General features: G+C 43.1%; 2 long non-coding RNA genes across 3 annotated transcripts; one reads left to right on the top strand and one right to left on the bottom strand.

Annotated features, from left to right (window-relative positions):
• Positions 1-10829: 10829 nt before the first annotated feature.
• On the top strand, positions 10830-33317 carry LOC309338578. Of its 2 annotated transcripts, none has more exons than XR_014154968.1 (5): positions 10830-10902; positions 11920-12091; positions 23009-23108; positions 25993-26064; positions 32920-33317. It is a non-coding gene; the product is annotated as an uncharacterized lncRNA (long non-coding RNA). The 2 variants fall into 2 exon arrangements; XR_014154969.1 differs by lacking the exon at positions 32920-33317 and adding an exon at positions 26928-27059.
• A 29319-nt stretch (positions 33318-62636) lies between these two features.
• LOC309338945 lies at positions 62637-63628 on the bottom strand. Its single transcript, XR_014155107.1, has 3 exons — positions 63496-63628; positions 62793-62810; positions 62637-62751 (listed from the first exon to the last, which is right to left on the bottom strand). It is a non-coding gene; the product is annotated as an uncharacterized lncRNA (long non-coding RNA).
• Between the last annotated feature and the right edge of the window lie 6571 nt (positions 63629-70199).

Below are 70199 nucleotides of genomic sequence, written 5' to 3'. Positions count from 1 at the left end.
GATGCCAGCGCTCCACATGATCTGCTCTGGAAACAGAAGAGCCTCTTTTCTTCCTCCCGCCTCTTACAGAATCCACAGCATGCAGAGTGTTGCTACTGAGGCTGCTGGGTTTCCCAGGAAAACCAACTTTTGGAGAGGCAGAAATAAGATTACACATGTCTCATTAAGAAAGCACGAGGGGGAAAGAGAAGAAAAATCTCGAGTTCCAGCAGGGGGTCAAGTCAGTGGGGTAGCAAGTGGAGACAGCTGCCTCTGCTTTGCTAATGTCTTTGCCATTCCTCAGTAGCCATGGCAGCCGCCGCGATGCAGGCACAGTCTTAATTAAACAGAAAGCTACAGGAGGCGAGTGCATCGGACATGCCTCTGGTTTGTGGCGAAGGCTCCCTCTCCCCCCAGCAACTGAACTCCTTAGGAAAGGGAAACAGTGTCGCTCTCTGCTCCTTGCTAACAGAGCTCTCTCTCCTGTTGTGCAGCTGGATCCTCTGTGAAACTGAAGCCTGCCAAGTTGTTGCACGGTTGCAAAGTCCTGTTATTGTGAGAGGGGATTCATGCCATTGTTGTATAAACGGGGGCAAAGGGTTAGCACTGGGTTTGTAAGCTACATGCTGGAAAAAATAGAGAGAGGGGCAGCATCTCAGGTCAAAGCTATGCATTTTCTAGGTAGATAGGCACATGTACCAACTTGCCAACCATTTTTGGAAGTGAATGAATGCTTTGAATGGAGGTGTATTGGCCACAAGTTGCCACTATGGTTATTGTTTCTCTAGTTCAGTGCTGGAGAGTGTGAAAGAAGAATTTAATATTTTTGAAAAGAGTATGCTGCAAAACCTGGTTCTGATTCTAGCATATCTCTCTATAAGTTAAGAAGATGTAGCTCAAATTCAATGAGAGTGACTCCCCTTTTCTTTTCTAAGTCCTCCCACTGAGGATTGCCAACCATCCCCTGCTATTGGCAGGAAGGCAAACAACTAAACATAGTCATAGATAAGTTATACATAAGCTCACTTAACTGTGTCCCTACAAGTAGGGAGCAGGAGAAATTAAACTGAATTTGTGCACAGATACTATATTGAACAAAGAAAAGGAACTGGAAGAATGCATTTTTATTTTATTTTATTTTTGCCATTTTGCTCCCTGAGATTTAAAATTACCTACTTAAATATCTATTTGCTAATGTTTCTGTGTCAGATAAAAGTAAAAATAACCTGACTTAGTTATTTGACTTTTTATCCTGATCAAGTCATTGGCTCCAACGGACACTGCTAGACCCAACTAAAATTTCTCTGAAGGCTATTTGTGGTTTGCTCTCAGCAGATCTGCCAATATATTAGTCTTTTTGGAACTATACATTTGGAGCTCCACATATGAAAAAATATGAAATCCATTTTTTTTTACTGAAAGAGAAGAGAGAGTGTGTAGAAATCAGCTTACTGAACAAATCTGAATTTGTTGCTTATAACCTAGCATGTCATTTAAACCAGGCTGTCAGCCATATTACACTTACACACACACACACACACACACACACACACACACACACACTGTTAGAACACTAATAAAGTAGTTGTTCAGGCTATTAATCCAATCCAGGTAGGTGCATTAGCGCATGAATAAGTTTGTCTTGCTTGCTTGCTAATCATGTCTAAGTGGGGCCACAATTCACACAAAGGTGGGGACAGAGTTGTAATCTTTAGCAGGTTGTGTGAGTGATCAGCTTAACTCATGGACATTACCCGGATTTCAAAGGCAGAATTGATTTTGGGGGGGGGATTTCCTGGTGATTTCTTTAAAAAAAAAACACTCAACAACTTTCAGGGTATCCTGGTTTTTACTTTTTGAAATATGGCAACCCTAATTTCATATTGTGTGAATGAGGAAAGAGCCCCACTTCGGGGGGGGGGGGAGAAGCTGAAGACACAAGGCTCTGAAAGATGGAAATAGTAAGAACTGAGCTTGATGCATACAGATAGCAAAGCTTCTCTTAGGTTGTGCAGTGGTTGCCTGTGGCCAATTAATCACCTGGCTGTTACAGCATTACACAATCTGGGATCTTTGGCCATTTCCTCCCTACACATGTTTTAAAGATGTGAATGGAGAAGAGCCAGGTCAGAACCATCCTCAGGAACCAAAATAAATGATTAAAAAAATGGAATGTGTGCTATGAAAGCACACAACGCTTTTTGTCAAAATTTCCTGCTGTAATCTGATGCACTTTTCCTGAAACATAGAACAATATTACTTTGAGGGTATCTAGTTGTCTGATGTTAGGTGTGCATGTAGAAGTCTCCTGGCACAAAAATCTGACTGATTGTTGAGGGTGGAAGAGATTAGAAAATAAGGATAGAGGATGGAATGGTGTATACTAGAAGAGGGCTTTGCTGACTGATGGAAACCCCAAACAGCAGTATTCCACTCTGCAGCATATCATTGGGGATCCCCTTTGCAATTTTGAGGCCAAATTGAAATCTGCTTTATAATATGGACCAACTGTTTGCAGAACTATTTCTCTCTCTATCATTTCAGCTCAGTTTTTCTACCCCGAAACCAAAATACTGCATTTCCGCTCTATAAGACGCACCAGACCACAAGACGCACCTAGTTTTTGGAGAAGGAAAACAAGAAAAAAAAATTATGAATCTCAGAAGCCAGAACAGCAAGAGGGATCGCTGCGCAGTGAAAGCAGCAATCCCTCTTGCTGTTCTGGCTTCTGGGATAGCTGCGCAGTCTGCATTCACTCCATAAGACACACACACATTTCCCCTTACTTTTTAGGAGGGAAAAAGTGAGTCTTAAAGAGCAAAAAATATGGTAATTAACCCCACTACCTTTTGTACAGAAAGCACCAGTTAGGCTCAGATGTACTTCTGCAAATTTACTACAGGTTTTTGAGTGTGCATTCCTTTAAAACTGTCGCTGACGCTCACATAATGTGGAAGAGGTTTCTGAACTATTTCCATTCTATTTGCACTCATAATCATTTAAAATCGTATTCACTCATCGGCTGAGACAGCTGAAGTCTCTGTGCCCTGCCTTTTGCCAGATTAAAAAGCCAAACACCCATCAGAAAGGGAAGCAAACTCGCAGAACAGTAAACAGGCTTCAGTCTGACGGCACTAATTTGGGAGCTGAGCAAGGCAGGAGAGGAAATTGTAACCAACCTGCATTTCTACATAAAAGTGCCAGACAACAGTTATGCTTTCAGAGATAAGGCAGCAAATCTGAAAACAACAACAGTCTCTCCCTTTAATAACAACAGTGATTTTCACACTGTGTTCCAGATCAGGATGGGGAGAAAATAAATTTGGTTTGCACATTTCTTAAAACAATACATGAACCAAAACACAATTGCCCTTCAGATTTTATATTTCTCTGAATTTTGCAGCGCAGCGCACTTTAGTTCATCAACGCATGCATCTATTAGGGAAAATGTGCATGAAATCCATATATTAATGAAAATCACATATTGTGAATGAACTTACACTGTTTCTAGGATAAAAACACATTAGAGAGGCCTTGAGCTTCTATCTACAATCAGTCATCTTAGCAACCACACAAAGGGTTCTTCATTTTATTTTGTCCCTGGGAGGCAGGTGGACAATCTTCCAAATATTTATTTTCCATGCACCATTGTACAGTTTAATTGCTTTTTACCAGACCAGGAAACAGGCTGCAGAGTCTTTTCTCCAGCCTCTATGAAACCAAAAAATTATAGAAGCACTCAAGTATGTGTTAGTCCCCTTTGAAAGCCTGCACATCAGTGCTCATAGCTTCCTGCCCATGGTGAGCCAGTTGTGTAAAGCCACCAAACCAAGCAGTATTCAGGGCTTGTGTGTGAGTATGTCAGCATGTGGTTTCATGGTGTGGTGGCTGGCTGCCTGCACTCAACTGCCTGGTTGCCGGCAGGGAGCCAACGCACACCCAGGCATGTCAAGAGGCCACAATGGCAAGCCTGATGTTTATGTGAATCAGCCCTAAACCAAACAGAGAAGACAAACACCTGCATTTCATATTTAAAGAAGGGAGGTATTTGACATTCTGTCCATGTTTCATCCTCCTTTACACTTCCTTCACTCTGTTATTTTGTGTGAAAGATGCTGATTCTCTAAATGACAAAGGCTGTAGAAGGAACACTCTGCTTTGCTGCTCTTCTTTCCAAAACCAGCACAGATTTTTAGTGCTACATGTATCCTTGACATCTGCTAAGCCGAAAGTGAGCTGAGGGTTACATTTACACTAATGACTATTTCACCATTCTTCCACCCCCCAGCTAACAGTCTTTCTATTCAGGATGAGCAACAAAGCATGGGTAGAAATAAATGCAGGGTCCCCTTTTTCTTTATGTGTGTATGTGTGCATGTGTGTGTGTGTGCGTGCACGCATGCACACACGCACACACACACATGCACAAACACACTTCCATTCATTTTTTATTTCACCTACTCAAAGGGAAATACTGTGATTTTGCTCCAGAAGATCTTTTGTGTTGAGCTGACACTGTACATTTAAATATCTATTGCTTCCTCTATCATTTGCATGTTAATGTTCCAAACCAATAATCATGAAGCCTTCTGTGAAGATGTGAGATAACAATAAGAACAGGAAGAATTTTGGATCTCATTCGAAGCCTCCCTTAAAATTATGCCTCAGAGGTGTCAGCTAGTTAATAGTCATGTTAGAGACTGTTTAAATTAATGAGACACTTGTGGGTAGTGTCTGGGTGATGCCACAGAAGACTAAAGCATTCAGGCTTTTTGTCTGGTTCACAGTCAGTGGGTACTCCCGTGGATTTTTGTCTAATTTTGGCACCATTTTGAATACACAAATCCATGCTAAATTTGGTGGTGTGGGTGTGTGAAAATACAATTAATTCTGTATTGTTATTCAGTTCTTCAATTCTTTGCAGGAGTGAAACCTTTTCAGACCAGCAAATATCTTCATTGTGCTTAGAATTCTTTGAAGAACATGATAAAAAATAATCTGATATTATTCCCTCTCCAGACAATGCACTCCATTTAAGTGTCATGGAAGGCATATGATAGCATGCAACCACTATGCATGTGACCTCATCTCATATGACTTATTTTTTAAAAATAGGTGGTATTCCTTTCTCCTTGATGAATGATTTAACCTTTTCTTTCTGGAACCTTCAGTATAGAGAAAACAGTTTCAGGTTGTTTGATTTAACTAAAAAAAAAGTTCTTTGTTCCCTGGAAAGTTTGATGAAGAAACTGGTTAAACAGGACTCTTTTCATTCCACTTGGGATTCTTTAATTACTTTATGAATCAAAATAGACAACCACCCCATTCTCATTTTAAAAAGATCAACTGTGTCAAAGTATGGATAAATGACATTCCTCGTGCATTTTTTTAGAAAGTTCATACAATGGTCCTGTTTTCAGTTTCATTTAAATTGAACATTTTGTTACCGTTTGTTTAAAATGTATCTGGATATGTCCTTCCTCTGCCTCCTCGGAATCTGAATTATAATGATAACTCCAGGTTTGTAAATCAGATGAAGGTAACTTAATAACAGTTAGTTCCTACAGTTGCTATTTGGAAAAGGAATCTCCACTGGATGAATACTATTAATTAACTAATGTTTTTCAATTTCATAACAAATGGAAAATGATAATGAGCATGGTCCATTTGTTATGAAATATATGAAAGGCAATCTATAGACATTCGCTGCTGTTTGTTTCTTTCATTTTTGTTCTCCTTGTGGGGAGTTCTCCCTCCTTATATGTCGAGAAACAGCTTCTTTAACTTCATATAGCTAAACTATGCAGTTTACCAACATCTTTAATGATAACCTGTGGTACTTTAGACATGATACAACCAACCTGACACACTTTATAAGTCAATAAAAATAACAAGATGTTCATTTTACCTTTATAGTCAATAAAAAATAAAGTAAATACTATGTTTAAATTGGTTACTGTTTCTTTAAGACTTATGCTTGCTTTTAAGAGGCTATTGTTCTTTTAAATGGCAGTTGCTTTCAAATATAGACACTAGCATAAGGCTGATTTGTAAAGTCAAGTTACTAGTCAGGCTACAGGTACATATTGAGATTCACTAAATTGCGACTTATGCTACAACTAAAAGGCATTCCATTATTTACTGCAGTTCAGTACAAAGCAGAGTTTGGAGGACAGATGGGTGATGCATATCTCTTATATTAATATGGAACAGGAAGATGATGTAGGACACCAACACCTACGTAAAAATGCCCTGAATGAGCAGAATGAAATTCTTTGTCTTCCAAATATCCAGTCGTTAGTGAACAACTCTCACGTGGATAATAATCATTTGCAAAAGGAGTTCTTCTCTCTTAAGATCAGGAACTGCACTCTATTTAAAGCTGTCCCATTGCCCCATATTGGCAAAAAAAGGCCACCACGCTTGAGTGATGCAGCGAACAGAGCTGCATCTTCTAAGGAATCGCTAGGTCCACTTTTATCTCCTGAAAAAGATATATTTGAAAAGCTCTTTAAACACTTTGATATCACTGCAGTGACAGGCTGGCTGGAGAAGGCACGCAACTTCATTAGTGACATGGGCACGTGGAGTTGTTGTGGAGATAACTTTGTACGCTTTGCACATTTCTGGCTGTCTGAACTCCAGTAGAACCACAAAGAGCAACTGTTAGAACTGGAAATGGGAGTTATTGAGGATGAAGTACGCCTTGCTTTTGAGGGGTCAGGCTCCAAGGAGTTCCAGCCATCGGATTTGAATTCCATTTTTGCAGCTGCGCTGAGTGAATATCCCATCGGACTTGTGAACGACCAGAACCCATATGTTTTTCTTGACTATTTAAACCTTATGTCTTCAGCGGACACATCTGAATATAAGGAAATGCTTTCAGCTATACAGTACACAACCAAGAACCCTCAGAGAGCTCAGTGGTTGCTAGCTATACGAGCATTTGCACTGGCAAATCTCTGGCATGCAATAGTGAAGGTAAAAATGCAATAGTTTTGAAATGCTAGTGCCAGTTTGTTGCAATGTTCCTTGTAAAGTACTTTTAAGATCTGTCAGTGGCCAAGAGAGATAATAACAGGAAGTGTTGTAGTAATAACTTTTAGGCAACAGATATATAAAAAAAGCTTTAGGGAGTTAGTGAGCTGTTATACCTTTTATTATGGTGTATGTTGATGGAGAAGATTTCAATATTTTCAGGCCTGTTGAGTAAAATGTGCAGAACTGGCTGATAACAGGCATTAAGGACAAACTGGAACGTGTCCAGAGGAGGGCAACCAAAATGGTCAAAGGCCTGGAAACGATGCCTTATGAGGAACAGCTAAGGGAGCTGGGCATGTTTAGCCTGGAGAAGAGGAGGTTAAGGGGTGATATGATAGCCATGTTCAAATATATAAAAGGATGTCACATAGAGGAGGGAGAAAGGTTGTTTTCTGCTGCTCCAGAGAAGCGGACACGGAGCAATGGATCCAAACTACAAGAAAGAAGATTCCACCTAAACATTAGGAAGAACTTCCTGACAGTAAGAGCTGTTCGACAGTAGAATTAGCTGCCAAGGAGTGTGGTGGAGTCTCCTTCTTTGGAGGTCTTTGAGCAGAGGCTTGACAACCATATGTCAGGAGTGCTCTGATGGTGTTTCCTGCTTGGCAGGGGGTTGGACTCAATGGCCCTTGTGGTCTCTTCCAACTCTATGATTCTATGATTCTAGCCCCACCAAACACATGTAAATTTCCCTTAGCCCCTGTCCCCTCAAGTAATTCCTTTCTCACCACTGCTAGGTCAAGGCTGCTGTTCTCCATTTTTTGATTATTTGTCTCTTAATCTGGTTTGGGCTGGACAACCCCTAAAAATAGACAGAGGACTGCCCTTTGTAAAGTAGGACACACATCTACTTCCAATATATAGATGCATTAGTAGTGGTGATAGTTTTTACGGTGCATTTTCATTCATGGTCATAGAACTCAGAAACACATTAGACAATGGGATTGATTTGGGGATTGTGAATCCTCATGAACTGAGCTGAAAGACAATCCACAGTTGAACATAGTGATGGGAGCAGATATTCTCTTCATGTTAACGATGTTTTTTTTTTTCTCTAGACTCCTCTGATGTGATTCCAATTCTGCCCTATATGTTGTTTGACTCAGAGACGTCTTTCCCATAGGGCTTAGTGGTGCATCGTGCCAGGGTGCCAGCCTCTCAGGGGTGCCCCAGCCAGTGGGGGAGCTGCGCGGCTTTGCTGGCAGCCTCCCCTTTCTCTGCATGCCCACCGCTGCACCCTGCCAACTATATGGCTGGCAGGCACGCAACTTCCCTCACAAGCCTCCACGGGGAGTGCTCTCCCGCAGCAGCGTGGGGGGGGGAGTTGCGCCCCCCCCATGGCTGGCAGTGTGCAGCATCGCCCCCCCCCCCACTATCCATGGTAAATTGGGGGCGCTGGGCAGATATTTGCACCCCAGTGCCGCATCTGCTAAAGACAGCCCTGGCTTGACTGCTTCTGCTTCAGATGCACAGGCCATACTCTGGCACAATTTTCATGGGTCCATCACTTATCTCCTCCTTTTTCTTTCTTTAAGCTATGCCAATTGTGCCACAACCCCTCCCCCCGTTCCTGCCACTTCATTTGATAGGAACCATTCCTGGGTTCCTTCCCTACTCCTCAAAAATGGAAAGCCACACCCTTCTGATACATGAATTTTGTCTTCTCTCCTCTGGAGGCCTGTATGCTACGTGAATGACTTGGTGCTAAATTGACATTTGAGAGGCATACTGACATTTCCAGAAGAAAAATGCTGCTGTAGAAGTGTCATTTATTGTGACAGATGGGGATTTTAGCAAATTAGGTATTGTAAACCGAAATGAGAAAGAAAGGGAAAAAAAACGACCCAGAAAAATATGTAAATTGCAAGCAGACGTTTTAAACACTCCCAATTACAGAACTTGTTTCAAAATGTAAACCAACTTTCTGATAAAAGATTTAAAGCCAATGCACATAATCAGCAGAACTTGCTCCAGTGCTTCAAATGGATTTGGTGGCATTTAAATCATCCTACAAACTTTTTTGGGGGGGTAGAGAAAAACATGCAAAAAGAGATCAGATTAGGTCTATTCAGATTTGCTGTTTTAGGATGTCAGAATATAGGTCAATGCTGGACTTTGGTCTATCAAATTTCAGCAGTGCCCTGTGAGGTCTGAATCCAGGAAGCCTAGGAGTGCAACTCCACTTATGGGATACTCCACTAGAGAAGGGCTAATTTGATCTTTTTTTGCATTCTTTTTGCCCTGTGCATATATAACCTGTGGTCTTAAAGGTATCAGATTATAGTTACAAGACTTTTTTGTGGTGTTAATGCTGTGATCCTTCCATCTTAGGCTCAGGTTGTGTGTGTGTGTGTGTGTGTGTGTGTGTGTGTGCAGACAGGACAGACTCCGCTCCGCCTCACCTGTGAAGGCAACATGAACCCTGGAACCCTGGAATCTCGCACCACTCAGAGATTGGGGTGGTGTACAACATGTTGTTGTTGTTGTTATACTAGTTAATTCCTTGTTACTCAAAGGTATCCAAGTGACTTAATGTAAAAGCATTAATATACACTATGCCATAAAAACAAAAGAATCCTTGTTAGCAACCCAGCTAAATCATCAGAAAATAATGAGCACTTAACTGGTCCTAAGGTATTTTAAAAATTTAAAATATTTTAAATAGTTCAGCTGGAATACCATCACTTCCACTGGCCTTGTTATTTGCAGTGCTTTCTAAGGTCCATATAGTTAAAGCTATGGTTTTCCCAGTAGTGATGTATGGAAGTGAGAGCTGGACCATAAAGAAGGCTGATCTCCGAAGAATTGATGCTTTTGAATTATGGTGCTGGAGGAGACTCTTGAGAGTCCCATGGACTGCAAGAAGATCAAACCTATCCATTCTTAAGGAAATCAGCCCTGAGCGCTCACTGGAAGGACAGATCCTGAAGCTGAGGCTCCAATACTTTGGCCACCTCATGAGAAGAGAAGACTCCCTGGAAAAGACCCTGATGTTGGGAAAGATGGAGGGCACAAGGAGAAGGGGACGACAGAGGACGAGATGGTTGGACAGTGTTCTTGGAGCTACCAGCATGAGTTTGACCAAACTGCGGGAGGCAGTGGAAGACAGGAGTGCCTGGCGTAATCTGGTCCATGGGGTCACGAAGAGTCGGACACGACTAAACAACAACAACAAGAAAGGTATTATTGACCCATTGCCTCTTTTGAATCTTTTTCTTAACTGACAGGTATTGCTACCTGAGTTTTCTCTTCTTTTTATGCTTTATCATTTTCATAATTGGCATCATCAAAAAATAAAATGTCTCCCAGGGAAGGATGTGCCTGAGGGCTTAAGCCGCTGTTGCGTGATGTGTGTATGACCAACCTACATCCCATTAGAACAACACAAGGCTACTCTGACTCATGCCCGGGAAGCTACTTGAATTGCCAAACTAGTCCTCTGGCCTGGATCATTCACAAGTGTTGGTCCATACTGCTTGTCAGGCACCGCAGGCAACCAGGAGAAAGGGTGGAGACAGAGCCGCCATAGCATGGGAAGGGGGAAGAGTTAAATCCTCCCGTTTCTCTTGAGGTGCTTCAGATCTAGATTACAGATATAAAAGACAATGCTTTTTGAAAATGGAAGGGTTAAAATGATATCCAGAGAGGGGTAGGGAAACATTGGGAATAACTTTCTTATAGTAAGAGCTGTTTGACAGTGGAACAAAATGTAAGAAAAACACTGGGGCCTAATTTGATTAGTAGAATGTCTGTTATCTGGTGGGTGGGGCTTCAGTATTGTGCTCTGGAATCGGCCCCTCCCTTCAGGTGTTCAGTTTAGTTCAGTTAGAGAGGCCAACTGTCATTCTCGCCTCATGACGTTGTTTTAGTTTCTCTCAGACGGTAGGTTATCGTGTTACAATTTTCTTTATTAAAGCTTTGCTTGACATATACGTGAGCTACTTACTTTGCTGAAAGAAAAGCAACTCTGCTGAAGACTGGTAGGATGTTCTAAACTTGAGTGAGTGAGGGGATATTCCCAGCCTGACAGGATTATTATTATTATTATTATTATTTAAGAATGGCAGATCAAGTTGCTGGATTATGCCAAAGTGGCTAAAATGACCGGAATAATCAGAAATCAGGAAGACCAAAATTTTAATAAAGAATGGTGAAAATTTATAACCTATCTTAAAAACCATTGTAAACAGTTCAAATCATTAATAGGATTGGAATATCACTTGTAGCTTAATGGTGAATTTTGGACACAATGGAGATGTAAAAGATTTGGATTATCATAAAAGATGCTGGAGGAAATGGTTAACAATAGGACCCACAAAGGGAAGGAGGGAAGTCCAAGAGATTCCTTGGAATCTTGTTTTTATTTTATTTGTTTAATATTTGATTGTAAAATTTTAATCTGAATGTTTTTTTAAAAATATTTTTAAAAATCACCCCCACCCTCCACAACACAGACAACCTTGGAAGCTGGGGATTCTCCTTCATTGGAAGTTTCTAAGCATATGTTGGATGACCATCTGTCAGGAAGTCTTTAGCTGTGTTAACTGCATTGCAGGGGGTTGGACTAGATGACCCTTGGGGTCCCTTCCAGCTCTACAATTCTGCGATTTTGTGAGTCAGACCACAGAGACAAAAATTTCTAGATCAAGGTATGCAGGCTGTAACCAACTACCATAGCTGCTTAACAACTTTTTTATTATTATTATTAATAATAATAATAATAATAATAATAATTTGATACCCCGCCCATCTGTCTGGGTTTCCCCCATCACTCTGGGTGGCTTCCAACAAAATATTAAAAATACAATAAAACATCAAACGTTAAAAACTTTCCTATGCCATCTTCACCTGCGGAAAATCAATAGCTGTTCCACTGTTTTGTTTTGTGTTTTTAAAAAGTCAGATCTTCCAAGATGTGTTGTGGGGAGAGAAGAGACAAGGAAAAGGGAGAAGAATCACAGCATCATGAAGCTAACCCAGCCAAAACTGGATGAACAAAGCCTTGCTCATTCATAGTCAATACCCGGTCTGGAAGAAGTCTGAGAAATTGTTCTGCTAGAAAGATGTGCAGGTGTGTTTAATTGTTGAGTGGGGGGGCAGGAGGGGCCATTATTTGTCATTGTAGTTGTTTAATAACTTTAGCATAAGTCTGGAAGAAAACACTGTCCAGGAATGGGAAAAGACTGCTGTCAGAGCTGCCCCAAGGTCCCAGCTCACAGAGGACCAACGCCAGGTCGTCGTTATGTACAAAAGTCTTTATTGAAGTTCAGTTTCCATTTCAAAGCCACAGCGCGCAGCTCTACGTCTTAAACCCTAGACCGTCGAAGTTCCGTCTGAATCTCCTCCCCCCTGACACCAGTTTAAGATTCTAGCCCTGCTCCACCTCTTCCTCTGCTCTCTCCTCCGCTGGGTCCTTCTGCCCGCTGAGGCATTCCCCTTTCTGGACTCTTCTGACGCTGAGTCGCCTGACTCCTCCCCCTGCTTCAGGCGGGCTTTAGGACCTGGTTCCCAGTCCTCGTTCTCTACTGTCCCGCGCGCCTGTACATTTGAACTTGGCTCTCGCGCCAACCCAGTGACCTTCCTCCTGACCGTTACACTGCTTCTATCACTGCTTCCCTCTTCCGGGATGCTGGCTGGACCTGACCTCCCCTCCGTTGCCTGACTCTCCGATGGAGGCGTGGTCAGCCCTGACTCATCTTCTCTCCCTGATGGGGGATACGTTGGCCCCGATATCTGGGACTCTTCCCCCCCACTATGCTCTGGTGGGGAAGCTGGTCCTGATCTCCAACTGCTGCTCTGGGAGTCCCCGCTGGCCCCTTGCTTCTGGAGTGTCCCCCTTGGGACCCCCCTTGCCCTGGCCACCGGCGCCCCCTTCTGTGAATCTTCCGATTCGTTGGAGAGGCTCATGGAATCTCTCGGGCCACTGTCATCTTCTCCTACGCTGCCCTCCGATTCTTCCCCTTCGCTCTCCCTTTCCTCCCTTCCCTGTGCTTCTGCTCCTGAGCCCCTGACATCCGCGTTCTGTGGAAAGGAATTTGATGAAGAAAATCTCAAGCAGAGGTTCCCCCTGCAGCCTCAGCAGATCTCTGGAGGAAAGTGCTTGAAAACTCTTCCTGGATGCCCCATCTCAGGGTTTAACAAGGGAATTCAAAATCCTGTTAGTTTCATTCCTAATTATGTTACAACAGCACAGCGTGGAAGAAAATCTCGCTATTGGCAATTTGCTGTGGTAAGCTGAAAACTGAGTTGCCCAGAATTGCCACATTTAAACTATAATGTGCAGCTTCAGAAAACACTGCTCCTGCCTCCGCTCCTCATCCCACAGCTGCCAAATTCTACAGAGCGCCTCATTTCATTCAAACCCCTTTACAACAAATCTGTATCATTTCTATTTAAGAAATGAAAGGTCAGACTTTAGCTGCATCTTTGAAACCTGAGATTAACACTGTTTTCTCATTTTTAAGTGAGCAGCAGTAATGGGGAAGGGGTGCTGATCTGGACTGAGGCTGCAGAGTTAACCCTTTATGTTGTGATATTTTCCTAATGGAAAAAACTCCCCCCCCCCCAATTTGCAACTTTGGAGACAAACAGGTGGATGAGATGATTGGGTGGAAACATAAGTCCTCCTCCTCCCTCTACGTCATGATCCCGTTCAAAATGAGGAGCTATGTAGGCAATAGCCATTGGGGTGGGGGGAATAAGAAAAACTTAGGAATCATAGTTTCAAATACATGGTTAAAGTGAAATCTATTCTGATCCTAACAGCCCATTGAGACATTCACAACCAGTAGAAATTAAAGAACCTTTTAATGAGGGTGAAAGAGGAGAGCGCAAAATATCGTCTGAAGCTCAACATAAAAAAAAACTAAGATCATGGCCACTGGTCCCATCACCTCCTGGCAAATAGAAGGGGAAGAAATGAGACAGTGAGAGATTTTACTTTCTTGGGCTCCATGATCACTGCAGATGGTGACAGCAGTCACAAAATTAAAAGACGCCTGCTTCTTGGGAGAAAAGCAATGACAAACCTAGACAGCATCTTAAAAAGCAGAGATATCACCTTGCCAACAAAGGTCCATATAGTTAAAGCTATGGTTTTCCCAGTAGTGATGTATGGAAGTGAGAGCTGGACCATAAAGAAGGCTGATCTCCGAAGAATTGATGCTTTTGAATTATGGTGCTGGAGGAGACTCTTGAGAGTCCCATGGACTGCAAGAAGATCAAACCTATCCATTCTTAAGGAAATCAGCCCTGAGCGCTCACTGGAAGGACAGATCCTGAAGCTGAGGCTCCAATACTTTGGCCACCTCATGAGAAGAGAAGATTCCCTGGAAAAGACCCTGATGTTGGGAAAGATGGAGGGCACAAGGAGAAGGGGACGACAGAGGACGAGATGGTTGGAAAGTGTTCTCTAAGCTACCAGCATGAGTTTGACCAAACTGCGGGAGGCAGTGGAAGACAGAAGTGCCTGGTGTGCTCTGGTCCATGGGGTCACAAAGAGTCAGACACAACTAAACGACTAAAAAACAACAACATCTTTCATGCATCTAACTCCTTACTTCTGCTTTAATGTCAGAAGTGTTGATGTCACTGGAATGAAGCCCTCTTACTCTAATTTGCCCAACATAAAAATGGGAAGCAAGCAACTTGGCCAAAACAATATAGCAAGGAAGTGTCATTTAAGCCCAGTTTCCCTACATCCAAGTCCATCACACTGAATCCTGTGTGGGATTGATACTGATGCAGCACAGAAACCGTTGCAAACCTACAGCAATGCTAGAAGCTGGAACTGGGATTGAAAGTCTCCTGTTGGCAGCATTTGTCAGCCTGATGTTTACAAAACTCCAGGTGTTTTGCTTGTTGGGAATGAGGGAGTCTAAAACATCTGGAGGGCACCGGGTTGGCAAAAGCTGCAGATGTGTGCTGGGAGAGAATAGCTGCTTCCTCTCATTAGGAAATAATTTTTAAGATGTCCTCTTTTTAGGGGGGGAAAGTGAAAGCAAATAAAGGGTCAGAGGGAGTAAGTGAGCAGCTGGCAGAAGGACAGGGGAGTGTGACGGGAGCATCAGGCAGTGAGTAGATGAAAAGGAAGACGTGGGCAATGGCAGGTGCGCTTAACAGCCGGAGGTTCAGATGCCTGCATTACAGTAAGTCGCATTCTCTTCATATGTCACACATTTGGTATTGTTACGAGCAGCAGGGAAGCTGCTTCAAAAGAACTTCTCCCCACCCCTTCCCTCCACCCACTTTGCTTGCCACTTTATTTCTCTTCCTCCCTACAGACGACAAAGGTCACAGTCAGAGAGTTCTGCTTTTGCTAATAAGTTTCTGAAATGCAGTTCACTTCCCAACCTGACTTCCCCCACAGACATCTGCAAAGGACAGAACTATTAACTTGTCTACGGATGGGATTTGGAGAAATGGCTGTGATGTCAGAGGCAGACCAGCTCTGATATTCAATGGATTGATCGAGGTGCAGTAGATTCAAGGGCAAGCTGACATATCCTCCAGTCCTTGACAGGTTTCTAAGCGGGAAAGGAAAAGTAGAAGAGGTTGTAAGAGAAGCCTGGGTACATCCTCTGGATGTTACAGGATGGCTGTTTGCTGCTTTCGGCAGGCTGCCATTCATTACTAGCTACAGGCTATAGCACCAGGAGGCCAGTGCTGCAAATATAGCTTTATTAAAAATGCACCACCATAAATGACAGGCTATGAATAAATGCTTGTCACCTGGGAAATGTGCCATGGAATAATAAGCTGAATGTTTGTGCATTAGTTTTGTTTGGAGGTAAGCGGTTCAGACTCTCTTCTAGCACTCATCTGGGCAGAGATGGCATCAGAACTTGGCATCCTTAGGCAGTTATCCTGGTCCAGGCAGAGCTCACTGCTGAAGTCTCTTCTTGTGTACACTGTGTACACACCACCTTGAGCTCCTTGAAGGAAAGGTGGGGTATACATGCACTGAAGCTGACAAAACAGAGAATCCTGCAGAACCCAAATATAGTAGTGCTTGTGGATGCTAATTACATTTGTCTCTAACACATCTGTTCAAGAGCTATGTTGTGGAGGCATTGTGATAATTAGGAAGTTTACATAGAAATCAAACCAAAGTGTCAATGAGAATGAATTGTGTGTATACATGTCTCCCGCTCACCACCCTATAGCCTAAACTGCAGGAGCTATGACAACAATATAGCTCCTTTAAACACAGAAGCTTAGATCTGTAAAGCTCGAACTAGTGGAGCATTTAAAAAGAGCAAAGACACTTAGATGGCAATCCTCTGCCCATTTACCTGGGAATAAGTCTTAATGAACTGAGCCTCATGGGATGCAGTGGTGCTTAGTCCTGAGTAGGAGTTGGGGAGAAATTCGATTCAGTTTGCCTTTAAAGGCAATTGTATTAAATTTGCACTTTCTAAAACAATAGGATTGGTGTTGATCCTAGTTGGCGCTGACCCATGACAGGGCCTTTTCAGTGGTGGCTCATGCACTGGCTGGCCTAGTGAAGAGCAAATCTGTTAAAGTGACAAAAAGGAGTTGATGGGCCATCTAAGGAATCCTGCGGCCTGGGGAGAAAGATGTTGCCAAGGTGTTGGGTGGGGTGGGTGTGTTTGAAGTGATAGGAAAGGAAAATCTCAAGCAAGGGTTTCTGGGAGGAATGGGAAGAAGGAAGACTGTGATCCATCTTGAGCAGACTGGCTGGGAAAGATGCTTTGAACTCCATGGCTGCACTGCTATAGGGGACAAGCCCATCTTGAAATGACCATGCTGTAAGATCTGGACTTGCTCCACACAGACTGAAGGTGTAAATAGGTGAATAAACCATATTTCTTAAAGCTACAACAGTCTCTGCCATGTCTCAATTCTCCAAAGGACCACAGACCCTAGGTATGTGCCTGGAACCTCATGGACTCTTGCAACAGCTCAGCAGAGAGAGGGGGAGGCACCCAACTTTTGTAACAATATATTTCACAAAGAAATTATTATCTTCTTCCTGACCACCAGACAGATCCTCACATTTACTCTTTGTGGTGCTTTCTGTGCATTCACTTGAATTCCCACTGCTCCAAACCACACTTTCATCCAGTACATTTGTTGTTGTTTTCTTCAGGACGGCACATCAAACCTGGAGTTGATGCAGCCTGCAAATCACTTGTGGCGAAACCTGATCAACTCCACTGGAGCTGCTGGAGCTGCCTGGCCGGCGAGGAGGCTGTGCTGCTCCCTGTATCAATGGATCAGTGATAATACTGATCGACAGGGATGCCTGAGCTTTGAGCCAAGTTGCTGTGTTTTAAAGGCTTGGGGGCTTACTGCCATCTGTAGAAAATCAGCCCATATAGGTATTAGATTGCCGTAGGTCCTTCCCCTGCCTGACTTCCTTCCGCGGTTACCAGGCAGGCTCTGCTCTTCCATCAATTGTTGCTGTTTTGTACAACAGCAGTTGAAAAGCAGTGATACCCGCAGGGCACAGCCCCATCAGGCTTCCCCCTTAGAATCCCCCTGTGTTCCAGCCAGCCCTGTTTGAACCTCCTCAGGCAACACAGCTTCAAACAGCTTCCCTTGAGAAATCAGCGCTGCCGTTTAATAGCAGGCCCTGTTCCGACTCCCTCTTTCTTTGGAGTGTTTATTTCTACAGCCGAGTGGCACTGCTGCCCGTCGACAACAAGAGGCTGTAATGGGTATCCTGAGAGCTATTGAACTAGATGGCGTTTCAGGATGCAATGACAATAACCACTTGAGGATGACTACAAATGGTCTCATTATGCATTTGCACATGGCTTTGAACCCTGGAATCAGTGTGCAGGATTCTGTGGCAACGCGAATGCTTCTGGACTTTCCTTCTGGGAAATGCAGGAGTAATTTTTTTCTGAGGGCAGCCTCCAAGCAATGTCCTCATTTTGTGGAATAAAGCTCTGCTTGCTGCTGCCATGGCTCCCTGAGAATGCGTGTGCCACCTGCGGTCTTTATTTCATCAAATTTGTACACTACTTGACTGAAAGAAAGGAAAAATAAAAGTGGTTTACAAAAAGAATTAATAACATCATCAGTAAAAACAGTTCAGAACAGCTATTTAAAACATACCAAAAAAGAACGACAATTAATGAGAAGCTAAAAACAGATGAAAATGCATGTCAACATTTCACCTATCTAAATAGGCTGACTTAAATGAAAATGCTTTTTAGAGACCTGCCTGATGTCAATAGGCAGGGAGTTCTGAAGTTTGGGTGCTGCCGCATTAAAAGATCCATTTCTTTCAAATGCAGAACAAGTTTTTTTTGTGGCACCTCTAAGAGTGCCAGTTCTATAGATTAAAGCAGTCAAGTGGGTTAAGGCGATCTCACAGGTCCCCAAGTTGTTAAGGGCTTTATATACTAATAGTAAGTAACACCTTGAACTTGGCCTGATAGCAGATCAGCAACCGGCGCAGATCTCTGAGCAGAGGTGTTATATGCTGACAGTATCTCAGTCCTGCTGGCAATAATGTCGCAACATTCTGTGCTAACTGCAGCTTTTGGATCAAGCACGGCAGAAGCCCCACACAGAGGACACTGCACTAATCCCGTCTTGAAGTAACCACTGCATGAATTACTGTGGCAAGGCTCTGAGTATGCTTGTTTGTTTGTTTGTTTAACTTATTATTATATATTTATTTACCACCCTGCCTTTTTCCCTGACGGGACTCAAGCAGGCGTACATAGGAAAATGAGAAGCACTGAAAACAATAATTATAAAGCAATTAAATGTTGTTAGAAGTAATCCTCTATACGTATATAAAAGTAAAGTTATACAAAGAATTACAATAAAACATCATGGCAGCAGCCCTTTTGGTCCAAGCAGTCAGCCCCCAAAAGCGCCTTTCCTCGGGGATCACCTTGTGTCTCTGATCCCTAAAGCCTACACTCCTGTACCACCGAGGCCCCTTCCATGCCCATCTGCGCACCATATGGGAGCATACCGGGGGCAGCTAAAAAAGAAACAGAGCAGACTTGAGTTTGCCTGGAAACTTTCAGCTTTATTGTTTCTTCAGGCTGTTCTCCATTTTACCTTTCCATCTCTTGTCAACTCAAATAAATCCCTTATGTCTGAAGCCCTTGGAAAGTGGGGGGGGGGCTTTGGGGGGGGTAAGGCAAGAAATGTACTGAAACTGTGGTTGTTTTAAAACATTCAGCTACCATTAGTCAGTCATGTACACAGAGTAATAATCTTGCTAAGATAAACTGCTGTCAGCATCATTGTGCTGTTTCACAAATTGCTCTCACCGTTTTCCCAAGAAGCCTGACTAAAAATAGCCAGTGACAGTGATAAACGAGGCTGAGTGGAAACGCTGTTACCAGCGTGGCTCCCCTCGTGCTAGGAATCGCTACCAGGAATTCAAAATACTGTACAACTTTACGAAATGCTTGCAAAAGTCGTCCCGAGAAAGGATATTCGCAGAGAAGGCTGTGCCATTTGTCTTTGGTGGGGAATAACGAGTGCTTTTTTTCTGGGGGGACGCAGGGGTATGCACACCCCTAAACATTTTGTGAAGCTAAGTTTGGCTTCATTGAGGGGCAGTATTTTCTTATGAGCAGGAAAATAAGAGTACTCCTAAACATTTTTTTAAAAAGGAAAAAAAGCACTGTGGATAACCAACATTAAAAAGGCTCTCAGCACACTCTTTATAACCAAAATGAAACACCAGTGCCTTGGCCATGTTCTCCCGCTGCGGATTAGGGGGTTTCTCCTCCAAGAACAGTCTCCAGCCTGCATATGCATCACATTCATTCGCTCCTTCTGGACAACAATATGCGCAAATGCAAAAAGAAGTATCCAGTGACTTCCTTTGTTGAGACTAAGATTCTAGGTAGAATGAACCACAACCATTTCATTGTGCTGCTCCTCTAGAGAATCCAGTGATTCACCCAGCAATTCAAGGGGTTTCATTTCACAAACTCTCACATGGTGATGGATGAACCTCTCAGTTTCTCATTTCCCCCCATTTAAGTTCATTCACATTTCCCATCAGTCTGTGATTCTTAAAAATAATAATCTTTATGAAAATTCATCAGCTGGGAGAGATCCCACCTGACCTTCTGAGCTTAGGTGGGCCAATCAGGGTGGGACTTTGGTCTTTCAAACTGCAGTGGCACCCTGTGCAAAGACAAAATTGGGAGACTGTCAGGCTTCAGGGAACCAGATCCCCCTCCCTCACAGCAGGCTGCCAGAAATGGGAAAAAAGAAGCTCTTACTAAGGTATTTTATTCAATATTCAGAGAGAGATGTAGGATGTTGCTCCGAGTAAAGTCCCCACCCCTCCGTCTCTCCTGTTATATATCATCCCTGCATCGGCTGATCTGTGCTTTCTGCCTCTGAGCTTTCTGTTCTCCTACTCTCAATGCCCACAGGGTCCTGGGAAGGGGGGGTCTGGAATGCTTTCTAAAGACACCTAGTCTGTCAGCTGTTTCTCTCCTGGTGCTTCTTCTTTCTCCTGCTCCTCTCCCAATATTTCCCAGCTCCCCCCTCCTGCAGCCTCTGAACTATGACCTTCTGCAAACCACTGATCTAAATCTATACTGTCTCCCTCTTCTCTGGGAAGTGCAGGAGAAGGGGGGGCGATCTCCACCATTCCTCCTCCGATGCCCAGTCCCTGACAGTGACCCTCCCTATCTCTCACCTTCCACTCTCCTCAGGTTGCTACATCATAGTTGCCATGCCCTGCGACACCCATTAGGCTCAGTGCCCAGTGTGGCAGAACAGGTTACACTGCCCTAAATCCGCCTCTGGACCAATGGTCTGTCTATGCAGGAGTAGGAAGCCACATCAATATTTGATATTTATTTACTAAATTTCTAGAATAGCTTCCAGACAGCAGTGTCACCATCACAAGGGGACAGCAGAGGCAGCATGAGTGCATGAGTGGATCCCATCTGACACTCCCAAAGGTGCATCTGCATGACCCTGACTCCATTGCTGTCTCATCCTTCCCTTCCTGGCAGGTAGCAGCAGCAGTGGTGGTCGTGCCAGGAGACTTTTGCTCCATCTCTGCCCCACTGAGCAAGCCACTCCTGTGTCTCAGTAGAAGTCAGCTTCCTTTGTGCCTGTGACTTTTATGCCTATTAGTAAGGGCACATCTAATTAGCTGCAGACTAAACGGCCCTAGAGATGAAATCAGCAAAATTGCTGCACAGATAAAGCAGACTATTGTGCCTTTAAGGCCTGGACACTGATGGATTCCCCAACCTCACTCCCAATTTTGTTTCTCTATCAAAAACAAAACCCCTGGGTACTATTCCAGGAAGCTTATTTACTCTTCCTGATTTGATCTGAGAGTTTCTTTATAATAAAGGTAAATCTAAAGAAAATAGTTTCCAGCAGGAAACCTACTTTCTTTCTCCTCCTCCTCCTCTTGGCCTGTGTTTCCCATCACAGCCTACTGAATTTCAGCAGAGGCAAAAAAGAAGAAGATTAAGACCACCCCATTCATATTCCATTCTTCTTAAACAGTTTTGTTGCAGTAGAAAGCCAGAATCCTCTATTCTCTTGTTCAGTGTGTTTAGCCCTCTTGCCTCACAGCCCGCCCCCTCTCCTTTGGGGCTCGATCACCGATTTCACTTTTAGGTAAAGTCTCTTGACGTAAGTTTTTTTAACTGCTTTTTTTTACTATATCTATTTTTAATACGTGTATTTTTAAATAGAAGAATGTATTTTGAAAATGTTGCAACCTGCCTTGCGACCTCATGGGGAAGGGGCATGTAAGAAATCTAATTAGTAGGAGAAGCAGTAGCCAGACTACTTTTATTGCTGTTTGCCAGCTGCTTTTAATGGGTATGGAAAGTCCTATGAGGAAAGGGTGAGGGAATTTGGTACATTTAGCCTGGGGATGGGAAGGCTTGGGGTGGGGAGACATGAAAATGCTCTTCAAATACCTGAAAGGCCATCACACGGAAGAGGGCCTGATTTGCACTATACATTTAAAGCAACTTCCTATCACAGTCATAGCTTCCCCCAAAGAATCCTGGGAAGTGTAGTTTGTAAAGGGTGCTGAGAGTGGCTAGAAGACCCTTGTTTTCCCTCAGGGAGTTACATTTCCTAGAGTTGCCTGGGAAGAGGAACCATCCTGAATAGGGGTCTCCTAAGAACTACCAGCAATTTTACCGAACTAGTTTACTGATTGTGGGCTCATTCGTTGTACAGTGGTACCTCGGGTTACATACACTTCAGGTTATATATGCTTCAGGTTACAGACTCTGCTAACCCAGAAATAGTACCTTGGGTTAAGAACTTTGCTTCAGGATGAGAACAAAAATAGTGCTCCAGCAGCGCAGCAGCAGGAGGAGGCCCCATTAGCTAAAGTGGTGCCTCAGGTTAAGAACAGTTTCAGGTTAAGAACGGACCTCCGGAATGAATTAAGTACTTAACCCGAGGTACCACTGTATCCTGCCTACACATTTTTTGCAATTTTTTTTTCTTGAATTTAAATGCAAAATTCAGAGAAGTGCACATTTCTAAGGATCATGACATTTCAGTTTGCATATAGAAAAAATGAACTGATCGAATGTTTTCTCCCTTCCCTGGGGCTTGCTTCTAATTGTAAGTTAGAAGCAAACCCCAAGTCAAGGCAAAAGTCAGGACAAGACAACAACGTCTGAATGCATGGAGTGTGAAATGTCAAAGGAAAAACACCTTTTTTTTAGTGAACCAACCAGCTTGCTACCATGGCCAAGGGTGTTATAACAGGCAAAAGTCAGATTGTATTTGGAGGCTTGACACATTCAGCAGGCCAGCCAAGCTGCCAAGCTAAACTGTCATTTCTACTGCTTATCTAAGATCAGCTGCAGAGATCTGATGGAGGGGTGTAGTCTTAAAGTAAGGAAGCCAATGGAATGAATGTGAAATGGAGTGTAAGCCTCACTGGGTACTTATGACACACAGACCTGTGTGCAAAGATGTAATTTTAAATATAATCCCTTATTTCCCCCACCCCCCTGTCTTATTTCTATTTCAGGAAATTTCATACATTTAGCTCCAGCTTAAGGTGCGGTTGGAAGATAACAAAATTATAATGCAGCATGGCCTGGACTAACAGGATGAAGCAGCAAATGGAGGTACAGAACCCAACATTGCTTCAAATACACTTCCTATTCTCAACAAAGAACAGTTTTAATAGCTTCCCATTAAAGCACTAAGAAACCCAGCAACCAAAAGAAATTTAAAATAGTGTTTGTGTATCATCAGCATCTTAATAAGTAGAGACATCATCTTGCCAACAAAGGTCCGAATAGTAAAAAACTATGGTTTTCCCAGTAGTGATGTATGGAAGTGAGAGCTGGACTATAAAGAAGGCTGATCGCTGGAGAATTGATGCTTTTGAATTATGGTGCTGGAGGAGACTCTTGAGAGTCCCATGGACTGCAAGAAGATCAAACCTATCCATTCTTAAGGAAATCAGCCCTGAGCGCTCACTGGAAGGACAGATCCTGAAGCTGAGGCTCCAATACTTTGGCCATCTCATGAGAAGAGAAGACTCCCTGGAAAAGACCCTGATGTTGGGAAAGATGGAGGGCACAAGGAGAAGGGGACGACAGAGGACGAGATGGTTGGAAAGTGTTCTCTAAGCTACCAGCATGAGTTTGACCAAACTGCGGGAGGCAGTGGAAGACAGAAGTGCCTGGCGTGCTCTGGTCCATGGGGTCACGAAGAGTCGGACACGACTAAACGACTAAACAGCAACATCATCTATATCTATCTATCTATCTATCTATCTATCTATCTATCTAATCTATCATCACCTATCATCTATATATGTCAGGCCTAGGCTATTAAAAGTATTAACATATTTAATAAAGCTAAGTTACATTGACAAACTCAGTTACATTGTCCTTCAATAAAAGGACATCTTGAATTGGAATCTCTTTGTGCAAAGCACTCTCCTTTCCTAGGACCCAAGGGAGGTGCAAGAGAAGACATGCCCCTCTTCTCTTTGGCCACCAAACCCTTGTTGTGTGGAGGGCCTTCCAAAATGTTCTCTTTGAAGACCTCTTGCAACTCTTTTTGAGAATGAATGACAGAAATAATGGATCTGGCAGTACCACTGCCCTGCACTTCTTTGGGAGCGATGTCCTTGTCCAAACCTACCTTCCAGTTGCCAATTCGATCTTAATTTCCATGCACCAGGACCAAAGGTTGAAGGAACAGGTGCAGCGGCCAGCTCCTTCCCTGTTATCATCCTGCTGCCATTGATGCTCCCTGTAATCACTTCATTGTGAAGTTGCATTTTCTGTAAAGCCAAACAATGAATAATGGATGCAAAACTAAGTGGCATTGCGAGTTCATTAGTATGCATATTGTTTGGAATTTGTTTCAGTGGGTGCTCCAAAGCCCCTCTCTCCTCTTTTGTGTTCCTGGCTGCCTTTGCTTCAGGCTCTGCTAATGTTCATTCTCTATTCATTGATTCGTGTCTGAAGTTTTACCTGCATTGTAGGTTATTGTTGTTGTTTGTCGAGGTCTGGCTTAATTTCCTATAGAGAACATTTTCTTTTGCCTCTTGGGGGTGTTTCTCCCCCTTTTCTTAATATCCTCTTGGAGCGCATTAAAGCTATCCCGCTGGTGCCGTATAATTTGTTTTTCCAGAAAGAAGAAGAAAAAGAAAGAGCTTACCATGTAGGGCTGAAAACTATATTTTTTTTGCTTTCATTTTGTATTTTCAAATAATTCTGCTGGCATCTAGAATATAACACCCTTTTCATTTAGTGCCATGCCTAGTGAATTTGCCTAGCCCATAACCATGTGTACATACACACACACACATACACACACCTTGCGGGTTCTCTCCCAGTCCCTTAGGTACCACTGAGTCCGACATGAATAGTTGAAGTTCAGGGTTTTATTCCTTTTGGAAGAAGAGGAGGAAGTTATCTTTCATGGCCAGCCATATCTGCTTATGTGGTATGCATATTTAATTTGCCTGCATCACCTTCCTCAGAAGAAAAGCTATTATTCTCCAGCAGATTTATAGCAGACAAAACATTTCTAATTCTGGCCCTATTTTTATCTCTTATAATGTCTGTCTTCAATGCGCGCACACACACACCTTACTGGTAAAAAGTGTATCATTAGACCTTGCCTCTGGCCATCATTACCGGGGAACAGATGAAATGGGATGGATGTTACAGAAAGTACGGCTGACTACAACTTTTTTTCTCCTCCGCGTGCCCTGCTTCCCCCAACCCCAGCACTCTTCCGCTACAGATTACCCTTAGCTGTCATTGAGCTACTAATTGCAAAGGGCTTCTATTATCTGTATGTCAGTCATAACATCAATCTTTTGCAGCTTGCCTTCCATAGAAAGTGGCAGCTCAAGAAGAGCATGGTGTACCAGCCTCTCACATGTCTACATTTTTAGAGCCCTTGCTAATTCACTGTATTTGGAGATAGATTGTTGTGGTAGCTGTGGTTATTTTAGTTCATTATACAGGATGGAGTTTTTCTTTCTGAGTTCATGGAGGATGATCCACGTCATGTTGGGAGGGGGGATGTGTGGTTCCTGCTTCAGGCAGAGATGGGCTAAATACATAAGCTACAATTCAATCATCCAGTGGGTTAGGGGGGTCTGAAGGTCAACTTGATGCCCAAGACCGGATTGCTGTGCATACCTGTACACACAAATCTTAGACTGCAGCCATGTTGTTTACAAGGACAGCTGGGCAAATGTGTCAATTCCAATTTCTTTCAAATCCTCATTTTCCCGGTCTTAAATTTGGTTCTCCATATTTTCACACTAGTTTGTGATTTATTTATTTATTGAAGTTCAGTGCAAATTTCTCCTTATATACACATTTTTGTATACATTTTTTCCTAGCGTACTCATTTTTGAAAAGCAATTTCACCTGACATAATGCATTTTTTAAATGTTATTTTGACTAATCTATGCATTCACAGGCACACTTTACCCTAGTGGATGCTTTTTTTTTTGCTTTTTTTTTTTTACAGATTCCTTGGCTAGAAAACTCCATTGCAAAATTCAGATTTCAAAGGATGGCTGTGTTTCAGATCGCATATTAGGTAAATTCACCTTTAAATGCAAACTGGATTGACTGCCTCTCCCATCCCTAGTTACATATCAATCAGCCAGGTATCCAGAAGTCAACATGCCCAGAGTCTGGTTGCCATCTACATCTGCATGCACAGATCCTAGACTCCAGCTACCTGCCACTGGATGAACCCCAACTGTTCCCCAGGAACTTCCTATGCATACCAAGAGGTGTTCTGCTGCCCATTTAACAGGGAACGTTACCACTCCGAGGCCCTTAAAGCATCTATAGAAGTGCCTGGGGAGGCAGGCAAAAGTAGCATACTGGTTTAAAACAAAGTTGAATTGAAAACTAAATAGAGCACAGATATGGGCTACAGTGACGCAGTCCACCTTTGGCTGCGTCTTAACCTGACAAGCGAGGCTGCAGATTATCTAGATGAAAATGTGTGTGATCCACCCACAGTTCTACAGTTGCACACCCTCTAATTGTTCATTTTGGGCACCTTCTTGTTAGGACCAGAGCCTATTTGAGCTCTGCATGTTCATTAGGACAGCCCAGCCGAATAATGTGAAAATGCTTCTTCTGAACTGTGCCTAATACTGTCGTAAACACTGCCAAGCTGTTCTAAGTGATTTTCCAGTTAAGTTACTCCCTTCCCTTCCCCAGTAACAAACATACACACATGCACAAGCACCAAATTATCCCTCAGTCTCTCAATCTGTTTGATTGTTTTCTTTGTTCGGGGGAAGCATTTAAGAAAATAAATGTCGACATTGAGCTCCTGCTGCAATTAAAGTGCTGGAACTTGGCTCCTGCGAGCTCCGCTCTATTATGAAGCCTTGTCCATTGATTCTTAAATTGTACACTAATGAACCCATCAATTCATCACAGCATTTCTATTACCCGACTGCTGTTGTGGGATCCATCGCAGCTGTGTCTGGAGGGATCGGGAGAGTCTGTTGCTGCTGGTCCTACCAGTGAAGCCATCAATGTCTCCATATTGTTCAGAATCATGACTCCGGGGCATAATATGCACCTTGCTCCCCTTTAATACTTTTCACTGCATTTGGGGATTGGATTGGGGTGGGGGGGACAGAGATCTCTTTCATTGGCTCATCGTGGTCAAAACCAGGGGTCCTATTTATTAAAAATGATTAAATTCTATAGAAATTTTTACTTTTAATTCATGTGTATTATTCAAGGCATCTTACAATACTTAAAACTGCAATATCAAAATAAAACAGCAATATTGAATTGAACATAGCAGAGGCAGGTGTAGCAAATGAAATGTAGCCTTCAGATAAGTTATTATCATTCTAGCAAGGCAAAAGCATGGTGGAATTAAGTTTAAAGTGTTCAGTAGGCAACCAGTGTGGGGGCCACCTAAGTTTAATGGTTCTATAGTATTGGTGCTGCCACTAAAAAGGCCCTATCTCTTATCTCAGTCAACTATACTTCCACTGTAGGTAGGACAAAGAATCACTTGATTTTATGAGTAGATAGCCTTGAACCAACCTAGAAAGATAAAAATGATTAGTGTTTTACTTTAAAGCTGTAGATGTGCAAAACACACCTAAGGCTAACTGCCACTAGACTTACTATTTATTATTCATAAGATAAGATAAGACCCCCCCAAGGGACACGGGTGGCACTGTGGGTTAAACCACAGAGCCTAGGACTTGCCAATCAGAAGGTCGTGGTTTGAATCCCCACGACGGGGTGAGCTCCCGTTGCTTGGTCCCTGCTCCTGCCAACTTAGCAATTTGAAAGCACGTCAAAGTGCAAGTAGATAAATATGTACCGCTCCGGCGGAAATGTAAACAGCGTTTCTGTGTGCTGCTCTGGTTCACCAGTTATGCTTGCCACGTGACCCGGAAGCTGTACGCCGGCTCCCTCGGCCAATACAACAAGATGAACGCCGCAACCCCAGAGTCGGCCACGACTGGACCTAATGGTCAGGGGTCCCTTTGCCTTCAAGACCCCCGCAAAGCTGCAATCTCCTCTACAATCTGTAGGGCTTTCTTCTGGTTTTTAAAAAATTGTTAGAATCAGTGCTTTAAAAAAAATGTTTAGGGGTACTTCCATTTTGACTCAAGAAAATCACCATTTTATAGTTCAAATCAGGAAAAATAAATACTGCCCCTCAATGAGGCTAAACTTTCATCAGTAAAATACCACACATCCACATTCCACACTCCTTCACACATTAAACGCTCGCTTCCATCTTAGACTTAGGGGACACCATGACAGTAAATAAAGCCACCATTGGGGGTAGCAACAGAACTGACTGTGCTGGCCCCGGGGGGAAGGTACCGTGATCATAGTCAGAGTTCACAAGATGAGAGGCGAGGTCCGAAACTGGGAGCCGGGCGGGAACAGGAACGCTGGAAGGTCAGAAGCAGCAGGCCGGGCAGGGAACAGGAACGCTGGAAGGTCAGGAGCAGGAGGCCGGGCAGGGAACAGGAACACTGGAAGATCTGAAGCCAACAACGACGTTGCTCCCGCAACCTGGGACCGGGCTGACTGACCTTTATCTTCTTCTAAGGCCAGGGGCGGTCCCAGTCCCCAGGAGCCCCGCCTCCTCTGGCCTTAAGGCGAGCACTCCTCCTGGGAGCAACCAGTTCCCTTCGCCTCTCTGCCCTAAGCCTCTGTAGTTCAGGAGAGGCTGAAGGGTTACTGGGCCCCGGAGGAGGCTCACCTGTAGCCACTGAGTCCTCAAGCACCTCTGGGGCCAGAAGGGTTTCACCTGGTGCCTGCTCCTGAGGATCTGACACAGGTGCAGGCTCCTCAGAATCTAGGCCTTGCCCCAGTTCAGCCGGCCCTGGAGGCAGGGACTCCTGTGCAGGCTGGGATTCCTCTGGTTCAGCCTCTGAATCGGAATCCCAGGCCATCACACTGACGATTCACCATGCTAGAGAAGAAACTAAACATTTTTTAAAAATTTAGTTTCTTCTCCCAATAGATTCACAAAAAGTTTAGGGGTATGCGTACCCCTGCGTCTCTCCAGAAAAAACGCACTGATTAGAATCATTAAGTTTATTGGGGTGTATATAAAAAATCAGGCCTGACTGAACACTTAAAGGATCTGAAAGGACTTTGTGTTTCCCATGCTCAGGCATTCCTAGTAAGGAGGAAGCCCCTTGTTCCAGGAAAATATTGTGCAACTTCCCATTGCTGATATCACTGAACCTGTCATGGTCCCTGATCAGTTGCTTTTGTAACTCATGACGCTGTTCCCTTACAGTGAGGGTGAAAGGACTTAAGTGGAACCACAGAAGAAAAAGTTACAGATAGGTAGCCGTGTTGGTCTGCCATAGTCAAAACAAAACAAATTCCTTCCAGTAGCACCTTAAAGACCAACTAAGTCAGTTCTTGGTATGAGCTTTCGTGTGCATGCACACTTCTTCAGATACCTGACCTGGGAAGAATTTTCTCTGGCCAACGGCAGTAGAAGAGGGACACCAGGCTGTATACTTTCCCAGTGGGTCAGTATCTGAAGAAGTGTGCATGCACACGAAAGCTCATACCTAGAACTGACTTAGTTGGTCTTTAAGGTGCTACTGGAAGGAATTTGTTTTGTTTTGACAGAAGAAAAAGGCTGTCATTGGCAGCAGCTTCTCTGGATATTTTAAGCAGTTTTAATAGCACAGGAGATTAAGGAATATATGATGCTCTCTTACGCTGTGTCATAACGTTGGTCCATCAAGTCCAGGGCTTATCTGCTGTGACTGGCAGTGGTCTTTGGAGTCTCAGGCAGATGTTTTTCCTCTAGCTCTGATATTTGGGGTCCTTTTAGCAGGGTATACACGCAGTGGCGTAGCGTGGGGGGTGCAGGGGGGCCGGCCGCACCGGGCGCAACATCTGGGGGTTAGGGTTAGGGGGCGCAAATCCACGGGTTAGGGGGCGCAAATCCATTGTTAGGGGGCACAAATTACTTGCCTTGCCCTGGGTGCTGACAACCCACGCTACGCCACTGTATACACGGCATGCAGGTTACCACAAAGCTATGATACAAATAACAAATATTTCCTACCTCCATCACTTCCCATGGTTGCCATGGTTCACGTCGGCTATCAATTTCAGGTATCATGATGGATATGCTGGGCAACCTGACTCTACTATCCAAGATTTTATTAAGCAATAAGGCAGATAGTCCAAAATGTAGTGTAAAAGGTAAAGGTAAAGGACCCCTGACCATTAGGTCCAGTCATGACCGACTCTGGGGTTGCGGCGCTCATCTCGCTTTATTGGCCAGGGGAGCCGGCGTACAGCTTCCAGGTCATGTGGCCAGCATGACTAAGCCGCTTCTGGCGAACCAGAGCAGCGCACAGAAATGCTGTTTACCTTCCCACCGGAGCAGTACCTATTTATCTACTTGCACTTTGACGTGCTTTCAAACTGCTAGGTTGGCAGGAGCAGGGACCGAGCAACGGAAGCTCACCCCGTCGCAGGGATTCGAACCGCTGACCTTGTGATCGGCAAGTCCTAGGCTCTGTGGTTGTAGTCTAGTGTAAAAGCAGCTGGCATTTTTACCTTCTGTGAAGGAACGTGGTATCTAGATGCTGCTGGGTTTCAATTTGCAACAGTCCAAGTCAGCATTTATTTATTAAATTTCTACAGCACCCTTCACTGGAAGATCACAGGGTAGTTCACAACATCGAAAAACAAAATGGGAACACAAAATACATGCTAAAACTAAACCAAATACAATCTAATAACCCCCTCCCCCAAACACATTTAAAAAGCCATAGAATGTTGAATTGTCATGGGTGATAGGGTACATCACCTTGACTAACGTTTCATCTCAGGTAGGAGAAGGCAGTCTGAATGCCCCTCTAGGCTCTGGACAAACAATGATTAAAAACTGTGAAAATGAAATATATATTTTGGAACACACATATGCACTTATTTGATTCCATTTATGAAGCACTTCCAATAAGATAATCTCAAAGAGGTGTTTCACAGTAAAACAAAAAACACACATCAACAATTAAAAACAATTCCATATGTAAGCACAATTCCATATGTAGAAGTCATTCAGTATATACAAACAGTCAGAAACAATGCTGTATATTAAAATGATGTTTTATGTAAAAACATAGAAGGATACAGCTCAATATCTAAATGCTTTATGCGAATTTTGCTCATTAAAAATAAGTGTGTTACCAAGGTGATTGGAAGAATACCGTTTTAACTCTGTGTGAGGCAGTTCCTTCTGTTTAATGGCTGTAGGCTGGAAGTTTTGTGACTGGTAGTTTACCTTAAAAAAAGGGGGGGGGAGAATATCAGTCGAGAGGTGATTTAGAGGTTATGATATGCCTGGCCCAAGACTGAATGACCTTGTTGTAACCTTTATCATTCTGTGAGTCTTTAAACTGCTGTGATGTGTATAAAATGACACCTTAGCTTAATAGCAGTTTTCTGTGGATGACAGCACACCCTTCCCCCCGTCTGTCACACAATGCACTTGTTCACTGGCTGCAGGAATAGCGTAACATGGCACAGTGTCTGGTTGCTTAATCAGGGATGTTTCCTTTGGATTGAGTAACTGACTGAATAGACACCCAGTGGGGTGGAAAGTCAGCTACTTTGTGCAATAGGATATTACATTATTACTATATGAGACTCACACAGCGAACAATTCTTGCAGGGAGGGGGTGATGTGTAGGAGAACATCATGTTAAAGAGGAATTCAAGAGCTGTTAGTATCTTGGATCCCCACGTCCACTCTCATTTTCTCAAGCATGCCAAAAAGCCTCTCCTAACTCAGAAGGTTTACACTGCTTACTACTCAGAAGGTTTACTACTGTTCCTTTGCTGCTGTTGCATCCTCCCCATGCTACAACATGATCAACCCCAGTCATCAATGCAATAGGAAGCAGACACAATTTCATCCATTTTTGTGTTGGCACACAACACAAAATTTGGTACCAGCAGTAATGGGGCTGATGTTGCATTTAGCACATCTGCATATAATGGATAAGACTTTAACTTTGTGCTGAATTGCTGCAGCCAGTGATTTCAATCTGCATGCATTGACAGTCATCCTGTCATAAACATGGGCTGGGAGTGTGCCATCACATGTGCCCAGATTACTCCCCCCCCCCCCAGTGTTTTAAAAAATGGGGGATCGAGGGAAGCAGACAGAGAGAGATGCAGGCAGAACAAAAAGGCTGGAATGGATCTCCAGCTTCTGCATTTTTTTAAAAAAAAGTCCTTGTGAAAATTTATCAACATTTTTGTACAAATTTCTCCTAGTATACACTTTTGCTTAATGTACACATTTTTGCAAAGCAATGTTTCCTGATATAATGCATTTGTGTGTGTTATTTTAAATTGAACTGGATCATGTTTCTCCCCCATCTCTACCACTAAGCTACACAATTTAAACCTAAAAGCAGTGCATGGATCAGAAGGAGGAGAAAGAATAAGAAGTCACTTAGAATGTTACTACATCCTACAAAAACAATTTTCTACCCCTTTGGCCAGTGAGTTATCATAACAGTTTCTGCCACAATTAGATTATTTTGTACATATATACATTTGCAGTCACAACATGGAGTAGATCCATATGTTCCCCAATGACAGGAATGGGTTGATCCTTGATCATCAGAAATTCAGCCCAGGATTTGGCAAATTTGATAAACCTATAGACTTACGCTGAACTGTTCATAAGCTTGGGATTTGCATGATTTTGTTAAGGCCAAAATCCTTAATACAATGAATGCCTAGCTTAATCCCTCCTATCCAAACCTCAGTGGCGTACCAGCTGATTTTCTTGGTAAAAGTGCATATTTGCTTATTTTAAAAAAGAATACTAAAGATTTAATTTTATAATGTGACCAAAAAAAATTGCTACTGAATACAGCCTCTGTTCCAGTAGGAGCTCAAGCTAGTACAAGTCAATCAAAAGGACTTACTGAATGCTGTTCAAGGACAGACTGAAAATTAAGTCACGTTTCCATTATTTGAGGTACATCAAGCTGTGAAAATTGACAGAGAAAGGAGAGATTATATGCTGAACACTGGGAAAAAAGATTTTCTTACTACAACATTGTTATCCATATGGTAATTGAGTATCCACGCGTAAGCAAATAAAAGATTTCTGAATTAAAAGTCCCTGCTGAACTTTTATGTCCATTGAAAAGGCTTAAATTCTTTGCTGAAAATGAAGGAGTTTAGAAAAGCAATGAAAATATGCCTGAGGGAGTAACCTTAGATAGATAAAGCTGGCTGTTTTTCTTCATACTATACTTATTTTTTATTGGAAATTTATAAAGAAAGAAGAAGAAGAAAATGACACAGCACAAAAGCGGGAGGAAAAAAACAAAATTAAAACTGATAGATCTTTAAATATACAAGTGAGAACATCAAATTAAAGAAGGAGAGAGGAAATTGTATTGGTTAAATACCTTAAACTAGGAGTTTAAGGAGTTCATGTTTTGTACTAGTGAACCTCCCCAGTTTAAGAAAGAAATTCTGAGCCTCCTTGAGACTGATTTGTGCTTCACCAAAGCAGCTGGTCTGATAATGTTCACTCTTGCTTTAAAGGCTGGGGAGGGGGCAGGAATGGGAAAAAGAAAGGAGAAGCAACACAGGCCCAGCGTAGGCTTTGAGGAGCCAGGGAGAAGGACACAATAACAAGAAGTCAAAAATAGAAAATAGATTGGCTAGTACAGTGCTAGAGTTTTACATGCAGAAGATGCCAGTTTCAGTCCCCAACAGCTCCAAGTAGGACTGGAAATGTCCCCTTCACCAGCATCATAGGACACACAAACTGAAGTCAAACCCAAGAGCCCTCTGACAGGTAACATCTCCAAGTGACCAGGGCTGCCAACAAGATGGGTCATTTCATTCTAGAAGATTCTCCAAGTCCTTATTTCCAGGGACAGTCCCAGATTTACAGAATTCATCTCGGTTTTTTATTTTATCTGCTTTTCCTTAGAATGTCCCTATTTCGATCGGAGAAATATTGGAGGGGTAAGCAACTGTACAGCCTTTAGAAGACATCTGAAGTCAACCCTGCATAGATAAATTTTTAAGTGTTTAAAACGGCCTCAGCCCAGTATACTTGAAAGAGCGTCTCCAGCCCCATCGTTCAGCCCGGCCACTGAGGTCCTCTTCCAAGGATCTTCTGCTGGTTTCCTCACTGTGAGAAGTGAGGTTATAGGGAACCAGGCAGAAGGCCTTCTCAGTAGTGGAAGGTCCAATAGCCTTTTGTGGAGCACAGCATCCTCTCTGCTCTCTGTGGAAAGCTATCCCCATGTTCCAGTTATCCATTATTGCTCCATTTTTGCTGCTGTTACATTTCCATTAGCAGCTTCTGTTGTGAGTTTGCTCCACCTTCCTCCCAACACGCTATAAACTGTCTCAAAACAGGCTGGAAGGGTGCCACAAGTCAGCTGAAGACAAAACATCAAGGTGAACTGGAAACCAATGAGGAAGAGGCCTTGCACAATGACAGACCAAGTGGAGCCACCCAGCTATCAAGGCATGCGAAGTTCTACAGTGTGCAACTTTTGCCACTCATCGGTGCAGTCACTCATCAGTGCTGTTCCCATGGACTGTAAATGCTGAGTTGGTGACAGACGGCAAAAGCAGAGGAGCCACAATTAGTCACGCGCTAAGACAGGCAAAACATGTTTGCATAGGGTGCAGATCCCTTTTGCCCAAGGAGCATGTTTTCACCTGCACTCTGAGTCATCAACACCACCACTGTCATCTGCCACAGGAGCTTGGTCAATATGCATGGGAGATTTTATTAATGCCTTTTGCTGTCATTTGGGCACCATGCAGCAATAATCGGACCAGGTTCCTACTGCATTCATTCATTCATTCAAGATCTTCTTGGTTCACAAAAAAAGTGCATTCTCTCCCACCCACCCGCCAAAAAATCATAAAGTCTTTTTTACATTTGATGTGAGACATTATACAGAGTAAGGGGGGGGGGAGGAGGAGAGAGAGAAGGGGGAGAGGGGATTGCGGTGGTAATATTTAGTATGTTTGTGGGGTGTAATGCCAGTGTCACTTGTGTAGGTTCTCTATTTGTTTATTTTGCATGAATCCATCTGTCAGGGCTGCCTCTAGGTCCCAGCTCACAGAGGACCAACGCCAGGCTGATATTATGTACAAAAGTCTTTATTGAAGTATAGTTTCCATTTTAAAGCCAGAGCGTGCAACCCTACGTCTAGACTCTAGATCGGCGAAGTCCTATCTGAATCACTTCCCCTTCCGCACCAGTTTAAGATCCTAGCCCTGCTCCACCTTCTGCGCTGCTCTCTCCTCCTCTGGGTCCTCCTGCCCTCTGGGGCATTGCCCTTCCTGGACTCTTCCGACGCTGAGTCGCTTAGCTCCTCCCCTTGCCTCTGGCGTGCTTTAGGACCCGGTTCCCAATCCTCACTCTCTGCTGTCCCGCGCTCCTGTACATTTGAACTTGCCTCTCGCGCCAACCCAGTGACCTTTCTCCTAACCGTTACACTACTTCTGTCACTGCTTCCCTCTTCCGGGACACTAGCCGGATCTGACCTCCCCTCCGTTGTACGACTCTCCGAGGGAGGCGTGGTCAGCTCTGCCTTGTCTTCTCTCCCTGGTGGGGGAAGTACTGGTCCCGATGCCTGGGACCCTTCCCCCCCACTCTGCTCTGGTGGGGAAGCTGGTCCTGATCTCCAACTACTACTCTGGGAGTCCCTGCTCCCCCCTTGCTCCTGGGGCGTTCCCCTTGGAACCCCCCTACCCCTGGCCACTGGCGCTCCCTTCTGTGAATCTTCCGATTCGCTGGAGAGGCTCATGGAATCCCTCGGACCACTGTCTCCTCCTACACTGCCCTCGGATTCCTCCCCCTCGCTCTCCATCTCCCATCTTCCCTGTGCCTCTGCTCCTGAGCCCCTGACACCATCAGTATTTATAACTACTAGTTTTGGGCACCATCCCAGAGTGAAAACTTCCACTGTTGCTTTATTAATTAGATACACACAGTGCTTTTTTCTGGGGGTACGCAGGGGTACACATACCCCTAAGCATTTTGTGAATCTAAGCTTTGCCAACAAAGGTCCATAGAGTTAAAGCCATGGTTTTTCCCAGTAGTGATGTATGGAAGTGAGAGCTGGACCATAAAGAAGGCTGATCGCCGAAGAATTGATGCTTTTGAATTATGGTGCTGGAGGAGACTCTTGAGAGTCCCATGGACTGCAAGAAGATCAAACCTATCCATTCTTAAGGAAGTCAGCCCTGAGTGCTCACTGGAAGGACAGATCCTGAAGCTGAGGCTCCAATATTTGGCCACCTCATGAGAAGAGAAGACTCCCTGGAAAAGACCCTGATTTTGGGAAAGATGGAGGACACAAGAAGAAGGGGATGACAGAGGACGAGATAGTTGGATAGCGTTCTTGATGCTACCAGCATGAGTTTGACCAAACTGCGGGAGGCCATGTAAGACAGGAGTGCCTGACGTGCTCTGGTCCATGGGGTCACGAAGAGTCGGACACGACTAAACAACTAAACAACAACAACAAGTTTGGCCTCATTGAGGGGCAGTATTTCAAAATGAGTAGGAAAATGAGAGGACCCCTAAAGATTTGGGTTTTTTAGAAAAAAGCACTGGAAACACCAGGAACATTGACACAGAAACAACACCCTTCACGGGAAAAATGATTTTTGTTGCTGCTCCTCAAAGTCATCATGAGCCGGTGAATGCACTTGGAATGAAGTTCAAATCCTTGTTCCACTGTAAACCTCTGACAGCCTAATTTACCACACAGTATGTATATACAACAAGGGACGCGGGTGGCGCTGTGGGTAAAACCTCAGTGCCTAGGACTTGCTGATCGTAAGGTCGGCGGTTCAGATCCCCGTGGTGGGGTGAGCTCCCGTCGTTCGGTCCCAGCTCCTGCCCACCTAGCAGTTCGAAAGCACCCTTAAGTGCAAGTAGATAAATAGGTACCACTTTATAGTAGGAAGGTAAACGGCGTTTCTGTATGCGGCGCTGGTGCTGGCTCGCCAGATGCAGCTTCGTCACGCTGGCCACATGACCTGGAAGTGTCTTCGGATGGCACCGGATCCCAGCCTCTTGAGCGAGATGTGCGTGCAACCCTAGAGTCGGTCACAACTGGCCCGTATGGGCAGGGGTACCTTTACCTTTACCTTTACCTTTATGTACACAACACAGGAGATAATGGGATCACCCTGTGTGTGTGTGTGTCCATGCCCTTGCCTAGTGTCATAGCCAATCCTGCATTATTGACCAGATTGCTTGAAGGATCACCTTATCCTACATATATACCCATTTTACCAATTCGTTCTGCAGAATTGGCAGTGTTACAGGTGCTGCATAATACTTCCTGACATCAGGCAGGTTCACTCTCCTTATCAGCACCTCCCTTAAAAACAAACAAACCCAAAAACGTTTTGTTTGGGCAAGCCTCTCTAGAAACATAGAAGTTGATGTGTTTTAATCTCTTTTCAGCCTGCTGTGATTTTAATTATCTTTTAGATGTTTTCAATTATTTGTCTTTAACTATTTCTGTTGGTAATCTTAATACTTCTTGTAAGCAGCTTAGAGATTTTTAAGCAGTAAATACATTTTGCTAAAATAAATAAATAAACAAACAAGTAAGTAAGTAAGTAAGTAAGTAAGTAAGTACGTCAGTTTCTGGGTGCTTCAGAGCCTCACTATGCTAGATATCTAAGAGGGCTTGTATCCATGGCTCTACATTTTTGTGCCGATTTTACACAGTGTGCAGCTTGCTCTCCCCAGGTCACCCTTCTTCTTATAACAGTTGCCTTGCTGCAGTATACTAAGGTTTCTGGAAAAGCAGGTGCCGAGAAATTGCATCCGTCATCGTACATTCTTGGAGAAACAACAGACTCCAGGTTATGGAAATAATCAGCTAGAAATATAACCCAGGAGAGCATTCGCATATACCTTCTGTTCACTAGCGCTCCTTCTTTTCTGGTCTCCGTGTTACCTGACACCCAGCATCCTTGAGCACTTCGGCATGCTCACCAGATGGTGCCAGGCACAGATAACATTCCATCACAAAGCACGGAGGAGGCTGCTTTGTGCTGAGGTGTTAGCTGCACGCAGCCTCCGGTGACAAGGCATCCAGAAGTGCACCGAAAATGCCTGGTGTGAATTAACCTTCCAGGTTGGGGGTGGGGAGGCAGGCAATAAGCAGATTTGGCATATGCAAATTGACTTCTAGTTCTGATACAACCCATCTGCAGATGAATCAATAAGCAGGTCAGGCAAGTGCTATTCCTCACATGTCACATCCATTCTCATAACCACAATCTGTCAGGCAAGGAACTTGATGCTCCTCTGTTTGTTTTTGAATTGCTCGAGTGCTATATTACATGCAAAGTCTGGATGCAAATTCAGGCACGCTTTGCTCCATGGCCAGTGCACAACATATGGTTGTGTTGCTCAACCTTATTCGCTTTTATAAACACCCTTTTGTGTGCGAATCTGTGTCCCCATGTCAAAAGAAGGGAGACATTTGACTATTATACAGTTGTCACAGCAGGACTGCGCATTCCTCTCCTCAGCCTGCAAAATAAATTATTACTTTTTGCAGCTGAAATGCTTAGCAGGTTATTGATTCATAATATACAGTGAGATGAAGCCTTCCTTATGTGCTCAGAACTTCAAGCACATGCAGAGAGCCGTTCTAAACAAAATGTAACAATAATGGGACACAACAGATGCCTCTGACTTTAAACTACACCACACGGCTGTAGTAAGTCCCAGTCTCCCCCAAGCTCCAGAAATAAATCCCAGCCTCTCCCAAGTGATTCTTTGAACTAAACAAATGGCCAGAAAAATCTGGCACCGTGTCAGCTTCTCTTCTGCTTTTCTCCTGGCCCACCATCATAGTTTCTGCTGAGGCTGGAAATGCACAGGAGTGCTTCAGCGATGTGCAAGGCTACCCAGCTTTCGTTTCTTACCAGTGCCTTCACGCCCTGTTAAAAGGAGGAGAATTAAATGAGGTTTGTAAAGATGAGTACCGGACATGATTCACTTAACATGGAACACATGAACGACCTTTAAAGCCCAAAGCAGACTAGGACCACGATGTATTTTATGGGCCGTATCTCATATGCACCTAGACATTCACTCAGGTAATTTTGGGAGACTTACTGTATCTCACCCCCCCACACACACACAGTTGCCTTTGTTTTCAAAAATCTGTGAACATGCCAAATAACATAAAATATTGGCATATGCTAACTAGGGAGTTCAATAGCTTTATTTATTTGCAGGATTTGATGAATCTGGGGCTTTGGGACCATCCAGTGGAAACCAGTGGCATTGTGATATGGGTCCAAATTGCCCCAAAGGACCAGGTCTTCCCAGAGGGCCTAATGCACACTAGCATGGTGGGTTGGTGTCAGGCCTCTGAACTCCAGATAGCAGTCTTGCTGCAACTTACTGGGATGGGGAAGCTGTGGAGCAGGGTAAGGCCCCACAGCTCAGTTCACTGGCTGGCCAGGTGGGACTCGCTAGCTCTGAGAGGAGGGGTGTGATTTCTCAGCTGGAGTAGGCTTGGAACAGGTGAGGGTCACATGTCTCATCAAGCCCAACTGCTGCAATTAGCATGCAAAGGACAAAAGGGAGGCAAAGCTGATGGGCTCAACTGCCCATGTTTGTGGACCTGTGCTTGGATGTTTCTGGACTTATATGGGACTGTGTGTTGGGTTTGATTCTGGACTGTTTCCTGGCTGCTGACTTGGCCTACTTGAACTGACCTTGCACTGTATTTCCTGACCTTTGGATTGATGACTGGTCTTTGGACTTGAGGTACTGACTTACCGCAAGGTAGGCCAGGGGTTCAGGACACCCATCAGAGAGAGTGAAATGGTCAGACAAATTGGCTGATTTGGGTTGTCATGAAAATGGATCTAATTGTTACTTATTTAATTTATTGTTGTGATTTTTTTACCTCCAGAGAGGGTGGGGTGAGATCTTGTGGGTTTTTGTGACTCAAGCACCAAGAAAACTTGACTGGTCTTGGTCATTAAGAAGGGGCATCATTTGCTACTCCACCTCAGGTCACTCCATTGATTTAAAAATAACTAGTTCAGACAAAGTCAATATATTCAGGGTTATACCCTTTTCAGTTCTCTTGGTTTTGTAGTTAACCTTCCAAATGACCTCCATTTACAATTATTAGTAAAGGAAAATCAGACTCTGCCAATCAGTTTGCTCGATATGTATCTGGAAAATAGAGGCTGCAATCCTTGACACATTGGCTGCATGTTAATTCCAATTTATTGCCATTGAAGTTACACACAGGTAGCGGTATGCAGGAATTCAGTCTTCGTGGGCAATGTATATATTATGAGAGAGGCATGAAAGCTGCATTTGCTGTGGAACTGAAGGAGTGAAATTGGATATTCTAGTGCTCTGATATCAGTAATAAACACATCCTATTCCTCACTATACAGCCTAAGCAATTACACACTCCAATGTCACCCACATATTTAAGTGTATCCAATATTGGGTGGGGGGCACATACCAGGAGAACTGATTTTTTCAGCATGTGAAATGGTTTAAATGATACGATGAAGAAGCCAGTTTTCATATTTTATTATCAAAAATAGCATGGAAATACCATTTTCCATGCATGGTACATCAGGCAGCCTGTAAGGAAATGCAAGTATTTTAAAATTATTTATCTAAAGGCAGAGTGTCAAGGATTCAGTTCAGTGAATTTGGGGATAACTGCTGGCCAGTTGAAGCAATAGAAATTCATTTATTGTAACTGATCCTTTATTATTAAGGTGAAATTGAAAAAGAATGGCTAGGGGAGAAAGACAATTAACTGTTGCGAACACCATTAAAAGTTTTGGGCTTTCTTCAGATGACTAAAATGAAAGGATGCAAAGCTTTGTTACAAATATATTTCACTCCACAGCTAGCTTTTCATCTGGGCAATCATCATTGCTGTAGTCATTTCAGTCAGATTACACAGAAGGGTTAAGTAATTATTACAGAGAGAGTGTGGTATAGTGGTTAGAGTGTTGGGCTAGAACCTGGGAGACCAGGGTTTGAAACCCCACTTGGGTTTAGCTGTGAACAGATTTGACTTGTCTTACCTAGGTTTAACTCAACCTGACTGACTTTGACTTGACATACTTAACTAGATCTGCCTTAAACTGACCTGCCTTGTTGTAATTTACAGTAATAACTAATAGGCCTAGCTGACTGGTCTCAACTTATTTCTGCTTGAGTCTCCTCTTCCCTTGTGGGTCCCAAACTGACAAAGCAGGGTAGATATGGCCTCAGAGGCTCATGTCTCTAGATTAGTGAAGCAAGCAACTAATCCAATATAGTTTAGCCTTGAATTAGTAGAAAAGTAATAGCAAAGGTGAGGAAAATGACTGAGTGAATGTAGGCCACTAAATTGGGTAGTAACTAACATTTCACAACTTCTGGATATAAGTTGTATTTTTTGCCACATTGCTGTGCATTTCATAGGAAGCTGCCTTACCCCCGTCATGCCATTGGTCCATTTAGCTCAGTAATGTCAACACTGACTGGCAGGGCTCTCAAAGATTTCAGACAGAGGACATTCTCAGTCCTATATGGACTGCTGGATATTTAACTGGGACTTTCTGCATGAAAAGCAATTGCTCACCCACTGATCTACAGCCCTTCCTCAACACCTGTGGGTTGACCATGCTAATTATCCAATTATTGAAAGCTAAGCATACTTTGCTGTTTTCAAAATTGCCTGTGAGGAATTCCATGAAACAAGGGATTTCAATAATAGATTGTTTGTGGGCTGCCAGCACTGTCTTTTTAATACGAAGATCACTGATTAAAATGCAGATCTTTTGTATTATTTTTTTGATCCAGCTTCTATTTTGATCCAACCAATTTATTGACAAATGCTTTCAGATGTAATTATAACACAATGGATATGGGTGTCCTTAATTTCCCTATTTAATAATTTTCTGTCTGAAGAGGAATGTTCTCTGAATATTAAAGCTAGCTATTGGTCTGTTGCCAGTGCTAGCATTGATCAATAGATTCCTTTATTGGACTGAACCTCTCCTTGCCTCAGACTTAGAGAACAAATAAATGTGGTAGTGCTGAAAAGTTCTACAGAGATGCCCTGGTACACCTATGCAAAATGAATCGATCTCTGGGGTGCCCTGATGGCTTTATGACTAATAATGCCCTTCCATTTTCTTAGACTTGTTTTCTATTTACTAAGAACTTTCCATGTAGCAAAAAGAGGAAGCAGAAATGCTGAGCCTCCAGAGAACTCAGAGCAGAGGGTGGTTAGGGAGGAAAGCGTCCCTAAGCAACAAAAGAAACAAGCTCTTAATTGCTTTGTTTTTGTTTTGTTCTGGTGCTTTCATTAGGAGATCTGCACCTCAATCCTATACATGCAATCCCATGCTTGGGAGTGCTAAGTATCACTTAGCTCAGTGGCCCTGACTCCTGGGAAAAGCAGAATATGGTGTGGGCAGTTCAGTGTAAACCGACCACTAATGCACCATAATTGTGTCACTCATAGGTCGCAGAATATACTTGGGGGGGGGGGGAATCCAAGCACACATTTTAGAGGGGGCCACCTTATTGTTCAATGTTTTATTGCATACTTGGAAATGACAATATTGGTTTATATAACCCGATCAGCACCTTATCCACTGTACTGAATAAGATGTGAAATACCAAAGGATACCCAGGTGGAAAACTCACAAGAAAAGAGAGCGTCTATATATTATTCTGGGTTGCTTCCATTTCCACCCTTACACACACCAACAACATGTTAACCAAATACTAAAATAACTTAATAAAATCACTTTTCATGATTTCTCTATAATAATTCTTGACATCCGTCTCGGAAGGCAATGAGTGTGCCTTTAGGGATGAAGTCAAACTGTTGGAAGGTTGTACCTGCTGTGGGTGTAGAGACAGATATGGGAGAGACATGTTTTGTTGCAGCTGGGGCAGATGAAGGCGTCTGGTTGTGCTGCTGCAGATGCACCGTGGCATTTAGAATAGAATCATAGAATAGAATCATAGAGTTGGAAGAGACCACAAGGGCCATTGAGTCCAACCTCCTGTCCAACCTCTTTGTGCTCCTCCCAGTGGTCATTCCTCCTCTGGTCACTGCTGTGGATACTGACCTGGCTGTCTCCAGGCACTGTGGTTGTCTGCAAGGGATTCCCACAGGGCAGGGTTGATGTTTCCAGCCTTCATGTGACATTTGCAGACATCTTTGAAATAGTTGGTTTGCCAATGGGCCTGGTGCCTGAAGCCAGCTCCCCGCAGATCCTTGGGGATCCTGCTATATTCCATTCTGTGGCCATGAAGGCTGGAAACATCAACCCTACTGAGACAGGAATGCAAACCTGGGAATGTGGGCTTGGGAGAGCACACTTTTGTTCAAAATTGTGTCCTGCCATGGGATATCCAAAATCTTCCTGACGTAGCACATGTGGAAGGCTTTGAGGCACCACTCCTGGCTGTTGTAAGTTGTGCAAATTTTGCTTTGGTATCTGACAATGTCTGGTGCACTTAGGTATAAAGGGAGGTGGGGCTCATGCATGTGAATCTGCCAAAGGAACTGATTATGCTTGAAGCCTCTTCTTCAAGAGTCTACAATTAAATGCTGCTACAGTGGTACCTCAGGTTACATACGCTTCAGGTTACAGACTCTGCTGTATCACTGAGCTGCTTGGAAGCAGTCATTGAGATGTACTTGGCAGAGGTAACACTGGAATTTAAAACAAATACATGAATTAATTTAGGATGAAGGTTTTAAAGTACAGTGGTACCTCGGGTTACATACGCTTCAGGTTACAGACTCCGCTAACCCAAAAATAGTGCTTCAGGTTAAGAACTTTGGTTCAGGATGAGAACAGAAATCGTGCAGCGGTGGTGCAGTGGCAGCAGGAGGCCCATTAGCTAAAGAGGTCTTCAGGTTAAGAACAGTTTCAGCTTAAGTACGGACCTCCGGAACGAATTATGTACTTAACCTGAGGTACCACTGTATTGCTTTAAGATTTATGTTTGCATGTTGAGCAGCAAGTACAAATGCAAATACAAAATCAGTCTGGGAGGGGGAAGAACTAGCTTTGGGGGGGGTGTTGTTTTCTTTTTCCTGAGAAATGATGCTCATTCACTTTGAAACCCCCACATACGGTATTCTTGTTGCTTTCCAAAATAATTGAAAACAGTTAGGCACTGGGCTTATTTTCCCTTTCCTCATTTGTAGAACTTAACAATTAAGGAGCTCTGTGGTATACTGGTAGGTAGCCTAGGGACACAAATGCTCCTCTTCATTGTGTGCATTCATAATTTCACCCGTGACTTAAAAGTTTCTGGAATTAATAAGGAATCCAGTTTGTTCCTTCATTCACACATGACATATTTTTCTACACATGAGGAGTCTTGACCCCCCCTTGGGTACATGTTTTTCTTTTGTGGCCAATAAAATGTTCCCAAGCAATGGTAACTTCTGAAGCAGTAAAAGGAAGAAAATGTTCCAAGCTGACAGGAGAAGCAGATTTAGTATTATCGTTGCCCCCCACCCCGTCCGTTTCATGACATTAAATGGCAAACATCATACTCTTACATCTCAAGCAGACACAATTTGAAAAATGACTCTGTGATGAATAGTAAGGTTTTTAATCACTGTCTCCAGCTAAGTGCTCTGCAAGATCCCAAAGCAGCTGGAAAGCTCCTTTATGTCTTTGGACAAGGAAATAGCCTGCAGTATCTAACTCTGTTATATAATTGCACTCTTGTGTCAAGCTGATATCAGAAAAGCCAAAGAACAGGATGCACCAGTCATGTATACTTTCAAGGACGGATCTGAGTGAGTTCACACAAGACAAGTCTATCACTCAGGATCTACAGTACAGTGTAATACTTTGCATGTGTGAAACAGTCCTTGGAGATCAAACCCCTGAGATGCACAAACTCATCCCAAGTCACCCAGTGTTGTTCTATCAACATGCATGCGTCAATCTTCTCTCATTATGTTTGAAATAGTGTTTACTTGCAACAGATTGATCTGTTTTTATCATGAGGATTGCTCTGAATTCCAATGAGACCTTAGATGGGATTTCAGAATGATTCCCACAAGCCCCTCTGACATTTGCAGTCCTCTCTAGGCACAGCTGGCCCACCTATGAGGCAAGGTGAGGAGGTGGCCACAGGTGGCTGGCTCCACTGGGGCAGCAGATCCCGATGTACATTTTAGGCTTGTCGAAAGGTCTGCACTAAAGGCATTGATGCTGATAATGCCACCAGAACTTGCTAATGGTGCCGTATTGAAGGAAGACAGGCCATTTCTCCATGACTTTAAGTTTCTGGGATTAATACAAAATCAGGCTTTCCCCTTCATTCACACATAACTTATTACTCTTCACATGAGCAGTCTTGACCTCATTCAACATTTGATGTTGGATGTCAAATGTTGAATAGGAAGTACTTGCAAATATATCTGGAGAATATTCATGATGAAAACTGGCAGCGGATGAGGGCAGGGAGTTTATTTCAGTTTTATTTCCAATTTGGGTTGTATTTCAGAAGTTCTTTGCATTGGTAAAAGACGTCACTTCCTACCTCTCTAGATACATGCTTGGTATTTGTTTCTCCTTGTATACAGCGACATTGGATTATTTATGACTTTTTATGCTGTCAGAAAATCATTTCAGTATTCACTGGGGGGAAAGATACCTCCTTAAAGTCTAGAAAGCTGTTTGGTACAAAGAATACCTTTTTCTGCTGTAGTGTTTAATTTATGGATTAACTACGAGTCATGCCTTTTGTATTCATAAACACAATTTCCCTATGGAGGAGGGAATAGCTAATAAGCCACAATTCTCTTTCTCAGTGTTTTGTTTTCCATACAAGCCCCATATTCATTCATTCCTTGCTCCCCCACCCTCATAAATTTCAAAGGGCTACAGCCTCCCACATTCAATATGTGGGAGAAAAGCAGTGGCAGAGGAATATACTGATCACTATAGCAAATTCCAACTTACAAAGAAGTCTGCCTCTTTTATGAGTAGGAGGCAAATGTGTCTCACCAGAAGAGTTGGGTAGTCCAAGCTGGAAGCAAGGGCTGTTAGACACAGTTCAGAAGTAGCCTAATAAGAGCAAGGCAGATGGCTGACTGGTATGGGGGAGGGGGAAGGTAAAAGGTACAGACAAAAAAGGATGGAGGGAAGCCAAAAGATGAGGTTGAAAACACCTCATTACAGATATTTAAATGCCATCATCACAGAGGTGTCTGTGGAGGGGATATATTCATTGAAAATGTTGATGTGTTTTTTGTTTGTTTTTTAAAGGAACCTACCTGTTAAGTCTGGCACCAGAGGTCCTTCTCTAAATATCTCTGCCACTTGGTAGGCTTAATAAAAAAATACTTTTACTGATAAGCTACCATATGACTGGGTTGCCCAGAGAGCCACATTTTAGACATTTTTTTAAAAAAGGATTTTCAAGGATTTAAACTGATTTTATGTCTTTATTTTTTGAATTTTTACTGCTGCTGCAATAATTGCTTTTGTTTCTGGTGTTTTTGATCTGTTTTATATTTGTTTTATGGTTGTAGGCTATCTTGAAATTCTAGATTAATAAAATTAGGTTTTAAAAGAGAAAAAAGAAAACATTTGCTCACTGGTTGTATTGACAATGATGGGGCATGTGTTGGAAATAGGAGGTGTAATAAGAAAGGGCAATGGGAAAACATATAGGAACAAAGCTTAGCAACACCTTTTACTTTGAAACATCCTTGATGATCAATCAAACATCTTCTTGCTTCCCAGCCCATCAGGCCCCAGTTCATTCATAGCCAAGCAGTACTGGATGAGCCAGAGACAGGCTAGGTCAGGATGGAAAATTTGTGCTGTCTCTTCTATAATGGATCATGCCCATTAGTAGTTGTTGTTGTTGTTTGTTTTTTTTTGTAAATCTAAAATTTTACAGCCAATCACCCATAGCAGGAGTCAAACATCAGCTCCAGTTTAGGGGGAGTGGGGCAGAGAGATTGTTTCTGGTTCTTACATTACTCATTTTCTGCTATAATTTATTTGATTTTTTTTCACATTTATCAAACAAATCATGGATGCTTCCTGTCAATACCTTGTCTAATTAATTTAAACCAGTAAAGAAGCTCTCTTCAAAAGACCTAACTTGCATTTGTTTTCTCAGTTGTTTATATCAGTTTTATTCACCATTTGTTATTTTGGAGACCATTTGTTTTAAATCACTTGGTCTGGTATTGATAGAAATTTGTCCTAATGTAAAAAGGTAAAGGTACCCCTGACCATTAGGTCCAGTTGCGGACGACTCTGGGGTTGCGGTGCTCATCTTTCTCTATAGGCCGAGGGAGCCGGCGTTTATCCACAGACAGCGGATCTGGGTCATGTGGCCAGCATGACTAAGCCTCTTCTGACGAACCAGAGCAGTGCATGGAAATGCCGTTTACCTTCCTGCCGGAGTGGTACCTATTTATCTACTTGCACTTTGACGTGCTTTCGAACTGCTAGGTGGGCAGGAGCTGGGACCGAGCAACGGGAGCTCACCCCGTCGCAGGGATTTGAATCGAACCTTCTGATCGGCAAGCCCTAGGCTCAGTTGTTTAGACCACAGTGCCACCTGTCCCCTGTCCTTAATGTAGTCACCCTTTTTTAGACTCTTTTGATAGACCGCATGTGTTAGCCCATTTGAATGAGCCAGAGTTCATTTAAAAACCATTCTTTTATGAGACCTATAGCACTTATTCCTTTGTTCCTCTTTTCCACCTTTAAAGTCCACAAGGTCTTTTTAATGGAGAGAGGAAATGCATAAACATGGATTTTAATACAGCTGTTGATCATATAAGAACCAAGCTTTCCTTTCTCACAGCACTCTTTTTGGCGCTGCACCTTCCAGCTGAGGTTATGGAGGAACTTCCACTAAAAACTTCTGTTTCTCATCAGTCACAACTTGAAAAAACAATTCCCACAGAGTGGAGTCTTCCATGCCTAATTTTCATGCAAAGTTAACACTTCTCTTGCATATTTGACTGAAATAAAAGTCATTCATCCATTTTTGAGCTATGTGAACTTTTTAAAAGTATTTTGTGTAGTGTACAATGGTGTACACTGATGTGTCACTGTAGCTTATTAATACAACCCTATCCAAATCTTGTAGTCAATTATTCATAGCTTTTTCTAGCATAGATGGGGGACATCAGGGTTGCCTCCAGTACATAAGGAAAGAATCTTGGTGGACGACAAGCTTAACATGAGTCAACAATGTGATGCAGCAGCAAAAAAAAGTTAATGCTGTTCTAGGCTGCATTAAAAAAAAATGTAGTGTCCTGATTATGGGAAGTAATTATCCCGTTCTATTCTACCTTGGTCAGACTACTCCTGGAATACTGTTTCCAGGGGCACCACAATTTAAGAAGCATATTGACAAGCTGGAATGTGTGAAGAGGAAGGGTGACCAAGAGGGTCGGAGGACCTAGCCTTATGAGGAGCAGTTCAGGGAATTGTGTATGTTTAATCTAGTAAAGAGAAGACTGAGAGGAAATAAGATAGCAATCTTCAAACATCAAAAGGACCAGGTGTGCCATCTCTCCCTCAGGACTGTGGGTGCCTGCAGTTGTAATGAGGACATGCGACATCACACGCACATGTGCAGGCATGTGCTTGTGCTGTTGGAAGGCCATGTTGCGGTGGTAGCTCTTCTTCCTCCTCCTCTCCAGTCAGCGAGGGCCCCTTTTCCGCGGAGGAGGGGGAAAGGGTGCCACACGCGCTGGCTGTAGAGGATGAAGCTGAACTGCTTCTCTCTGAGGCCGCACCACTGCTGCCCTTCGGATTTGCTCACTGACTTTGTGGGTCCCCTGGAGTTGGCTTCTATGGGAAGGGCTGTCACATGGAGGATGAAGCAAGCTTGTTTTCTCCTGTTTGGGAGCATAGGACCCGAACCAATGGCTTCAAGTTACATGAAAGGAGATTTTGACTAGGAAGAACTTTCTGACAGCAAGAACTGTACAAAAGTGGAATAGACTCCCACAAGAGGTGGTAGACTCTCTTAAATATACTTAGAGTCCTGTAGTGATTTCATGCTCTTTATTGCAGCTTGTAAAACAGTGATTGAATTGCCCCCCAAACCTCAGGCTTTTATATACATTATTTACACAATGAGTCCCGTCTGATTGGCTGATTCTGCTTCCCTCCTGGAGCCTGATTGGTCTTTTCCTGCAGGCCAGTCAGTTGCATTCTACGATCCTACCAGGCTAATAGGCTGATTAACTTCCTTCTGGAACCTGGTCTTTTCCTGGAAGCCAGTCAGTTGTTGCATTCTAGGATCCTACTTGCCTATTTTTCTAGGATCCAAGCTTAGTACATAACACTCTTCTTCCTTGGAGCTTATTAAGCAGAGGTTGAACAGCCATCTGCCATGGATAATCTAGCTGACATTCCTGCACTGCAAGGAGTTAGACTAGATTAGATGACCTTCGGGATCCTTTCCAACTCTACAATCCAATGATTCCATGACTCTTGCAGCAAAGTGAAAAGTGACTTAAGTTAACCACTTGCACCATAGAGAATGCATATGGAAAAAACAGGGAGGAGTCTTGGGTAGATATCCCATACATTTGCTGTATAGAACCTTAAAAGTTTGCAATCTTGTTAAATGGCTACTTTCAGGCCTTCTCATGAAAGCAGGAGCCATCGGGGGCAGGGACATTGGGCAGGGTCCGTGTGCTACACGTCTTAATTTCAACACAGATAATATAACGTCTGAATGGGGATGGGAGAGAAAGAAAGCTCATACTGTGAAATATCCTGAGTGGCATTACATTTTGTTCATTTAATTGATTCTACTTGTGAATCGCTTCCCATAAAATATGTTGAAATGGTTTCACTGTGAAAACACTTGCATATGTAAAAAGAGTTTCAAAACCTATTGACATGCAGTTTGAATTAATGTGATTAATACATGCAACAGTGCCATGTGAGCAAATGACGAATGGTTGCTGGTTCACTGTCAACTCAGGAAGTTAAAGCAGTGAGGGTCCTCTCCCTTCAACGTCAAAATGTCACCAGCTGCCACTGATCTGGTCAGTGCCTGGAGGGAAGAGTTCTTGGAAATCACATGTTTTACCTCCTCAGGTTCCATGACGGAGGAAAGGTGGAATAGAAATGAAAGTAAACATGCTGTCATGTTCTTCTTAAACTGAGAGCTGCACTTCCTCATAATTATGCCAGAGCGATGTACTATAAGTTTATCCCAGTCACATCTTTGAGGCACATTCAGATCAGAAGGTTGCACAAAAAACCTTGCCCAAGAGAAACTTTTTTTAAAGGCTTGATTAAAAGAAAAGGGGAGGGGAACCCTTTCACCCAAACAGCCACAATCAATTTCTAGAAGTAGTTCAGTTAATACCATCTGAACTTTAGCTAGACCATTGTGAATACAGAATTGATCAAACGGCTCTTTGAAGAGCATAGAAGTCCTCAGGTAATTAAAAAAAAAAGTGGTGTTGTTCCAAAAGAGTTTCTTTCTGGTTTCTTTTTCTAAAACCTGTTGGGTTGGCGTAATTAGTGTCCCTTCGGGACTGGGTTCAAGCTACTGACAAATTCTAATAATGACCAGGCCTCACACTCCTCTCCCAGCTGGGCACCAAATTGGAGCTGGAAGCAAAAACATCCTTTTCTTCAGCAGAATTGGTTGGGGGAGCATTCTTCTGGTTGGCTTACATAGATTATTTCACATGCATAAACACCAGTGATCCCTTATCTTTCACTCCGTGAACCATTAAAAAGCTTCAGTCCTTGGAATCCAATGACTATTCAAAAGAATATACTTAGAAAACACTAAAATATTGATTTTCTAACTTGGAATGAGAGTGTATTTCCTTTTAGCTAAACACAGCAATGGATCTAGAGCTGATAGCTTTTCTACTAGATCTTATGGTATATTTGCTCATGATTAGAACAAGGTCTTAGGACAGCCAGATGCAAGGAAAGGGCATCCCAAAATGTAACCTCTTTGCAGAAATGGGGCTGGTCCATTAAGGGGTAAAAATAATAGTATCTGCTCAATAGGGATGGGGAAGACATTCCCATTTTAATGCACTTTCCAAAACAGAATGTGAACCGAAACACAATTATCTTTCAAAATTCACACTTCTCCAAATTTTGTGATGCAGTTTTACAACCACATGATATTAAAAGTGTGCATCAGAGGAAAATGTACATAAAGATGCACACGTTGGTTAAAATGACATATAAAAGTGCACTATATAAGGGGAAATTTTCTTTGCAAAAAAAGTGGGAGAAATTTGCACTAAAATGCTGGTGAATTTTTCATGAGGTCTTTTTTTTATTTTTAATGCAAACTGATGCAGAAGCATGGAGAGCTGAACCAAAGACTGGAAAAATGAGAAACTGAAGTAGGCAGATCCCTACTGCTCCACTTCCACTTGCACTACTATTTGAAGCATAGAAGCCCCCTGCCCTCTTCTGAATATGGCCACCCCATTCGGTCTTTTGGAACACTCTTCATCTTGCTGTAAGAATGACTTTGCTTGTCTCTCTGTTCATTCGCATAGTGCATGTTGGCTTTCATGCCCAGTTAAACTGGAAGGCAAGCACTTCACGTGCATCTCTGTACAATGCATTTTTAATGTGGAAGAAGTCAAAGTCGAATCACATTTGTCTTCTTGTTAAGGATGGCCGGTGATCCTGATTTCTCCTGAAATTAGCTCTGTACATGCGTTCATTTGTGTTTGTTACCATGTTCAGTGTTTGCAAGTATCTGGTATCAAATATAGTGAGCAACTGGTCTCAGTGGAATGCTTTAATGCATATTTCAGCACTGGGGGAGCGGTGTTGGCTACCAGTTCTTCTACTCAAATAGACTTTTGCATGAGTAGTGGCTTCATTGGTTTCTTGCATGCCTGTTCATTAGCTGCAAATTGAACCAGGGCTATACCTGGTTCAAAAACACATGGCTGAATTGAGTTACCTCATGGAGCCTCAGATACCACTGACCCACCTGCTCAGGAGTGGAGGAAACTAATAGCTCTTAGATGAAAGCCTGTGCCATTGCCTCTTCCAGTCTTAACAGTATATGCCCCTCTGGGAGAGAAGCATCAACCACTTCATTACGACAGGCATTTTGTTCTGACCTACTGAGTAGCTAAGCCTTGCTGTCACTTCGGACATGTCCGTAGCCTAGTATCTTGACTCTTTACTGCAGATTAGGAAGTGGCTAATTAATTCTATTAACAATATTTATTAAAACTAACTGTTTTCTATTTGGAGGAAGCATGAAAGCAAATCTTATGCCTCTGTGGTTTATATTCAGGGAGGAAATTAATAGAACAGTCCCATACATGTCTATTCAGAAGTATGTCCAGGAAACTTTCAGATTAAGATGGCACCAAATTATTAATTGACTGATAAGCACTGAGCATTGCTTATCAATGCTGGAAGGTATCTACATGTCTGGAAGGTATCTAAACATCATCTTACTGGCCTAGCATTTTGTACAACCCAGCTTCTTCATACAAACCTTTCTAAATGTTCAACATGGATAGAAATGGGAAGATTTTGTCAGGAGAGATGCTCTAGGTTAAGAGAAACATTAATTTAAAGAAAGTGATCAGACTTCACCCTTGTGTAAGACTATTTTGGTGAGAATTTGGAAAGTCACATCTATGGGAAACAACTTCTGCTCTTTGGGAGAGACAAAATGGGTTCTGCTTATCACAAACTCAGTCATTCTCTCTCTGGGGTCAGCTCTCTGTTTTCATTATGCAGCCTTATTTCTTTCTGCAAAGTACTGTGAAACCTCTTGTGAAACAAATGATTCTAGGGCAGTACATGATTCCTTCACATCTCATTATTAGCAGTCACTGAACATGCCTTCATTCCTTGCCAGGCCGAACACGAGATGAGAGATTGGCCAGTTTTAACTTGGAAGGAAGAAGGTTAGGGGAGATGTGAAAAAGCACACTTGGAAGATAGCAGAACAAGTGACACAGCTGAGGGAGGAGAAAATGGAACAAGGCAAGAGCTGTACAGTGAACCCAGTGTGGAAACCTACTAGCTTAAATTGAAAGCTAGGCCAAAAAATTATTCTACCCTTAGAAAATTTGAAGGGGGAGGGGGAAACTCTTGATGAAATTGAGTGGAGTACAGGGATTTTGATGCACTTCCATTACATTTGAAGTGATTGAGGGGTGTTTGTGAAGGTCCTATTTTCGTTCCACAATTCACCACACCCCAGTGTGCTATGTTGTGCCCCCTGGAGCCTGTGTTTCATTTAAAGCAGTAGGAGAGACAACACGAGGTAACTCTTCCCATGGGGATTTTCCAGGGAAGTCAGGGAGGTTAGTGAGTGGTGGGAAAATGTTTACTGAAAAAAGAACACATATAACATCTTTGGATACATTGCAATGATAAAGTAAGCGCAAAACCCTGCGCAGGCTAAAATTCTAAATAAATTCTCCAGTGCCCTAAGAATGAGGCCTAACAATGGAAGCCACTTTTGCAGAGGAAGGAAACTTTCGAGAAAATGGAGGACAGATTCCAGCACACTGCTAATTAAATTAAATCATATGTTTAAGCTGGGGGGGGGGGAATAGCTCTGTGCCTTTGCAGAAGTAGTCTGCCATGGATTGTAAGTCTGCTTACAATCCTCAGAGCTCTTTTCTACAGTTCAACAGCTTCCTGGTTGTGGCACACTGTACTCCAGATTACGTACATTGAGTGGTATTCAACTAAGTTTTACTCAGACCTGTTGAAATCAGTGGGTTGGACTTAATCATTTCCCTTAATTTCAGCAGGTCTATTCCAAGTAAAACCTGGCTGAATTCCACCCATTAATTTGTAAAGTCTGAATAGATAATCCTGTTTATCAAGTAGACTCAGTGACTTATTGTTAGCTTCTTTTTTGAAGAAACACCTATGCAGGTTGATATAGAAGTTTGAAATTTTTGAAGAAACACCTATGCAGGTTGATATAGAAGTCAGACCTCCTGCATCCGGTGACAATTATTTCCTAGTAAGTGGTAAGAATTTCATGCTTGGAGAGAGAGAGAGAGAGAGAGAGAGAGAGAGAGAGAGAGAAGAAGAAAAAAGAAGGAGGAGGAGGAGGAGGAGGAGGAGGCGGAGGAGGAGGAGGAGGACCTTCATACAACCACTAAATATTTTGTTCAAGCCAAACTTTAATTTGCATCAGTCAAAATAGAGTGGCTGGCTTGAAACCACTAAGATTCTTTTTGCATTGTGGGTGATGAAAGAAAATATACTAGGCAAAGTGGGGTGTTGATCTTAATCAGAGCTGGTGACTCCTAATAATAATAATAATAATAATAATAATAATAATAATAATAATTTATTATTTATTCCCCACCCATCTGGCTGGGTTTCCCCAACCACTCTGGGCAGCTTCCAACAAAACACTAAAATACAATAACCTATTAAACATTAAAAGCTTCCCTAAACAGGGCTGCCTTCAGATGTCTTCTAAAAGTTTGGTAGTTAATTTTCTCTTTGACATCTGGTAGGAGGGCGTTCCACAGGGCGGGTGCCACTACCGAGAAGGCCCTCTGCCTGGTTCCCTGTAACTTGGCTTCTTGCAGCAAGGGAACCGCCAGAAGGCCCTCGACAGTGGACCTCAGCGTCCGGGCAGAACCATGGAGGTGGAAATGCTCCTTCAGGTACCGAGGCTCTGTAGGGGATTTTGTGGGATTGTGTGACTCTGTAGGGGATTTTGCATTCCAGCAAGTCAGAGGTAACCATTTAGGGCAGGTTGTATGTAGCGGTGGTAGCTCAGTGGTTGTGACCAGCTTTGAGAACCCAAGAATCCTCAGCCAAGAAAGGGAGAGTTCTAATGTTTCCCTAGTCTTTCATGTTGGAATGCACACATATGAGCAACATTCAGAAATAATTGCTCGTAAAGACCTGCATTTGCAAGTTTCTTCAGGCTGGTGTTGAAAATCAGAGTTCAAAGTAAAGGAGAGCTGTGCTTCTGGGTGTACTGTGATGGCTTTAAAAGCTTCCAACAAGGCAGTAATGACTCACAGTTGTTAGGGACAGAGCTCTACAATGGCATCCACATGCCAATGTCATGGTGCTTAAACCTCATTCTAGGGATGGATCAGAAGTGGTTAGGAGAGATGTCTAGGAATTTATAGCCCGCAAAGTGCAGATGGGAACAATGATGTTTTTAAATGAATAAAGCAACAACAGTCTCAACTGGATTCACAGCTTGGTCATGTAATTTCAGACCTCCCCTTCCCATTAAGTAAGGATGCTTGCATTTAAGCTAATTTAGTGCCATCTACTTCAATGAGAGTCCATTAGCTTATAACCAAACACACAGGTTTGGGGGTTGAAGGTCACACTGTTCATTTACGATTGCCAGATGACCACCAAAAATAGCTCAACCTGCACTTGGGCCTTTATCAGAGGATTGATTTTCAGGAGTCAGAAGATTAATCTTGTTGCTGCATGGAGAGAAACATTATCAGCAAATCTCTGCAGAGCAAGCGACTATTAAAAGCATGTTGCACAGGGCCCTGTAAAACCCTACAGATAAAAAAACAAAAACCAGCAGCGGGGGTCATGCAGGCTTCAGAAAAGAAAATATTTTAATAATCAGTCTTTGAGAGGAGAGATATGGAAAAGGTAAAGCACAACAGGAAACTGTCAAAATTAAGAAAAACCTCTATTTTGCTAACCAAAAATGTCACAGAATACTTTACAAGCTTTTGAGTTCTCCTGAACTCTTCATCCAACTAGAATACTGCAAGGCATTTGAAGACGGTTCAGCTAGTGCAGAATTCAGAAGACAGATTATTGACTGGGACCAGGAAGCCTGAACATACTACGTTGATTATGACCCAACTGCACTGGTTACTGGTTGGTTTCCAGGTTCCATTCATAGTGCTGGTTTTGACCTTTAAAGCCCTATGTGCCTCAATCTGGCTCTCCCATGTGACCCAATAATAAATGTAATAAATAATAATAGACTGTAAACAAAGCAGGTGGCAGAAAGCAGGAGTCTGCATTTAGTCACAGTCCGAACATGAAATGTGGGAGGAGGAGGTAGACACTCAAATGAGCCCCCTGCTAGATACTATGCAGGTCCACCAAAGGCTCTTCATCCTTAGGTGAATCACACAGGTTCCTTGGTAGGCAGAAAATAAAGAAAAACTAGGCAGTTTTATACTAGCAAAGCTAAAGATTAATTTCAGAATGTGAACTAGATTTTTTTTAAAGGCAGTTGAAGTCACCTTGGGTAGCTTTACTGGTCACTGTAAATGACAAGAAACCAAATGTAGAAATCTGATTTCAAAAACTGACTGCTTAGTTACTATAGGTTGGACATTACGGGTCTAGCAGTAGACTGAGAAAAGGGGAGTTTTACTTCTAAATGGTGGAAGGGGGACTGCCTACCCCATATAAATGTCTCCCTTTCTTTGACTCAACCTTTTGGCTCTGGTCTCTTCATATCTCCACTCCTGACTCACACCACTCCTTAAAAATGACACCAGACCTTTAAGTCTGTTGACCTGATGAACCGGTCACCACTGATATCAATTTTTCCATCCCACTCAATTATTTCAGGGATGAATCATTTACATCTGGCTCCATCAAAGATGGGGAAATCCACTGTTGCTTCATCCTCTGCCCATGTTTTTGGAGTAATCAGCAGCTTTCTAATCATCCTGTGGAACACAAGCACAACAACACCTGTAAAACTGTTCCCAGACTTGGACACAGTTTTGACTAGAGACACATCTGTTCTGTGCTCAGTAAATAGAAATCTGACATAGGAAATTAATCTTTCAGCAGCAGCAAGATGTTACAAAGCTGAGGGAACATTTCTGGCAATCAACCTCATTATGGTTGGGCAATGTCTCCTCATCTCGAATCACTGAAACATCTACACCCATAAGCAACCTAGAATTCTGGCTGTTGGGAATATTACCATTGCAAACAACCCTACTCTTCTTTGCTATAGGCAATGATGCTTATACCTCATGTCAAATTCTCTGCTATAAAATATCAATTTTGTTCCAAGACCTTGCGATTCCAGATAATTAAATAAGCATTAATGATTTTGTTGCACAAAGCTGCTACTGCTCTTCTTCTTGGCGATCACTTGTGGCCAAGTAAGAGCTATATAGTTTGCATGACTTATCCTGAACCTAATGGTTAAACCCTTTGCAAAATTGAGGGTCAAACTATACACGACACTAAAGAATTAGGAGTTTTTGGTTATTTAATGACATGTATGGGACTGCAAAGTGTGAGATTAGGGAGGCTTAACTCCTCTCTGTGATCTTGATGAAAATTTCCCCTGTAGCTTAGGCACCAATAGAAACTCTTCCCCCACCCTACACACCAAGCCTTACAGATGTGTGCATGTGTTATTTTCATTGGCATATCATCTGGGGATGGAAGGGTTAAATCTCCCCTCCTCATACTTTGTGGTCCCAATGCAAATCATGGCATACCATGCTTTTTCTTTTAAGAAATCTGATGAAGTTCCTAATAATGCATTTAGCATCACACTTAGTTTGACAGTTGTTAGTTTGACACTGTGGGAAATGGCAAGGATTCCTAAAATTACGTACCATGATCTGTTTTTTTACCACTCCCAGCCAGAATCTCTGCAACCACATTGCCTCATATTCCTGCCTTGCTACTTACCACCCTGTCCAGATAGAATGAATGCTCTTTTCCAACTCTATGCTATTCCCTTGAAGATAAGGCCACCAGAACGGTTCACAGTATTCCAAATGTGGTGGCTCCAAAGATTTATGAAGCTGGAATACTGGCTATTTCATTTAATTTAAACAGAGCCATCAGTAAATACCGTGTCAACTCTTTCACTGTGCCTAGTAGATTTTAATGCCATTATTTTAATTTATGTTGGCAACCACCTTGGGGATACTGGCAGAAAGGGGTACATAAAATATATTAAACAGAAGTATAAACAAAACCAAGCAAGAGAGCTGCTTCCCTCTTCCACTCCTTCCACAGAAGGGGTTGCACAGCCAGTTCCATTAGCTGCTTCTTAGGCCTGCATGTGCTTTGTAGGCCACCTCATCCAACCTACTGCTTGATGCCAGAAACCCAGAGCTAGAGCATCCCAGCAGATGGCTAACCAGCCTCTGCTTGAGACCTTCAGAAGGGGAGAGCACATTAATAAAATACATAGCTAAATATACTAATGGTTTTTAGCAGTGTGCTCTCCATATTATTTTTGTTCTTGCTGTTTGTGTCCCTTTTCATTCTCCTAATTTGGGACAGGAGTAACTCTTCTTTCCTCCTTGATCTTTCCTTACTCATGTTACTGCCTTCAGAGCTGGAAATGTGGACTGTTGGCTATTATATGCAAAGATGATCAATATAAAGCCAGAAGACATTGAGTAGAATGTGAATAATTGGATCAATGAGCCTTACCATTATGCTCACTGCTTTTCATAGCTACTAATACAGCATAGTTCTGGTTTTATTTTTTTATGCAAGACTTGTTCATGCTGTGCACTGCCCAGCTGTACCTAACAATATTCCTTAAAAGGAATTTATGAGATCCTTGGCAAATGCTAGACCACAGTGCATGTTGAAAGAAAGCTTAATGAGCAATAATGGGGATATTTGATTTGGTTTTCTGACAGAGGCTACATATAGAGGCTTTGAAAAGCTGGCCAGCAAGCCAGAATGCAATAGGTTTAGCTTTGCCAATCACAGCATCTCTAAACAAGGAAATAATCTGATTTTCTGCCTGTTACTAAAGTTACCTTTTCATAAGACCTATAACTCAGGGTCATGGGTTCGATCCCCATATCGAGCAAATGAATCCTGTATTGCAGGGGGTTGGACTAGATGACCCTTACAGTCCCTTCCAACTCGACAAGTCTATGATTCTCATTGTCCTCCTGACAGTTTTTGGTCAATACAAAAATCTTAAGGAAGCAAAGTTTCAATTAATAACTGGTTGTTGTTGTTTAGTCGTTCAGAGCACGCCAGGCACTCCTGTCTTCCACTGCCTCCCGCAGCTTGGTCAAACTCATGTTGGTAGCTTTGAGAACACTGTCCAACCATCTCGTCCTCTGTCGTCCCCTTCTCCTTGTGCCCTCCATCTTTATAAAAACACAACATTGTATTCATTTGTTTTTCATTCAGTTGCTGAACTTCAATACTAATTCTGCTAGGTATTTCAGTTCAGGCTTCCATAGGAAAACCTGTTATCCCAGTTTCCTATCTGGTCAAATGCTATAATAATTTATACACTTGGGCATGTGCATATTGGCATCTCTGGTTCTTACTCATTACGAGATTAAAACAGATGCAAGACCACAATGAGGCCTAAGCAATCAATATATTCCAGCCCATAGGATGGTGACAGGAGGCAAGTGCATTTAGAAAGTTGTGGGGAAGATGAGTCTCTCAGAATATTATCAAATTTTTATTTCGTTTTTTAAAGTAACATGTTCTGGAAAGCTGGTGTGGGGACACACACACACACACACACAGAGAGAGAGAGAGAGAGAGAGAGAGAGAGAGAGAGAGAGAGAGAAATGTGTTCATTGCACATAAACAGTGATTGTGCATTCAACACACCTTTATGCAAATATTGCAATCCTGGGATGCTTCAGGTGGAAGGGTGAGATATGAATTGAATAAGTAAATAAATAAAATATGCGCAAATGAAAACATGAACAGGAGAATTTGCACATTGCCCACTTGACATGCCCAGTCTCAAAATGATGTTGCAGAAATGTGTAAACTGTGTAAATAAGGTAGTGTGTACATTAGTCAGCCAGTGCATGTATTCCACATTTGAGGAGTAGTATATTGACTATGCAACGTACAACAGATCTATGGAAGCTGAACATGTTAAGTGAGCAAAGTATTAAAATTTCCATATGAACACTTTCAAGTTGGTATTCATTTCAATGTGGCATCACAGCACAGCTCAGGCAGATTCATCAGTCCACTAACGTTCATAGCTGTCAACTTTTCCCTTTTCTTGCGAGGAATCCTATTCGGAATAAGGGAATTTCCCTTAGAAAAAGGGAAACATTGACAGCTATGCTAACGTTAGTCTCAACAGAGTACCAGAGTATAGTTTGTTCTCTCTTAAAGTGCACATTTATAAAGGAATCAGTGATATTTGCCTTCTTTTACACATACGATCATATGTATGAATATAAATTTGTAGCATTCGGCTCTTCAAGTGATAAAACAACAGTGGGTAAATTAGGCCCTTGGTGGGATGTCTGCAATTCCAAAATTCCTCCAATGCATGTAGGGTTCTTGTTGTTGTTTTAAAGGATTCTCCTGTCTTTTAGATTTATGTGGAAGTTTGCTTAACTCTTGAATGTCTTCAGGGTAACAAGATGTGAATGAGGCCCCATAACTACTACTACTACTACTACTACTACTACTACTACTACTACGTCTTCAAATAGGCTAGAGTTTGGCCAACTTTCTAAATGAAAAATCTGCTTCCAAGGTTTCAGCCCGCAGCTCCAAATACTGTAAATTAATCTGGAACAGCTGTGCACAGCTTTTAAAATCCAGGTCCAGGACATTTTCATAAAAGAAATGTGGTGAAAGTTAAAAGTCCACAATCCCATTAAGAACAAAGGAGTTATTTTTGTAGGAGGAACTTCTGCCTGCAGCTTCCCATTTCACCTTAATGTTCTCAATAATCCCTGAATTTTGGGGCATTTTTGTACACCATCAATAGTAAAAAAATAATAATTATATATATCCCTGTTCTGTCAGCTGTTCGTGTCTGATTGCTATACATAGGCAGGGCAAGCAAGGATAGGTTTGCTGAACTCCTCCCTTTTAACAGCATCCCCATTGCCCTCCATACATTGTGAAGTTTGAAGCAGAGAGCCTCTTATACTCCTGGAGGCTTTTTGCATGATTTAGTGCCCAGTAGATTTTGAAGTGGGAAGCTTTCTGTACTCGTGGAGGCTTCCTGCATGTTTTAGACTTGGGTCCTAAATCATACAAGAAGCCTCTATAAGCAGAGGAGGCTCCCTGCTTGAGAATTGCCCCCCGCCCCGCAAGTCATGGCAGGCACAGCAAAGGCAAGCTTAGTGTACTTGCCCCTGCTTTCATGTAATGTTTACACATGAGAGGATGTCTGATAGGGTTTTTCTCTATCTTTCTGTGAATACATGTGTGAGTGAGTATCAGTGGGGGGAAGAGAGTGGGGGAAGAGAGAAGATGCCATATACTGCCCTTCACTTCTAAGGCTCCAGGGTGGTGTACATCAGTAATATATTTTAAAATTAAAACAATACAATAAAATACAGGCAAAATACAATAAAATGATTATATAGCTCTAAGACATAGGAGGAAAAGTCTGCACTAACTTATTCCTCAATTCCACACAAATCCAGCTGTGTAAGAGATCAACTAGCAATATACCGGTAGTTTTTTGGGGGGGTTGCTTATTAATTTTTATTGATTTTCCCCAAAAAATGACTAACAACCAAGTAATACAAATTTAAAATAAATTTAAAAGTTGACACTCCCCCCCCCCACTTCCAATATGTTTCTTTTTTTTCTCCCTCCTTTGCTGCTCAGTGACACATAATTACAGATAGAGATAGAAACAAAAAGTCCAGGTAAAATGGACTTAAAGAGCACCTGCTCTTCAACATGTGTATATGATAGCATGTGCATAGATAGGTGTACATATAAACATGTAAGTTCCAGACCAGGCATAGGCAAACTCTGCCCTCCAGATGTTTTGGGACTACAATTCCCATCATCCCTAGCTAACAGGACAAGTGGTCAGGGATGATGGGAGTTGTAGTCCCAAAACATCTGGAGGGCCGAGTTTGCCTATTCCTGTACCAGACAATCATTACCGTGAGATTGGAGAGGGGCATTAGACAGAGAAGGAGAGGAATATTTCTCTTCTGCTCTCTGAAAGCTCAGAATTGTGATTGATACTGACTTTGTTATCTGGTGATACAATAGCCATCCTATGATGTATCACTTAGTAACAACTTGTCATATGCATAGTTATTAACTTGCTGCACCGTATTCACCTTCCATGAAAAGCCAAAAGCAACATAGTAACAAATGAGCTTTGACTGTTGGGATAGATCTATCTACTCGCCGCAGTGATGCCATTGGGATTTCAGAGCCAAAATGATAAAGACAAGAGCCAACTCATTATCTCAGGGTATCTTACTAAGGACAGCCATGTGCAAACTACGTCTTACTTTTTAGGAGGAAAAAAGAGTGTCTTATGGAGCGAAAAATACGGAAATTCTTACGGCTGTTCACCATGAATTAATCTTGGTGCATGAATCTTTGGGCTTCTTTGTCAAAAGGCCTATTGTTCTGTAGTAGATTTTCTTTCATCAGTGGAATCAGCCCCATTGCCTTATGCAAAATATGTCATGGGGCATTTTCACATTTCCCTATAGTTTCCACTTAACCTATGTCAACAAAGACTAGGTAAAAGATGCTAATTTCAGAAGAGTAAGCTGCTGGAGCTTCCCAGTTTTCAAAAATCCAATAAAAAGTGAAATGTTGATCCTGACTGATGAACATGTAAGAGCGACGAAGGTCAATAAATCCTGATTTAATTATTTTCACTTAATTGGATATTGTATTAACTTCTGTTCTGCATAATAACATGGAAGACTTACTGGTATCCCTTGCATTGTTTGGCCTCTGGGACTCCCATCTGTTATTATGGTTTGTATATCTACCCATTTATATGACCACGTCATGTATCTGATGAAGCTGAATCAATCACACAAATCCATAGGCAACAATACATTTGTTAGTAATGTTGCAAGGATCATTGTGATCCATTCTTGCAAAATAGGAATGGGGAAGAAACCATTTGGTTTACATTTAAATGTGAACCTACTTAGTTTGCACTTCCTGGACCAATAACTGCATATATATGGACCAATATATGCAGCTCACACTTCTTTGAATTTAACAACACAATTTTCCCACCCAAACCCTGCCCCCGCAACCCATGCACAAAATGCATAGTATTGGAAAGTATGCACAAAATGCACACTATATGGGGACATTGCTGGCAAAAAAATGTCTGTTAGGCAAAATTGCTTACAGCAATGCTTTTTTAATATTGAGAATATTTCTAACCCACATCCAATCTCAAGGCAGAGTACAATATAATGAAAACCCATCCAAATTAATCAATCACAATTTAAAAATATGTACTTAACTTGAGCAACTAAGGCAAACATGAATCAAACTTAAATCTTTAAAAATACAAGTCTAAAATTGCAGAATGGGATACAACCCCCCAACAGCTAACTAAATCTAATATTCTGTAATATATTGGGGAAAATGTGTGTGGGTTTCTTGCTTTTACAAAAAAAATAGAAAGCAATGCAGAAATGGACAAAAATGAAATAAAATCTGGAAAACTGAAATTGACAGATACACCCACTCTTGCTGAGAAGTCTCTTTCACCACCAGTAGAAAAGTTAAACTCCAGCATAGCATATTGAAAGCTGAGTTTTGTGCTGTAGTCATTTCAACTTTTATACTGCCAAGATGGAAAGAAGAGACTCCCAACTTCCTCTGGGTCAGTACATTATGTGAAACCGGAGACTATTATTTATGTACCAGTAGGAAATGCCAAGGACAATATACAAAGACACTTCCTCTTTTCTTCCACAACAAGTGTACTATTGGCAAAGTCCAGATAAAATACACAAAAAGACTGGTAGGAATGGGAAGCTGTTTTTCTAACTCAGATTCTCTTTTGCCTTGATTTTTGAAAATAAATTGTACACATAATCTTAAGCAAGATTCAACAGAAAATAAAAGCAGGACAAGATCCAGCCCAGCAGACCTATCTGCAATCCAGGCAACAAGGAGTAGAGTGGTTAGCAGAGTTGCTGGAAAGAATCCCGATGACACTATAGCAGGTTATGCAATGGAGCCATGAATGTTGCATTTTCATAACAGTCCCAATGCAATTTTGAGTCTCTGGGAACACACAACTGCTCCCACTCCCCTTCAAGCACAACTCCCCTTCAAGCACAACGCAAGTGTTGCGTTGATGTTGACAATTCCAGATGATAAGCTTTAATCTGTTTCCTATCCCTTTCCATGCTTGAACCAATTTGTATGGGTATGTGGAATTTTTAATGTGGATCTTTTACACTTAAAAATATACCCCATAGATGTGCACACTCCATGTGGAAGCACCCAGAGACTAGCAGTCAGTTTACTCGGTGCCTCTACTGACAAGCCTTGGTATTTAAATAATTTGTTGAAATGGACTAGATGGAGGAAACTTTCAGGAAACATTCAAGAATAATGGCAAACACAGCTATACCCATAAGATTACATGCCCCCTCCACACACACATATGGTGTGGGACTGATTATCTTATTGCAGGTGCAGAATATAGCACTCCACACAAAACCCATGGGAGGTTTCCCCCACAATCTAAGGTCTTTAGTAAAAATCCAAAGAGGAAAAGCAGGTTTCTATTAAACCTTTTATGCCCTGTCTGTGTGCGCACATACACACACACACCCTGTCTAGAAATCATATTGTGTGAGCATATGTGTTTAGCACTGATGGCACAAATGTAATGGTATCACCACAAGAGACTCTGGCATAATTATATATAACAGGTATCAAATCTACTTCCCACTGTTCTGGTTTTATTGCTTGGGTCCTGTGGGGGATGCTTTTCCCTTTTTTTTACTAATTTCACGCCTTTGCCTAGCAACCTCAAGTGCAAGCTCTCTGCTACATCTTCCAGGCTTGGCACAATTTAGCACTCTTTGAACCTTTTGTTTTTAACTTAATACCATCTTCCCCTGCCATTTTTCTGGGTGGTTTTATGCCTAATTATCTGGGGGCACTCTCCTTTTGGAGACACCAACCATGATATAGATGTTATTCAGCCCAGCCCAGCCTAGCTATACGTGCTGTGTCACCATAGTCACATCTGGAGACTTGTTCTGGGCAATGCCATCTGCCTCAGCCAAAATTGGCCAACAGTCAGGATAATGGGAATCATAGTCAAGCAACCCCTGGAGGTTCATGGGTTCCCCTTTCATGGCCAAGAGGTTGCTTTACTGTGCTTTTGACACATACATGGGGATTTCTATACAGGCTCCAGCCATGTGACCAGATGAGTTAAAAATACTGGCAGAGAAGACTTGGGGTACCTCTCTTGGGGTACCTCCCAAGTTGGTTGCTGCTTTGGTACATGTCCAACTTGCCACTCAGGCCACAACCAGCCAAAGTTTCTAACTGCTTTGTATGAACTAGGGATTCATGTGTATGTAATAGTTCCAACCACTTGTGGACCAAGGACAAATTGTGCTCCAGAAATGAAAAATCATATCAAGAGAAATAGGCCTCCAACATTTGTTGCAAGGAACTGTAATGTTTAGCCAAAGGGTTATAGAGACTACGGCCTCCTCTGCACTGTGCATTTAAAGCAGTATCAAACCACTGTAAATAGATCAAAATCCAAGTGGGTGGAGAATTCATGGCTCGCCCATCTTCACTGTGCACCCACATTTCCCAAAGCCATCCCACCATCTCCCACAACAATTTCCCCCCAACTGGAGGTAGCAGGTATTGAACCTGGGACCTTCAGCGGGCAAAGCATGTGTTCTGCCGCTGACCTATGACCTTGTAACTTCTCCTTGAAACTTTCCACATTGTCACATTTACATCAGTGATCATTGCTTGGCATGTCAACCTTTGCACCTGCTGGAAAGTGGTTGTCTAAGCTGGGATTTGATAAGCTGCCTGTAAAAATGTGAACTGAAGGACAACTCCCAGGCTCAGGGTTCGCATGTGGTAGCTGCAAGCATCACATGATGGTTTGGGGGGGGGGTAAGAAACTGCTACCACAGGTCCACCCATAGAAGCAGCTCTCATACATGTATGAGATGTAGTGCATGGCAATGCCTGGCCTCTCTGTCTCTTGAAAACTATCATAGCAGATTATACGAAGTGGTAGTCTTGAGCCTTAGAATTAAAATGTCAAAAACAGAGGTTCCTGTTCCTCAAGGGCTGGCTACCACTGTGGCAGGGATTCACCATATGCGTCTCTCCAGGTTAACCTTTGTGCTTGTCTACCTGATCTCACTCATATGTTTGTGTCTTCCTCTTTTTGTTTTAAATTGCCATTTCCTAGGGCACTTGGTATCATCACATCACTGTCAGGAAGCCAGGCAGCATCTATGGTGCGTCAGGTTCAGCTGAAAGCCACAGGCAGTCAATTTACAGTTCCGCCAAGTAGGTGCAAAGATCTGCCATTTACAAAACTCACAAAGAAGTTTATGCAGAGAATCCTGACATGGGCTTCCTGCCAGTGCGGCTAATTTGCTAGCTTCCTAATTGGGCTCGTGCTTTTATTATCACAATGGTGAGCATATAGCACAAGGAGTATTTGCCTGCTGTGAGGGAAACACTGTTTTATTTATTGTTATTTATCTTGATTTAGCTTTTGTTGCATTTAAATACTCAGGACAGGAGGGGTGGGTAGAAGGAGAGTTGAGGGTGATGATGTCCCTCATCAGATGAGGCCCTCTTAGTGGCCTTTATGCAGAACAAAATACATGGCCTGGAGAAGGGGCTTTTCAGTGGTGGCGCCTTGCATGTGAAACTTCCAACCTATTGGCTAAGACTAGAGCAACTTTTTCTGTGGGCATTTGGAGGAGAGCCCTGATCAGATTAATGGGTTAATGGACCCTGTTGCAGTTTTTATGTATTCCTTTTATCTCATTTGACTCTGTTGTAAACCACCCCATGGCTTGTGCAAAAGGTGGTGTCAGGGAACTGCCATCGGAGAGACAGGTGGTGGACAGGCTACAGGAGAATAGGAGAGAATCTGCAGTAGAAGAGGGAACCAGCAGGGGGAGTGCAGGAGTCACAGCGGAGGGGAGGCTCTGGGATGCTTCCAGTGAGAGTAGTGGAGAGGTAACGGGACCCCCGTTGGGAACGCCCACCCTTCGCCGGAAACTGTCACGCAGAGAGTCTCGAAAGCGCATGTCTGTCAAAGAGCTTTTATGTTGGCGTAAATTCCGTAGACGCCCACTGTCAGATTCTACCAGCGACTGACGGAGTCATGCTTTGGGGGCTCCGTTAGTGCATCGGTTTGGATGACCAGCCAAACCCCAGAGGGATCAAGCTTTTACGCACAAGCAGCTCACTATCCCATCACAGCAATCTGACAGTCTTTGAAAGCAGCTTGTGCAAGCAGAAGGCATCATGAGCGAACCATCCGGAACCGGAGGAGCAGGAGCGGGAGCTGGCGCAGATCCAAGCCTGGAACAAAGGTACAGGGCGTTGGAGGTCCAGCTGGCACTGCAAACGGCGAGGCTCGAGGAGAGGAGGGCTCAAGATGCAGATAAGGGGAAGACCACCCCACTTGCCAGACGGGTGCCTGGACTGGTGCAGAAATTTGGGGGGGATCCCCGGAACTATCAAGCCTTTAGGACAGAGATGCAATATGCTCTCAATCTACTGTTTGATGACTTCCCCGACGAGAACTCTAGAGTGGCGTACGTGATTGGCCATCTAGAGGGAGGGGCGAGGGACTGGGTTCGGCCCCTGATGGCAGCCAATAATGAAATCTTAAAGGACACAATGAAGTTTTTCCGCGCCATGGACTTGATGTTTTCCAGCGAGATCGAGCAGGGAGTGGTGCGCAGGCAGTTAATGGCGTGTAAACAGGGGAGCCGATCTGTACGTGAGTACTGGACTGAGTTCACCATGCTGATTCATAGACTTGGGTGGGACCTTGCTAGTGAACCTATTCAAATGCTGTTTGAAGAAGGTCTCTCTCCGGCAGTGAAAGATGAACTTTCCCGGGCGCCTAGGGCGGAGTCTATGGATCAGCTGACTAAATCAGCGCTGTCCATTGGGGCACGCCAGGAAGCTAGAGCTATGGAAAAGCGGGAAGGAAAGGGGGAACGTTGGAAGGACTTCCGCATTCCAGAGATTCCGGAGCAGCCTTTCCCGCCAGCAGAGCCGATGGAACTTGGAACAGCGCGCGCGCGCGCAGTTTCAAACACCAGTGAAGGGCGGAAGAAGGAGGGAAAGAGCGGCAAGCGATGCTATCTCTGCCAACAGCCAGGTCACTTTGCCAGAGTCTGTCCGCAAAGGAAGGAATGGCAAGGGATGGCGGGAACTGTTGGGGGGAAGGAGGAAGAAGAAATCACGGAGCCAGTAAAAGCCAACGCCTGGTTGCCAACATCAGGGCACAGCAGCCAGGCCAGGGAGTAATGAATGTGCCCACGCCGGAACCTCCAAGACCAGCGCTTGTGATAGAGGTGTTGCTGGAACTGGCAAACGGACACCCACTGAAGATAAAGGCGCTATTGGATTCAGGTAGCTCATGTAATTTCATGAGCAAAGAGTTTGCAGCTGCACACCAAATACAGACTATCCCATTGAGTAAGCCTTTGCAGGTTACCACGATTGATGGGAGGGAGCTGTTGGGAGGAGAAGTGAGCCAACAGACTGTACCAATGATAATGAGGGTGGCACGACACACCGAACTGATAGCGTTTAACGTAGCCACCTTGGGAGGAGCTCCTATTATCTTGGGTATGAGCTGGCTGGCGCTACACGATCCGCTAGTAGGCTGGCATCAGAGAGTGGTTTCCTTTGGATCAGCACATTGCCTAGAACACTGCAAGGAGGGAGAGGCTCAGGCAGGCACCAGGGGCACTCTAGCAGTGATGGAAGTGATGGACAAAGGGAGGGTGCCACCACAATACGCTGACTTGCTTGACGTATTCAGCGAAAAAGAAGCAGATAAACTGCCCCCGCACAGACCCTTTGATTGTCAAATTACCTTACTCCCAGGAGCACAATTGCCAGTGGGCAAGCTGTATGCAATGTCAGACAGTGAGATGCAGGAGTTAAGGGAGTTCATTGACAAGAATCTCAAGCGAGGTTTCATCAGAGAGTCACGAGCGGTGGGGGGCAGCCCAGTGTTCTTTGTGGACAAAAAAAACACAGGCAAGCCCAGGCTTGTATGTGATTTCAGGGCCCTAAATGCAGTGTCAGAACCAGTGACTTTCCCTATGCCCAGAATTGATGACATTCTAACACGGGTGAGAAAAGGGAAAATTTTTACCAAGCTGGACCTTAGGGGGGCATATAACTTGATACGTGTGAGAAAGGGGGATGAGTGGAAGACCACTATGTTCACCCCCTTGGGGGCCTTTGAGTACACCGTTATGCCTTTCGGATTACAAGGGGGCTCCGCCTGTTTTCAATCATTCATGAATCACGTCCTGGGGCCACTGCTCTACAAGAACTGCGTAGCGTTCTTAGATGACGTTCTGGTGTACTCAGACAATGAGGAGCAGCATGTGCGAGATGTAAGAGAGGTACTGAGCAAGCTGCGAGAAAACCGGCTGTGGGTGAAACTGGAGAAGTGTCAGTTTCATACCAAGGAGGTGGAATTCCTGGGGTACCGGTTGTCTGACAAGGGATTGGCCATGGATCCCAGCAAGGTTCAAGCGGTACTGGAATGGAAAACACCAAAGACCAAGAAGGACGTGCAAAGGTTCCTGGGCTTCGGAAACTTCTATAGGAAGTTCATCAAAAACTTTGCCCATTTAACAGCGCCCATCACGGATTGTCTTAGTAGCAAAAAGAAATTTGTTTGGACGGGAGAAGCGCAACAAGCGTTCGAACGCTTAAAGCAGGCGTTTGCGTCGGAAGAGCAACTCTTGCACGTGGATCTACAACAACCAATGAGAGTGGAGACTGACGCGTCAGACCGAGCGGTGGGGGCCGTTCTTCTCCAGCCGGGAAAAGATACGTCTGAATGGAGACCGTGTGCATTCTTCTCGCGGAAGTTGAACAAATCAGAGAGGAACTACACAGTGTACGACCGAGAACTGCTCGCCATTCATGAAGCATTCCGGAAATGGCGGCACTTGCTGATTGGGGCGCAGCACAAGGTTCAAGTCCGAACTGACCACAAAAATCTGGAATACTGGAGAACAGCCCGAGTGCTGAACCAGAGACAAGTGAGATGGGCCCAGGAGTTCTCCAAATTCCACTTTGAGATTCGTTACGTGCCCGGCTCCGAGAACGTGAGGGCGGACGCTCTTTCCAGGAAACCTGAGTACTTAGAGGGGGAGGGAGCGC

The sequence above is a fragment of the Podarcis erhardii genome (assembly GCF_964252035.2).
Source record: "Podarcis erhardii genome assembly, chromosome: 3".
Lineage (NCBI taxonomy): Eukaryota > Metazoa > Chordata > Lepidosauria > Squamata > Lacertidae > Podarcis > Podarcis erhardii.
This window is presented reverse-complemented; position numbering and strand designations above follow the sequence as displayed.